The sequence below is a fragment of the Spea bombifrons genome, chromosome 4, assembly GCF_027358695.1.
Source record: "Spea bombifrons isolate aSpeBom1 chromosome 4, aSpeBom1.2.pri, whole genome shotgun sequence".
Lineage (NCBI taxonomy): Eukaryota > Metazoa > Chordata > Amphibia > Anura > Pelobatidae > Spea > Spea bombifrons.
Window position 1 is genome coordinate 84,757,115 of NC_071090.1, and position 72,089 is coordinate 84,829,203.

Consider the following 72,089-nt stretch of genomic DNA (forward strand, 5'->3'; position numbering starts at 1 on the left):
GGCTAGGGTGTATATACCTTGTGGTGTATGCCTATTGGTTGTTTTTTCTTTGTCAATGTTTCTTTCTTTGCTGCTATTGGTGAGAAGTAAAGGAAGATATGCAAAATACTCGCCTCCTGTCTTTATTAAAATTATAATTATTCGGGCACCCAGGCTAGAATAATTTCCAATTGTTAGCAATCACAGTCCTATCATGCTCAGGCAGCCAGTACACGCACATCACTTTCAGCTTCCATGTGCCCCCTACACATGGATCCATGCTAACACAAACACACTCATTCATTCATTTACTCCGCCACCTTACCTGAACTGCAGATCTTCTGGTGCGGCTCGCAGACTTCTGTGGGGGCAGCTGTTTCCCTCTGTGCTGCTCGAACAGGAACAGGAACAGGAACTGAGCGGAATCACGTGATGCGATGTGCATTCACATGACTCCACCGGGTTCCTGTGTAGCCGCGATGGATCAAGAGACACTTGTGAGCAACACAGGTAAGCAGCAGGTCCCCTTTCCGTTAAAATAAATAAATCTACCACTACTGTATAAGACGCACCCAATTTTTAGACCCCAAATTTTTATAAAAAAGGTGCATCTTATATATGGGGAAATACGGTAAATACATTTTATTTGTATCTCATAAAATTAAATAGGTAGTAGAAGCATTATTAAACACTCATCTACAGACACCAGACAAGCCAGAAGGCTTGTTTTTTCCCTCAGAAATCTCATGGTGCTGCCACAACCACAAGGGATTCTGGGTAGGCGATATCACTGACACCACCGCCAATCATACGTAGGCTAGCAAAACATCAGTGTTCAGATAGCACACTTTGGATTGGCTGCTGCTTCACTCTGTTTAGTTCTTATTGACTAAAATGGGATTTCTACTGAGCATTATATTTTGAGCGCCATTGATGTCTATCTTGTCTATTTGTTAACTGTGAATTTATTAAAGTTACATTGTTCATACAGACAGATGGCGAGACTCCCATTTACTGTGTAAATCCCAGTGAAAGAGAATTTGTTTCTGTTCTAAATGCAATACTCACATCAATAGCTAGTAATACGTTCCAAATTCATGGTCTTGGAAAGCTCCAGTCATCCTATTAATTAATTACAACCCCACTTTAAATAGTCCCCGGTGAAACTACGGTACTCCCCGATACTTACAGCGCCAAGGAGATTTAGACTTTAAGTACAAAATGTGAGTCTGGAGCAATGTTAAGAGAAATAGTATAATTTGAAACCAGTGCCGTGGTTGCTATACCGCGAAGATCACGTTCCAAACCTTGCACCGAGTCCAAATCTTTGTTCGGTTTTTATTTTTATTTTTGTTAACTACATCTGATTTACCACGCCTCCCCAGCCCTTACTGGAAGCAAATCTCGCAGCCTATCTCCTCAAGCCCTGCGATGACATCACTAGCCGGTTATTCTACAGCCACTAGTTGTGGAAAGTTTGTACGCATGCGCCTTGGTAGATGTACGGAAAGCCTATTGGCCATAAAGTTTGACAAATCTGTTCTTTCTTTTTTTGCCTGTCGGGAGAGGTCAAGTACCGTAACAGCGTAATCTGCGGGTCTTTTTCACCACCCTATAACAAATTTCGAAAATGAAATACTAGTATTACCACCGGCCTCTCCAAATGTACCGGGTGGTTTGATGGTTTCTTAAATAGACACATTTACCACAAGCAGTTCGAGTTTCAAGACGGCAACTGGAAAAGCAGCTCACTCTGGTGTGTAAATTAAGCATTACACAGAGAAGCATGGATTATGTTTGTGATCTTAAATTAAAGATGTGTCCCGTGTAATTACTCTCTAATTACTAGTTACAGATCTTTGCAATCCAGCTTTGGTAATACTGAAAGCAGCAGGTAAGTAGGTAGAGCTAAAAATCCCCTCTTGATTATAGTACAAATCGGAGATGGCAACATATCACCCCACTGACCACATTATGCCCACCCCACTACCCACATTTCAAAGAGGTATTGTAGGATACAGTGAACCTGGACACATAGAATTTGGGGCATATAAGAGCCATTCAGCCCATCTAGTCTGCCCATTTTTCCGACTTTAAAGGCTCAAACCTTTATCAGTCTGTGGTCTTGTCTTAGATCCAATAGGAATGAATGCCTATCCCATGCATGTTTAACTTTCACTGGCTCTTAGTCTCTACCACTTTGCTGGGATGCTTTCCACTTACATTACATCTAAACCTCTGACCCTCTAGTTTTAGATTAACATTATGTCCTTATTCAAAATAAACATCCCTCCTGTACTTTACTAAATCCCTTTATGCATTTAAATGTATCTACTCCCCCAAGCTATATATATATATATATATATATATATATATATATATATATATATATATATATACATACACACATTCTTCCAAAAAAGGTTCCTTATTTTTTTTTTCTATCTTTTTCCAAGCAGAAAATGAGGCGACCTGCTATATTGGGCATTCGGTCCTGGCTACGGTGCTACTCTTCTTTATGTCAGACAGGTGGTATTGCATGCCCGGTGAGTGCTGAAATACATTCTCAATAAATAGATTTACATTCTGCGTTCTGTTTTTTTTCAAATTTTTGTACTTTGGGGACATAATTTTTATTATATATATTTTTTTATTCAACTATTTTTAAATCCAGGCAGCAGAAGGGCACTGCTGTCTTGTGAAAGGCCTTCTGGCTTTCAATATAGAGAATATGATCACTCCGGAGAGCGACGATGTTCCTTCTTATTTTTTGATGTTGCTGAATGCTTCAAAAGGTTTTGCAGCAACACCGGCTAAATGAAGAAAGCTGATCGCTTTCTAAGCTCATTTAACTGCACGTCAGTTGTCGTTAATGGGATGTTTTCCGTGATGTGCCTGGCACATAAATGGTCATGAAAGTACTGCAGCTGGGTGGCCAGGTTATGGTTTTTGAAAGATAAACGTAGTATATTTGCATCTATTCAGGAGAGAGGTGTGTTTGAACGCATGACTTCACCATATGTTATAAAGGTCCGACTCCAGAAAACCTCCTGCTGCAAGAGGAGCTTGGTTGGCCCTGTACAATCTATAGCTAAATCAGTGAGAGGTCTCCTTTCGTATTGAGCTATGAGTTGTGCAGTGCCAGCTCAGCCCGTCTTGCTGCAGAAACCTCCCAGTGTTGGCCCTTTATAATACCTGGGAACTTCTGGGCTCCGGCTACCCGGAGCCTTCCCTTGCGGGACGCGGCCAGGACTGCACGCTGACGTCAGTGGGAACACCTCGTTTAATGGAAAAATGGGCGGGGAGCAGGGCGCGTCAAGACCCCGCTCCCGCGACCCGGGTCTTCCCAGGTATGTTTATGAGAGTTAAACCACAACCCCCCTCCCAACTCTCCCTTATTGTGTTAATGAAAGTGAAATCATTTTTGTTTGTTGCTGTCCCTTTTATAATGCACACAGAAACCAATAAATAGAAGTATTTACACTTACACTTGCGCTTTGCAGAATTTGACCATGTACTGGCCATGGTTTGATTGGATAGGATTTGAGTGGATGACAGGCTGTGACAGGTTTTAATTAACTCTGACATCCCATACACTTTTTTTCTTGAATCAGCAATAATTTTGGCTAACTCCTTACAGTCTGGCTACTGTAATTAGTTGTGAGTCTTCTATTTTAGAGCAATGCTTGCTTTGTTTGGAAGAACAACTGAGAATATAGGGCTTTTTCTGTCAAGTATTTGCATATAATTGGAACATCCAAATAATTTTACAGTGTGGAAAGACTGGGCTATTTTTTCCTTTCTCATAAACTGAGTTTAACAATTTCTGATTGACTTTTTGTCTCATTTTAATATCTTTAAAATATAACACAATATATTGTGAAGTTACTTTCAACTTCGTTTGCGTTCAATAATTTGAAACTTTTTTTTTCTTCCTTTGCTCAGGGTCTTGTAGAAATGGATGAAGATACGCCGGATCAAATATCTGATGAGAAACCCGTGTGTGAGACCGCTGATAATGTAGACAGGTCTAATAGCGACAATATAATTCCTAGGAAGAAATTTGCAATGTTGATGGCTTACTGTGGTCGTGGGTATCATGGCATGCAGGTATGTGTTGGATTTCATGGCAGCAAAATATGTATTTTGTAGGATGAATACAAATTGTGGGAGTAGGAGCTTGAGTAACAAGTAAAATCCACTTTGATGTAAGGGGGTAACTACTATGCTTATAGCTCCAAATATTTTCTACAATGATGGCAGAGGTGGATAGAAGTACTCAATTGACAACTAGAGAGATACCTCTTGGCTACCCTAATACTAAGGTGCAGTACACACATCCAACTGTGATTGCATGACTGAAAAGAAGTAGCAGCTTCATCAATACTGCTAAATATGTAGACACAGGGAGGTACAACCTCACAACGCCGCTGTATTAGTGAGTGCTTAAAGTACTTGTCAAAAGTGTTGGCAAGTCGTTGATCTCCTTCTGCTTGGCCCTTGGTCTCCGGTGCCTGGACTTGGACTATCTCCGCGTCGCTTCGGTTTTTCGTTTATTATTTATATGGACTTACCTTATTCCGACGTTTTGTTTTTCCGCTTCGTCTCGTAACCGTTTCGTCCGTTTCGTCCGTTTCGTCCGTTTCATTCCTGGTTCTGCTCCTCTGGGGGGTATGCTGCGACTACCGTTGTTGTAGAGGTCTTTGTCCTCATTATAGTGTCGCTCTCTTCCTCTTATTTGATTTGTTTTGTGTTTTTTTTCTTTTATTTTATTCCTTTATTTTGTTTTATACATTATACACTTTACACTATGGTGCCTCTGGGCCATGTTTTTGGCCCCTCGTGTTTACTCCACATGTGCTGTGCCTGCTGCTGCCCCTACGGGGGGTTTGCGTTTCTCCACACGTACTACACTACACTGTCACCTTTTCTTATTATTTCATTTTCTCCTCGGTTCCCCTGTTTGGTGGTTCTCACTACCCCTATTGTTTATTCTTGAGGGTATATGCTCTGATTTTTTGTTTTTCTTTCATGATTATTCTTGGTCCGTTTGTTGGCTATTGTTTCCCTGCCGGAGCCTGCCGTCCCCAGGCGTCCTGCCTGGCGGTCCTGGTCTTAGATCGTCTTCTCGATCTGCTGGCTCATTATTCAATGCTATTGCATTTGACGATTGCTTCGTCTTGGTTTGGTTATTTGTTCTTTTGTTTCTTTTCTCCCTTTCTCCTTTTTCTTTTGTTGAGCGGTATCGACGTCATTCCTGAGGGGTTCCTGCCGTTCTCTCCATGTCTCCTGAGTTAATACGTTTTACTTCTCTCAATGTTAGGGGGCTCAATAAGCCTCAGCAGCGCTCCAAATTGTTATATGTCTTGCGCTCCATGAAAACTAAGATCGCTTATATTCAAGAAACGCATTTTCTGGCTTCCAAACAGTTTAAGTTGTCTGATAGATATTTTCATTCGGTCTACTTTGCCAGTAGTCCGGATTCCAAAACTAAAGGAGTCGCTATCTTAATTCACAAGGACATTCCCTTTCAGGAGCTGGAGGTTTGGCGGGACCCTGAGGGTCGTTGTCTGTTTATTAAATGTTTTATTGGTCAACACAAAGTCACCTTGGCTAACTTATATGCCCCAAACAAGGATCAAGCTGCGTTTATAGTGCGAGTTTTAACTAAGCTGTCCGCCTTTCAGGAGGGCCTCACCGTCCTGGGGGGCGATTTTAATATGGTCCTGAATCCTGCCATGGATTGCTCGGCCTCGACCTCTCACATTTCCTTTTCTAGTATTAATAAGGTTAAGAGGCAATTGCATCTTAGTCAGTTGGTTGACGTGTGGAGGGCGCAGCATCCCCGGGATCGTGATTATACTTTCTTTTCTGCTCTTCATAAACGCTACACCAGGATTGATATGTTTTTTCTTTCCCACCATCACTTATCCCTCCTTTTTAAGACAGACATTGGTATCCAATCCTTAAGTGATCATGCCCCTGTCTGTCTCTCCCTCTCCCTCCCTAGTCTGCCTCCGAGGCTCTGGTCTTGGCGCCTGAACGACAACCTTCTGGGGAACCCCCAGGATGTTGCGGACCTGTCCGGTCACCTTCGCTCCTATTTCCAGGAAAACATCTCTCCTGACACCCCCTTCCCTACTGTTTGGGAGGCCCATAAAGCGGTCATTCGGGGCTACTTGATCAAATTGGGTTCTCGGAACAAAAAATTGGAATTGGCTTCCATTTTAAGTCTTAACCAAAGTATTGCCCAGTTGGAGTTGCGCCATAAGCGCACTGGCGATGATGCTCTCCTTCTTCAATTGCAGGCGCTTCGTGATCAACTGGCCTCCCTTTTAAATGATAAAGTTAAGCGTAATTTCCTGCTTCTGAGGAAGCACTTTTTTGAGCTGGGGGATAAGCCCGGTAAGTCTCTAGCCAGGGCTCTCCGTCATAAACGCTCGGCCACGTATGTGCCTAGGATACGGGATGCGCAGGGGACCCTCCATTATCATTCTGAGCAAATCGCCCAATGTTTTCAATCCTTTTACCAAAAGTTATACAATCTGCCGTCCCCCTCGGGTGGTTCCGCTCGGGATGCCATAGACACGTATTTATCCAAATTTCAGACATTTCGTATCTCCAGGGAGGATAGGGCGGCGCTGGACGCCCCTATTACTTTGGAGGAGCTGGATCAGGCCTTGAAGCTCCTGCCGCGGGGCAAATGCCCGGGGCCGGATGGTTTCTCCCCGGTATATTACCGAACGTTTCTCCCCGTGCTGGGCCCTCATTTGTTGAAGCTCTTTGGGGTTCTTTCTGATGGCTCGCCTTTACACCCTTCTTCTAACACTGCTGTAATCACTGTGGTCCCCAAGCCCGGTAGGGATAATGAATGCTGTGGAAGTTATCGGCCAATTTCGCTCATAAATACCGACCTGAAGCTGTTGGCTAAGATACTTGCGCTTCGGCTCCAGCCTTTGATCCCCTCCCTTGTCCACCTTGACCAAGTGGGCTTTGTCCCTGGCAGGGAAGCTCGGGATAATACGATTCGTCTGCTTAATCTCATGTCCTATTCTAAATTCCATAAAACTCCCTCTGTTTTGCTGTCTATGGACGCGGAAAAGGCCTTTGACAGGGTGGCCTGGCCCTACTTATTTGCGGTGCTGGCTAAGGCGGGTCTTGGACCCGTTTATTTGTCCCTTGTTGGGTCCCTGTACATTAACCCGTCGGCCCAGGTTAGGGTGAATGGTGTCCTGTCGGGCCGTGTCGCCCTGTCGAATGGCACCCGCCAGGGTTGCCCCCTCTCCCCTTTATTATTTATTTTGTCCATGGAACCGTTGCTTGCTGCTATACGTCTTAACCCCAACATCCTGGGCTTGCGGATAGGGGGCGTTGATCATAAAGTTCTGGCCTATGCGGATGATGTGCTTTGTTTTTTACAGGATCCCCTCATGTCTATTTCTCACCTGCTCGCTGAATTGCGCGCATTCCAGACCCTTTCTAATTATAAGATAAACCTCCAAAAATCGGACGTCCTGGGACTTAATGTTGACGAATCGCTCCGCGCCCGTTGTACTGCTTCCTTTCCCTTTCGTTGGCGTTCCGATAATATTAAATATTTAGGCCTATTTATTTCCCCTGACCTTTCCGACCTCGCCTCTCTTAATTTTATCGGGCTTCTCCGCTCCATTGATTCCGATCTGAAGAGGTGGTCCTTCCCTCACCTCTCCTGGTTCGGTCGAATGGGGGTCCTTAAAATGAATGTCCTCCCTAGGCTACTCTATCCCATCCAGACCCTCCCCATTTTCTTACCAAGATCGTTCTTCAGGGCCTGCCAGAGGCTTTTTACTGGCTATATTTGGGGGGGACGGGCCCCTAGGCTCTCGTTTTCCCATTTGACTAGGCCGAAGCTGTCAGGTGGTGTAGGGCTCCCTCATATTGAGCTTTATTGGATGGCCTCCCATCTCCGGCGGCTTGTGGAATGGTCCATCTCTGCGCCCAAACTCTGGGTTGCTATGGAGCGTTCACTTTTTGACCAACATATCTCCATTGTACCTTGGGTCCCTGAGTCGTCTCGCCCCCTTCTCATCCCACGTCATCCTACTGTCTCCCCTACCTTGAGGGTTCTTAAGAGGGTCCTCTCCAGGGGTCACCTCCTCACCCATCCTGGTCCCCTCACGCCCGTCTCACATAACCCGGCTTTTGTCCCGGGTTTATCCCTTGCTCCCTTGGGGGCGTTGCTGCCTGCTGGAGCTTCTGTGCTCCGGCTGCATCATGTCCTCGCGGGTGCTTCTTTGCGCCCGCTTCCTGACCTTTGCAAACTCCGTCCTATCCCCAAACATTTTCATTTCTTTTATATCCAACTTAGGCATTTTGTTTCAGGCTTACTCCGTGATCCCCGGGTGCTGCGTCCTCTCACGTCTTTTGAATCTCTGTGTGATGCTAGCAAGGAGACCCCTCATCTCCTGTCTCTTTTGTATTCCGCCCTGCTGGACACCACTTGTAAGACCAAGCCGTATTACTATAGCTTTTGGGAGAGTGAGCTGGGACTCCAGTTTTCGGATCAGGAGTGGGGCAACATTGCTTACCTTACTCATAAGGGGTCCATTTCTAGCAAGACGCAAGAACTGGCGTTTAAGATACTCACCAGGTGGTACAGGGTCCCTGCGGAACTCCATAAGTTCCTGCCCCAGATTTCTGCGCTGTGCTGGCGCTGCGAGTCGTCCGCGGGTTCCTATGTTCACATTTGGTGGGACTGCCCCTTGGTTCGTCCATTCTGGTCTCTGGTGTTTGCGATTGTTAAAGAGGTTTGTGACCCTGACTACCCGTTGACGCCTCAGCTGGTTCTCTTACAAGCCCCTCCTGTCCCGATTGGCCGCTATAAGCGCTCCCTGACCCTACACTTTTTGAACGCGGCCAGGGCCCTGATTCCTCAGCTCTGGAGGTCGCGCTCCACACCTCCGATTGGGATGTGGTTGCGGAAGGTTAATTTTCTTTGTCATATGGAGTCCCTGGTCATGGCCTCTAGGGGCTTGTCGCATAAGCATGAACTGCGTTGGTTTCACTGGAAGTCCTTCCTCCTATCTCCGCGGTTTCCTGCCATAGTGGGTATTGATGTCCCGTCGTCGCTATGAGGGCTATGCTCTCCCTACTTCACACATGCACACTCTCCTACACTTTTGGTTTTTTCTCCCCTTATTGTTTTTGTCTTCTCCTTTCATTTTTGACATTACTGTCGATGCCGCTCTCGTTTTGATGTTTGCCGTTTGATTGTTTTGATTTTTACCTCTCAATTCTGTGTTTCCACGCACTGAGGCGATGTGCACACGTTTATTGCCAGTATTTACTTGATTCTCACAGGCTTTTGCATCTACTGCGTTTGCTGCCTCAATTGAACCACATTTTATGCAACTTACTTGGTGTCACCCTGTCGCTCGGGTTATGGGTACTTTGTATCGTATGCATTTATGCCGCTGGCCCTTTACTGTGGTTTCCAGTCGTGTTTTGTACACCTCGATTTTTCCGTACCTCTGTTTCTTTTATGCTCCTTCATTTTGTGACTGTGTGCCATTGTGGTTCTCTTTGCAATAAACGGAATTGATAAAAAAAAAAGTGTTGGCAAGCAGTGCCCAGACGGGATCAAGAAAATTGAATAAAGCCACGATAATATTGGCAAATTCCTTAACACTTTCCTATTTTCTCTCCAATGATACATAGAGAGGTATTCACAGTGTTGTATCTTTTGCCATCTGGACATTTTCAAAGATTGTTCGCCAATATCAAGGGGCTCTAGGGCAACTTCCACTCTTGTACCAACAAAATCGACCTGATCTTAGAGTATCTTCCTATCAAATCAGAAAACCCTTACTGACAATAAAGCAATACCAGACAAGCACAATGGAGTAAAACTGTTAGAACACCTCATAACACATACATGATCTGTGGAAGGTTAATTATTATGCATTTTTCATACAGATGAATCCCAATGCACCAGATTACCCAACAATCGAAGGGACCCTGGTTTCAGCACTTGTTAAAGCAGGATGTGTTCCTGAGAGTTACTCCTCAAAAATGAATGAGCTAAAGTTCCAGCGTTGCGCTCGTACTGACAAGGTAGTATTGAACACGTGGTTTTCATTACATTTGAATAGTAATTTACGGTTTCAGCATCAGTACAATGGTTTCAGTGGACTAAAGCATCTTCTAAAACAGGAAAATGATTCTCCCAAGTTTTTTTTCTCTCAGCGTTAAAGGGTTGCATATTTTTCTCCTTTATCTAAACATCTGGTGGATGCCATTGTAGACATACATGATATTTCTGTGGCATTCCACGGTCAAACACCAAGACCTGGACCAACCATTTGGCACACTGGGCAAATGCGGAGTGGGCCTGTTGATAGTTTTATCCTTACCGATACTTCAGCAGCAGATTGGGTTGTGGTTGCTGGCTGGATAAGTGTATAGACGTAACAATGTCTTTTGAAGAAGCGATAAGCGAAACGCGTTACGTCACACGCAGAGACAAAGAGACGGCGTCAGGCTGAGCAAAGAAACAGGTGTCGAGTGGTTTGAGAGAAACGCAAGATTGTTGCAGGATATAATAGGACAGAAGAGAAATATATACTGCTTGTTGGTATCCACACTTGATTGGACTTACTTGCTACCGCTATTGTTGTTCAGAAACGGAGTAAATTACATTTGAAATCCAGATCTTCTCCTGGCACGGTCTGTGAGTGAATTCTGGCATTGCAACGTTACCACGGATAATTATGGTTGTGACTAATTAAGAGCTTGCATTTTAGGCTCCTTAGGTATTTATTCAATAAATGTCTAATATATTATTTGATATACTACACTATATGTTTTTTCTCCCTTTTCTTGAGGTCATTGAAAGAAACTAAAATAAGTGGCATTTTCATTTTCACTGCACACTCTCACCTGATGGTTAAAGTATATAGACTTAAGGTGGCTGCACTTATATTAATTGCTTTCACTAATTTTTAGTGTTATACATACTTTTTAGAAGTTCCCCTTTTAAGGTTATAATAAGGCTGTACCTTTTTGATTTTAGGGAGTGTCTGCTGTGGGTCAGCTCGTTTCTGCAAGACTTTTGACATCCTGTATAAACCCAGTAGAGGAAATAAACCTGCATCTTCCACCAGAAATCCGCATATTAGGTACTGAAAAAATTCCTATTAAATTTTTTTTTTTTTTTTTAATTGTATGTCTTATGTTGGTCTGATACTCAGCTAGGTAACTTTTTATTTATTTTTTTTTAATTTTTTTTACTACTCTGAACTAATATTGCAATGAAAAGTCAAGATATAAATACATATCACCATTTACATTCTCTGTTTTTCATGCAGGTATAAAACAGGTGACTAAAGGATTCAATTCTAAAAGCATGTGCGATGCTCGGACCTATTCTTATATGCTACCTACGTTTGCACTCTCTGGATGTGCTCCCTTTGCTCCTGACTCTAGCTTTCGTCTGCCCCGGGAACAGTTTCACCACATCAACAGATTGCTTTCCTTCTATAATGGCACACATAAGTACCATAACTTCACTGTGAAGAAGACAGCTGAAGACCCAAGTGTCTGGAGGACGATGTTTTCCGTGTCCTGTGCGGAACCGTTTGTCCACCACGGCATTGAGTTTGCTCGCATTCTGTTTACTGGACAGAGCTTCATGATGCACCAGATCCGTAAAATGATAGGTATGATCATAGCTGTAACAAGGGGCATTGTTCCTGCTGAGTTTCTCACACAATGTGTGCAAACGGAAAAGTTTAGCCTCCCTACAGCCCCTGGACTAGGCTTGGTACTTGAGCATACTCACTTTAATATATACAACAGTCGTTATGCTGGTGATGGGTTTCATGAAGCACTTACATGGGAAGAGACTTTGCCTGCTATAAATGCTTTCCGTGAAGAGAAGATAACTCCTGTTATACTTGAAGGAGAGTTAGAAGAGCTTTCCATGTGCTGTTGGCTAGATAAACTAAAGCATCACAGTTTTCTACAATTACAAAGGACCTCTTGAATCAACCACACTTGTATACTAGGAAAAGCATCATGGGATCCTTACGTACCTTTTTTAAGTTTGTGTAGCCAACAGAAACCAGTTAAGTAAGATATGCTTAATTTTTCTTTTAAGAAGTAGTAACTTTTAAATAAACTGTCTTGGCATTTTTGTAATATAACTGTGCCTTTGATATATATCCCCCCCCCACTCTGCAGAGTGTTTCAAGGAACAGACCTCATACTCTCATTGTATCAATGATCTCCCCACCAGTCCTGCTTCTCCAGCACCGGACTTGTCTGATAGCCTGTTAAATAGTCTAACTTGCCAACGTTCAATTGATTTATTTATGATTGCACACAGTGTGTTTAAGTTTACTAAATAATGTTATGTTCCTGAGTAGAGTAGATATTTGATTAAGTGGCCTTTTTTTACGCTACTAGCAAACCTCTAATTTGTGGACGATACAAAATACTTTGCATTATCTTTCCATCTTATGTATTTCGTCCTTCCGACTTAGATGTAGGTATCGGGCTTACCTCTATGACACACCCTTAAATAAACCACCAACTAGTTGATGATTAATTTAACAGGTGTCAACTCTGTACATTACTTCTGAGCATAATAACTTTATACAAACCACACACACATTAAAACCAACCCGACAAGGATTTCCCTAACTCAGGGCTTGACAAATCTGTTGTGAATCTAGGCACCAGCTAAAAAAGTTAGGAGCCAGGTTTTTTTTTTAAACTAACAGTTGGTCAGGAGTGATCTGATCATCATCAGCCCACTTACTAAACTCACAGCATTTGACCTGGAAGCACCCTCGACTTTCAGGTAAGTGCTGTTTTTTGTTTTTAATTTTTTTTTGATAAATTATTTTTTTTTCTTAACTCTTTCAATGCTGATGTTCCATTAGAGTACAGCATTGACTGATATTTAGTCCCCCTGCAATGCCACAATTGTGGCATTGAAGGGGTTAATGCTGCACTGTCGCTCTCATGGAGCGATCAGACAGCAGGGGAGGCTTGGGGCTGGTCTCCACACTCATGTGGAGACCGACGAACCCTCTTCCCCTGGCCCTGAAGCTGCCTCTGGCAGCTGGGACGCAATTGCTGGTCTATACACCAGCCGTTGCAGGAAGGAGTCTCTTTGATGACTGCTGTAGGCTTCCATGCCTACAGGAGTCATCAAAGGGCTTGTGGGGGCTCGTTTTTGCTGTTGCTCGTCTGCAAGATCCGCGTGGGATTTGTCGAGCCCTGCCCTAACTAATATAATTATAGTAATGTTTTCAATTAATCTATCATGGGTTGTGATATTATCCCATAATATCCCATAAATAGCACAACCGTTTATTACAAAACCAGCCATTCTAAAAAATAAAGCATTATTATAACAAATAACCTATGTCCCATTCATGATTTCAACCATTGAGTCTACTTCTCATAGTGAAGATTCAATGCATCTCATGTTGACACATTTTCTTATGCAGGTCACCACCCTCACTGAAAGCGTAACGCTTTCAATGATCTGAAACTTCAGAGGTTATGTACCAGCGCTTTCCCAAAGGGGATTTGCCATTCAAATTCCCTACAGAACTCATATGTTCCCTATACGACACTTTAAATCCAGGGCGGAAGGGCCCTTTCTAAACTATTTTGAACACACAATGTGACACCGCAGCTGTGCATACAGTGTGTGAGCGGGAGGTGGGATGTATGCATGTGTGTATGTGAGCATGGATGTGTAATTGTGTGTGTCAGTATGGATACAGCAACAAGGGTCGCACCAGGCCCCCCAGAGGCATGGGCCCATCATGGCTGCAACCGCTGCACCCCCTGTAGTTATGTCAGTGGCGCTGGATATGTGCCGGTGTCTACCAACTCCCAGTGCCCAGCTGCTGCTGCTTTATCTCCTTCCTTACTCTGAAGGATCAATTAATCAAACTGGTCCAATTTTTGGAGAAACTGAGTCCCATAGTCTGCTGCTGGATGTTTGTATCCAGTGGTGCAGTGTGGATCTCTTCCTTAACCCTGAGATGGTGCTGCTGTAGGTGAAAGGTGAGTTTCATCCAAGCCAAATGGCCAGGAAACAAAATGCATTGCTTGAAAATGAATGTGGCAAAAACAAAAATTTCATCCAAATCGAATTTGTCCCCGAGAACAAGACTAATATCAAGTGCCTCTTAAATAGTAAAATAAATAAAATCTTATATATACACACACTCACAAGAGTGGGACCTATCAAATGTAGGCTCATGGGTAGCAGGAAAAAATGAGGGCACTTGTACTGTAGTCTCGTATCGGGGTTTCGCAGGACAACCTCCCTCAATGTGGCTTTGAAGAAACGACGCTAGAGATACATACCTGGTAACTTGTGGGCCCCATCTAGAGCCCTGCGCGTGGTGGCTTTTTTAATCCCGCTCCCTCAACGTGGGTGTTCCGCTCCTGCCACAATCACGCCCACCTCCTTATCTGAACTGCAGAGTTCCCGCGCAGCCCCGCAAGGCTGCCTTCTCGCTGCTCCCTCACAGGGTCTCTTCTCTTGCTCCGCCCAGGAACAAGGCGGAGTCATGGGAAGTGACGTCTCTTCACGTGACTCAGTTTTGTTCCTGGGCGGAGCAAGAGAGGAGACAATGTAAGGGAGAAGCGAGAAGGCAACCTTGCGGGATTACCGGGACCCGCAGGTATGGTGCCTGACCGCCTGCTCCCGCCCGCAGCACCAGCAAGACCGCCCGCAAGTTTTTTGGTGGGTCCCGTGGGACCCGCCTCCCAATGCAGCCCCATCCACCCAGAGCGTACTCTTTCGGGACCAGCCCCGACTGCCCCGTGACGTCAGTGGGCAGTCCTGCTGACATCGTAAGAAACACCCCCATTTAAAGGGTAAATGGGCGGGGCGTGAGGTGTGTCAGGACCCTGTTCCTGCGACCCGAAGGATGTGGGAAAATGGAAAAGCAGCTCTGCTTCCTGAGAAACCCAGAGAGTTCCCAGGTATACAGATATATTAGGAGCAGATAATGGAAAAGATGGCCAAAACTAAAGTGTATTTGTTTTTACTATAAAATGCATAGTATATGCTTATTTTAAAAGTAGTAACAATATGTGAACATTTAGCCAGCCAGGAATGCTAACATCTAGTTCCTTATTCCGTGTATTTTCAACAGAGGGTAAATGTTACTTCCAGGTGTGTGCTGGTGCCGCCTATCCATGTTCTTACTTCCTATGTCTATGTCAACGCGTTTTGCTACAGGAGCCTCATCGATGGACGTCTGACCGCTTCTTGTTGGTGGTGTTAAGCCTCTCATTGCTGTAAAAGGTGGCTTTTAAACTGGATTGTGTTGTATAAATTTATGACAGTGTCATGATATACATGATATGGACAAATGTATTGGGACATCTGACCACTGCACCAACCGGGACTTTTGTTATATCACATTCTAAATACACATACATTAGATGCTGAAGGGTACATACCAAGACATTTTGGACAATGCTATGCTTCTAACTTTGTGGGAACAGTCTGTGCCCCAGTGTACAAAGCAAGGTCCATGGAGAGATGGTTGGATGAGTTTGGTATGGAAGTCTGGCCGCACAGAGCCCTGACCTCAACCCCATTGAAGACCTTTGGGGTGAACTAAAGCGGAGATTGCGAGCCAGACCTCCTCCAACATCAGTGCCTGACCTGATAAATGCTCTACTGGATGAAACACTCCAATATCTTGTGGAAAGTCTTCCCGGAAGAGTGCAAATTGTTATACAGTAGCTGCAAAAAAAAGTCCTCGTGTGTAATGGTTAGGTGTCCCAATACTTTTGTCCAGATAGTGTATAATAATATACATTTTACACACACAAAACGTTTAATACGTGAAAATAAACAGGAATGAAATTTATGGTGTTTAAAAATGATTCATAACATTTTAAAATCTATATATATGTATAATATATATATATATCTTTAACTAAGACATTATCCAGGATATACAAAAGATTCTTTTTAAAAAACATTATTTTAAAATGTAATAAAAAGAAAAATAATAAATCACATTTATTTGTACAAACCGATGTAAAGATTAAAAGTAGAGACATTTATAGAACATGTTTTCTATACATGTTTATAGAACATGTTTTCTTTACATATTACACACACACACATATATATATATGTGTGTGTGTGTGTAATATGTAAAGAAAAGAAAACCAAACAAAAACAAAACAAAAAAAAATATATATATATATATATTTATTTGACTAAACCGCAGACACATCTTTAAGGGCGGGTCCTGAATGAGGTGAGGGGAGGGACCATCCTTCAATCCTAACCAATCAGCATCTGCGCACTTGTCAGGGAGCTCGACCGGCTGTCAGTGTGCCGTGTAGCATTCGAGCGGGTCACCCTTACCCTGTCTCCTGCAGCATTCATGGAGTATACGGAGGTGGCCAGGTCCGCTGCGGATAAGCTTCTGTCCTACAGCAAGGACGAGAGCGGCTGGAAACTGTGCAAAAAATCCGTGAGTAAATGTCTGGCCTGAGTGCGGGCTGCTGCGGCAGCGCCGTAAGGGTTAAACCAATCAGTTATCCTCTATAATACTCCGTGTCACGTCTCATCGAGTTCCGTGCTGTATGCGCAAAGCGCTTGCTGCTTACACTGGAAGCTGATCATGCGAGACGTTCTGGTAGTAGAATGCTCACAACCTCCAGCCACAAATCTGTGGCTGGGATGATGGGACTTTTAGTCCACAAAAAAATCTGGATGACCCTGGTTTCAGTAAAGAATGTGTGGTCATTTTGCCGGTATATATAGAGCTGCAGTATGCTGTCATTTGGCTGGTAGGTGTAACTAGGTAAGGTGTTTGGACTCCTGCCATTGGTCAGTTGTCCGTGACGTAATATCACGCAATTCTCGCTGAAATAAGGAAATAGGGCTATTTTTGGGTCGTACTGTGGGTGTGAAAATTTACTGTAATGAGAATACAGATATATGTACATAACACAATGCAAACATTTAATAATAATATATATTTTTAAAAGCAAGTTTCAAGTTGTTCCTTTGTATGTATTAGTTTATCATTGTTGACACAGTTCTAATATGTGTGCATATAATATATAATCTAATATTAATAATCTGTAATAGAGTGGAGTAGAATCTGAGCCATTGTTCATCACCTCTGGCAGGAATCCACTGATAAGTTATCAAACAGGAGCTAGGAATAGATAGCAATAGGCTGAAGTATCAGATCTGGAGTCATAAATCTTTACTTGCTACATATCCACGGGTGTAAAACAAACTATCAAACAAACTATAACAAACCAAATTCAGATGAAATGAATACATTCTAAAACAGAGAAATGGAAATAGACAAATAAACATACACCAGATGTGTTTGCAGTCTGTTCACGTAAACAGTTATTAGCTAAAGGTAACTCTCCAGGTGTTCTTGAAATACATTTCCAACATGGGAATTCAGGTAGGAAACTTTTAAAAGCTTTAAAGAATCAGCACCAGCAGGCAGTACTGGGATGCCCTCATGTAATGCAAAGTGCAATGGCTAAAGAGACTAGAATTTTGCTGATTTAACTATGCATTATGCAGGGTCTGCCAAGCTCTTCCTACAGCTGAAGCTCGCTGGAGTTGGCCCTTCATAATGTTTCGTGACATCAAGGAGTTGAAACCATGCTCCTGTCAACACCTGCATTACTTAATAAACCCCAATAGGCAGCAGCATATTCTAGTCTAGGCTGACCAGGCCTATGGCTGTGCTCCCACTGCCGCAAAACTGGGGATCCCAAGAGGGGCAATCTGCCCTGCTGCTGTGCTGCTACTCAATGGCCCTGTTTAAAGGGAGAACTCGGATCTATACCCAACCGACCCATTTACACTACCCATGGGCTGCTTTACAAGGCTGCATGCACCTTTAGGACATGGAGCGCCGGGGTATGACATCATATCCTGTCACTCCTATAGGAGGATGGTGGATGTAGTGGGGCACTGCCTTGGGTAAATGCAATAGGAGTTATGTATTACACGTAATTCTAGTGTAAAGACAATTGCTCTTTCTTTATTACATCAGGGCTAGATTTACCAGGTGCCCCTAGGCCTTTAAAAAGGCTTTGTATAGGCATAAAATGAGCAGGTCATAAGACAAACTGGGCAGTCCTGGAATTGGCAGAGCACGTGCAAGACTTGGTGGGGTTAGCATTAAGCCCCTGCCTTTTTACTTCATTATATAAATATCCTTACCCCCAGATATAGTCTGAAAACCTTGCATTGTAACCTTAAGGTGTGACGAGCAACAGATGTCTTTAAACTGCCCTCACACTTTCTGATGGTGATTTTTGATGATTATTGGTCAACAGACAATAAGAATCAATGGGTAATTCTCAGCAGTTGTGAATATATATATATATATATATATATATATATATATACACCCATAACATTTGTTTTTTAAAAAAACTTTTTTGGTGTTGCTTACCAGGGAGAAATTGCTGTGCATTGGAGGCCATCGTGTGAGTTTTCTGGAAATCTGTAAGTTTTGCTGTAAGATTCTAAACATTCTATTCACTGACATGTTTGGCTTTTCTCTCATTTTGGTACAATATATAATGTATATATATTTAAAGTATGATCAGTCATAGTTGGCGGTTAAAGCTTAGTCACTTATAAACTACTGTGCACTATTGTTACAGTTAATCATAAACTAGCTAACAATCTTTTTTTATCTACTCAGTTGCAATCTCCTGAAATTTATTACCTGTATTTCCTACTAGATAGCATTCATGATACATACCTTAGAAAATGACATTGACTTTTTGAGATCATACCTATTATAAATATGCCTACTTCTAAAGCACTTTTTCAACTAGTCTTACCCTAAACTACTTTTGATGTTAGGTTGTTTATCTTCCATCCTCTCGGTAAAACTTTTTTGAGTAAACTTCTGACTTTCAAGTTTAAGACTATGACCTCATGTTCTAACATTTCTCCTCCTCTGAAATAAACTTATCTCCTGTACTTTGGTAAATATGTAAGTATTTGAATGTTTCTATCACATCACCTCTCTAAATTCCTCAGAGAGTCGAAGGATCTTACTCCTTACTATCCTTACTTCGACCAATATGGCCATATTACTTTTCCTTTTTCTTAATACATTATTGTGGCATTTTATTGATATGACATCATAGTATGGGGTATAGGTTATAGTAAGCATATGCAAATTGGACTATCCATGGACTAATTGGGAATGCAAGATATTTTATACTGCTTTTAAATTACAGATATAAAGGAGAAGCAATCATAAATGCAAATTCAGAACATGTTTGGAAATGTTTGAAGCCGGAGCCTCATGGATTGAGAGTCAAATGGGATAGTAATGTTGAAGATTTCCAAATTATTGAAGCAATTACTGATGTAAGTAATTAATTGATAGGTTGGCTTTTTTCCTGTTTTTCAGCTCTAATCCATAACTCTTTAACAAACAACTATGAAACATAAAAATAATACGAAAGAGACCATCAATGACATATTGTCAAGCACTGCATGGGTTGAGCTGGGTTGAGCTGGGTTGAGCCAAATCCACTCATAGACCCACTCGAGGACCTAAATATGCTATGCGGAGTAGTTGGTTTCAATGGCTTAATGCCATCTTGCACACCCCCACAAACACTCAAATCAATGATTAACAGCTACTACCGTTACTGTTTGTTTAGTACAATACTAATTAGACAGAAAAGTTCCTTGGTAGACAATATAAATATTCGATTCTATAAAATGTCAAAGTAACAGAAGTTTCTTTTGTATTTATTTTTTTTTATTGAGTTCTAGGCACTTGACTAAGCGATACACGTTTAATACAAAATATTCCTTAATATGAAGCAAAAAAACCCATGTTATTCAATTATCTTGCTGATTTCTCTATATTTTCAACAATATAAAGAGATTCAAATTAAGCAGCCAATCAAGATGTGGGGTTTGTAGCATGCTAGTGATATGTATTTCAAATTAAAAAGTTATTATAAACACTGACTTATATTAAATAATTATGTATGATATATATTGTGTTGCTATGTTTAGGATATCTCTGTATGCCGGACTATAACACCTTCAGCTGCCATGGGAATTATTGCTCCACGCGACTTTGTAGATGTAGTGCTAATTAAACGTTATGAGGATGGAACAATTGCATCTAATGGTGAGTAAAGCCCTGACAAGTGAGATATATTAAATAAATATTCATTGACAGTATGATTTTCAAAATGTTTTTAGTTCTTGTTCTGTCCAAAACCACCTCAATGTGCCATGTTAAAAATATCTCAGAATAAGAATTTATGTTTATGGGGAGTTATTTGGTTGCATATATTGTATAGAGTTCTTGGGATTAAAATCAGCCTTGGTAATTTGGTAATACTTATATTTAAAGAGCCGATGCCCGCAGGCTGAGAGACAGGATCTACAGAATAATAGATATAAAGGTACATGTAAACATCAGATTTTTATTAAAGCATATATGTCACTTTTTTCCATGCCCTACATCTTCCAGTTCAGTACACTAAATCAAACTATGAAGTGTATTATGGACTGGAATGAGCAATACTAATTACTAAAAATATTGTGTCACGTGTATATCATGGAAGCAGTCTTAGCCTCCTTTTCTCAGGATCTGTATGATTATTCTTCCCCATAAATTCATTTTAATCCTGTTGTTAAGATTCTGTATGTTGATTGTTGGTTCAGGCAAGGTTGTACAAGGTTGACTCCATGAGTTTGAGTTGAAAGTTTAAATCATAATTCTAGTACAATGGAAACCCAAATACTTGTATTTCTTCAGATGATAAATATCTGTTTTTGCCTATAATTTATTTGGAATTTGGAATATGAGTTCATTCAGTTCGATTTGCAATGCCAGATAAACAACTTACTTTTCTCATGCTTTTTTAGCGACCAATGTAGAGCACACAGGCTGTCCACCTCAACGAAATTTTGTTAGAGGATTTAATCATCCATGTGGTTGCTTATGTGTGCCGGTTCCTGGGTAAGAATACATCAATTTGGTCTTGTATTGTATTTTTCATTTGATAACAGCAGTAAATACACAGATTTGCCGAGTCTGACACCTTTACATGTATTTATTACATACTCAACTGATTTAATGCAAAACTATGACTTTCTATGACCCAAATACTATGCTTTTCTTAAGAGCTGCATTATTATTGCACTATATAATGCTATTACAATTATACTATTAATGTATCCAATTCTTAAGTTGCTGATTGTGTAGGTAGCTTGTTAAGGTCTATTTGCAAAAACATGTACTATATGCAGTTTTAGTTAGGTTTGGGCGCCGGCCAAGTCTTTGTGTTTGTCTTTGGGAAAAAAAAATCTTCGTATTCTAACGATAGTTGCCCATTCCCATGTTCATTTCGGGTGAATATTCGTATACGTTCTTCATATTTGTTTTCCTCTTTGTTTTCTAGCAGGGATTAATACTGGGTTAACACTGTAAAAGTACGCAGTCGTAAGAGCGACTCTGTTGGTCCTCTGGCTGCTCTTCTAGGTTCTTCCTAGAAGATGTTGGAGCATAATAGTTTGTCTTTCAGGTTGGAATAGATGTATGTTTGTAGGAGTTCCAATTTACAGTCTCAGACCCGACTACTGTTTTTGTAAAGTAACCGTGTGCTTCTTTTCTTTTACCGTTACAGAGAGCCAGAGAAGACACAGCTACTAAGCTTCTTCCAAACAGATCTTAGCGGGTATCTTCCAAAGTCAGTGGTGGAATCATTCTTTCCCTACAGCATGACACATTTTTACAACAATCTTATAAAAGCTGTTAAAAACCTGAAAGTATGACACGTAATGATATATTATATAAAAGATTCCACAGCTCCATTAACGTTCGTACAGAGTATAATAAAGAAGAACACGCATCCACAGGAAAACCATTGCTCCTGGTAAAAACCATCAAATGGAAGCTGCAGACAAGCACTTGTGATTCATTAACTGAAAAAATGCTTGCTTGTATTTTCATTTGCTTCATGTATAGTTTTATATGAAATGAGTCTATAATGTGCGTGTATGTTGCATGTATCTATGTGTATTTTACATTAAGTTCCATAAAAAGGTACTTTTAAATAGATCTGTAGAACATAAAAACTCTCTAGAACATTCAAACATTAACTTTATTCTGCTATGGGCTGATCACACATCTAGGATTTCTTTCTTAATGCTTTTTATGTTTGTCTAAGGGAAGGACCAAGTTGGGTTTGAGGTCTTAGTGTACAGTACATATAAATTTTGGGAAAAAAGTCATACCTAGTTTGCCCATCAGGTGCCAATCAACTCAAGGAGTTCATGTACCCATTGGGAAATATGTTGAAAGCATGCAGAATATGAAAACATGCAAACCAGATATAAAAACAATGAAATAACAATGGAAGATTTTTTTTTAAGAATATGTAGGTAGCTGTTTTATGTTCTAGAGATTGACAAATATTTTTTTGGTGTGGGGGTAGGCACACGATACAGAAATTGATTTTATTATTTTTATTGAAAAATACACTCCTTTTTCCCCTGGTCTTATGTTATATTTTACATAGCATTCATTAAAAGAATAATATTTTATTAACCATAAGATAATTGTATACCTTGTTATTTAGAGCAACGGTGAATAACCTGCTGTCTGTATTTTTGGATCATTAGTTATAGGAACCTTCAGGTGAGATACATCCCAAGAACACCTGGAGGGCTTTAGACTTTTCAGCACTTAACTAGAGTTAATTGCCAAAATTCCAAAAATATTATATAATATACCTATTTTTCTGTAATATTGAAATATATATTATGCTTTTATTAAAAAAGTGTCCGATGACTAATTTTAATAAAAATGTGTGTATTGACATGTTTATGGGAAGTAAAACACAATTCAAACAGTTGTCCAGCAAGTTTATTAGCATTTATTTTAAATGTCTATTTACAAACATAGCATAAAACACACAGCGTGACTATTTACAAGATAAGGCAAAATAATAATGCATTAACACTGTCCCCATGTTCTCTGGAGATTCTTGGTCCACATTACATTAGATTATATTAACTGGCTGTGTAATTAGATGAAGTAGTATGGAATTGTTTTAACACTCATCACTGTCCAGTTTTACCAGGTTACAAATATTGTACATTAAGCTGTTATATGGGACAGTAGGGCGTCCACTTAGTATATTTTTATTTTATTTTTTCTTAAGCGCCTTAGAAAAATATATCTTATATTTTTTTTAATGTATTACAGAATAAAAGTTATGTTTTAATTGATTTACACATCCAGTAAATATATTCACAACTATCTGATTTAATTCCACCGGACCCCATACAGTCTTTAGGGTCCACATTAGATAATGGCAAAAGGTTAAAGTCACTGGTACAGGCAGATATAACCCTGTATATTATTTGGATTTGTTTCTGATTAGTTTAAGTATATTAAATACTGGCGCGGTCCTTGACCAAACAGCAACACAAGCAAGTCGTCCCCTATAGGAACATACCATGTATTTATTTATTTAGTTATTATACATTTAGAATGCCAACATTAAACCTGATTAAATAGATACATGCCACAAAATTAGATAATGGCACATTTTTAGTCTCTTGATTCAATTAAAGCTATTTTAGTATAAGTGCAGTTTACTTCCTTAACTCAGGATATGTTAATTTAAAAGGCTTTTTGCTATATCTTTGTTCAAATGATCTCCTTCTCACTTGTTTAGAGTACCCACACAAATTATATATTTTTGGTCGGGTGAGGGCAATCAGGGGACTTTTGGTTGCAGGCTACTTCTGCTAGCAGGGACACAAGGTATTAAGGGGCTTTTTCAAATCAGTTTTGTTTCATTTGTCTTTAATTTATTTGTAAACAACAGGGGTGATTTTTGTAATGATATGTTGCGTTATAAAAGTGTTATTAAGCTTGTAGGTGGAACAGCACCTTTAATGCACTCTTCAGATCTTTAATGCCCATGTATTTCAAAAGAATGCTATAAGTAACTACACTAGCATGTGCCCTAATCTGTATCTAATAGCTGTACACTTGCTTGCTTTTGTAAGGGATGCTTACTCCGGTAAGTGGAGACACTACAAAATACACACCCTAACTTGATTTGTCGCCACCTGGAAATCTAGAATTCTTATAGAGCATTGAATATTAAGGGATGAATTAATTTTAATGTTGAAATTGTGTGAGAACTAATTGTATGCATCTGTGGTAGAGGGTTGAATAAAGAATCTTGTTAAATTTAGACAATGTTGCGATTTATTCACTTAAGGTAACATTATGAAGGGCCAACCCCATTGAGCTTCTAGTCCAAGAAGAGCTTGGATGGCTCTTTTTAAACCATAATTAATTGAGATTCCTTTGAAAGTCACCACACTGACTGAACGATATATTATGCAGGGCCAGCGCAGATTTCCTGCAGAGAAATTAGCCTGGGATGGCTTTTTATAATTTATGGATTTCAAACCACAACTCTCTTGCAAGAAATGACAGTGATGATTTTACAGTGGCCTAATTTCAATACAGAATGATCCCCTCTAACATATATTGGGTGATTTATACTCCCCTTGGCGTGACAAGTTCAGCTCCCACTGGCCGTGATGGCTTTATACTTGCCTTTACCCCGTCCCCCCCCCCCAAAAAAAAATCAGGTCCCTAACTGCTATATAGCTACAGGAAATAATAGTTTATAGATCTGCAGCCGGATGGGTGCATCATTCTTACTGCCTACAGTTCTAGGTATATCCATACATTTTACAGCATTCTAATACATTAATACATAAAAGATCTGACATCTAGTCACCTGACATTAATGACAGCACATTGTCCCTCTTGCCCATTTGACAACAGGGTTTTTATTTAACTAAAGGAGACTTTGCAGGATAGTTGCGTTTCAGCTTCCTGACTTTACTATATGTTATGAAGATCCAAACCCAGCAAGGTTCAGGAATTTCCCTTGTAACTGAGGAGAGACACAGCAAGGGCCTGACTGCCAAAGTCGTCGAATCTGGCTCCTGGTGCCCCCCTGCCCTCCCATGCCAGAATATGTCTTCCTTCATAAAGAATAGTGAAGTGAGAAGAATTAAAACCACATCTCTCCTTCAGAGTATCCCACCTACTCTCTTTAGTAAATAAACCTTGTCGCCCATAAACAGCTGTGAAAATCTAACAGTATCTTAAAATAAGCAGGGGATGACTGGCATCATGAACCAGGAGACCAGGATTAGCGAATACTGCTGTGTGTACCGGAGGTGGAGAATCATTTCAATTCAATGATGTCAATGGAGTGGGTTTACCCTTTGTTTGCCTTTCCCTAAATACACACTGTTGTTGATTATATACAGTAGTCTATGGCATGGAGTCATATCATATCCACCATAGCATATTCCTTTAGTGCTAATCAGCCACCTTACAGGTATTTCAGGCCAAAGACCAGCCTTAAGATGTAACTGTTACAAATGGATGCGATAGTAACACATTCTGTTGAGCATAATTCTGATGAGCTATCAAATGCCACTACTTATTGGTTTATAACATTACTGTAGGTTCTTCTAATGACAGCCTGGACAGGTCCATTAGGCAGAGATTTAATGGCAGTCCAGGCTTCAAACCGCGTCAGACCCTGTAAACTGATGTTTCCCAGCTGGAGTAGCTCATCACCAGATTGCACGGCACTGTTCTTTTCTGATACACCTACAGAAACAAATATACAGTACATACGTATATTGTATAAGAAACAAAATAAACATGAATACAAATTATTGCAGAACCATGAAATTCACACCTGCAATTTCTGCAAGGTATTTCTTAAGTCTGCTGTTCAAAGGAAATCATTGATTTAATATGATGTACCTTATATCTAAAAATTATTTTCTATATTAAAGATACATTTTAAGATTGTGGCACCCACTATTAAGAGAAAGACAAAATAATGTAGCTAAATATTAGGCCCAAGTGAGTAAATGTAAAATACTATTGGCGGGAGCCCATAGGCATAACTGTTGTTTGTTTATTGTCTAACTGCAAAATATCAGAGGCTTGAGTGATTTATATAAAGAACATTTCTTAAAGAGAATCAGGAGGCAATAAGGGTCTACTCGGACATTCTTCCTAAAGTATGTAAGAAACACAAAGATCAGAGCAACCCAGAGGGCAACTGTGCCCCTTTGCTCATCATCTCCTGATCACAATGGAAATGTTAGTAGGTTGACATGTACTCAGCAGGCACGCTTCGCCTTCTTGACTAGGTATTTTCTCTTTGGTTAGCACCAGTATAAACCTAAAAAAACCAAGCTCGTAGGGAGGTCTCTGGTCCAGATGTGTATTTATTTTCATATTTATAGCCTTGTATTTACCCTCTGTGATTAGCTGCCAGCCTACATTTTCCATACTGATATTTGTGGCCATTTCACCTGATAAAACTACTATGTAACTAGCAAAACACGCGCCAGGTCTTTTCGCTTTGAGATCAATTATGAGAGTACCAAATTCTTTTTCTCAGTCTCCCCCCTTCCATTAAATTACTGTTTGTGTTTACTAATGCAACTTGTTGTGGATTCTTACTCCAATACCATTTCGTTAAATGTGCTCTAAGTGACTAAGGGATTCAAATTGCAGTTTTGATTGTGGTAGTGACCTGATAACTACACCAATAAAACTGCCAAGTTACTGTTTAATGTTTCATTCCTTCTTCATGCTTTTTTTATATTCAGAACTGTTTTTTTTTTAACAAAGCACCACTGCCCCCTTGTGTGAATAAAACATCCTCACAAGCTAACCAATGTAAATTATCATTACCGTAGGCATTTCTATATAGAGACAGAGCTTTCCACTTTTAACAACTGTGAAACTTTAACACCTCCAGTTTTACACACCTTTAAAGATTCTGTTGATGATTATTGGCTTGTCACCACGAACAGAGCCTTTTCCTCCATCCAGACTGAATCCTAAACCAGCCAGTGACTTTTCAAGGGTAACTGTCACTATGTTTCCTGCATCATCGGAATCTGTTGATAAAAAGTGACCAAAGAACAAATATTAGGCAAACAAAACTATGTACGTAAATTCTGTACTTACTTACCTATATAGCATAAATGTTAATTCATGTGGAGTCATTTCCAAAATGCTATTCTGCTCTGTACCTTCTAAGTGGCATCAGAACAACTATGAGATAAGGCTTCAGTAAATTAAAGTATATGGTAAAGTATGCAGTGTTTGAATTCTGCCAAGTATTGATAATAATCATACCTGATAAATTCTGGGTGATGGGCTGTGTGAAGGGGCGGGGTTATAACTATGCAGGGGTGGGGCTAGCACCAGACTGCCTTAGTGGGTGGGAACTGGGCAGGTAGCAGAGGAAAGTGGGCAGGGAGTAGGCACGACCAGACAGCTTCACCTTCCCAGAGAAAGAAGGCTAAAGTGGAGACCCCTGGAAGCAGCCCTTCACTCCAGGGAGTCCTCAGGAGTGTTTATAATGTCTCCCTTTCACTGTGATTTCTTGTTCTCTTTCCAGTGGTTTGTAGCTTGTAGCCATGTAGCCTCAAGTAAAACATCTTAGTCTTTCACAAAAAGTGATTTTTACATTGTATTCCTTTTTAGTACTAGTCTGATAATATGTTTAGCTAAGTCAATACGGGGTACAAAGTAAATGCTTGTCTGTGCTCATCTGGTTAAAGGTGGAGAGGTGCTTGACTTTGATTGACAATCAATTTATGATTGGCATTCTAGAGCTTTTTTATAAACACACTCTAATAGCTTTTTATAAACACACTCTAATAAATATCAACAAAGAGATGTTGCTGCTTAACGTTATATGTTCTACTGTTAAAAGCAATGTTGTTTTGGTTTCAAGAAGTATAACTGAGGTTTCTTACTTGAGACCATGGGGTTGTTAGTCACATGGCAGATAGCAGATTCAGAAGAGTCCAGACTTTGCACTCCATCTTTTTCTTTCCTTATAACTATAACCGCTTGTTTTGGGTGACGTGCCTGGCGTAATATCCCCAGCGCATCGTTGTGAGTAAGCCCCTTCAAAGACTTCCCGTTGATAGACAAGACTTTATCACCTTTCTGAATGGTTCCTTCTTGTGCAGTCAGGCCATTTGGGAATACCCTGTGCACCTAAAAAAGTATTCCACATGGATTGTAAATCAGAAGATAATACTATATACCCTATATAATGTTTAGACATGTGAACCCTAAAAAAGAAAGCACTGGATAGTATAGATCAATGTATGTAAATACTTTACAGACTTTAACAGAACTGCAACTCTTTATGTGTATTTTAGGAAGCTATGGCAAATATACCCATATGCTCTACTTGCTTATTAAAGCTAAAGCTGCAGTAATCTATGACCAGATGCAAAAAGACTTTGCCTAACCTACACTATTGTGGTTAAGAAATCTTTTGCATAGTAATCAGTTAGTGCTGTAAAGTATTTGTCCATATAGGGCTACGGTCTTTTACTGAAAGATTCTATATATATTAGATCAAGGGTAAACCCTTTGTCTACTGCACGTAGTATCTCAATATACATAAAAGGCATTTCACACTGGGCGGAGCTTAAAGCAAGGACCCAATGAAAGTGCAATGGCTGCAATGTGATTGGATGTTGCCCCACTAAGGGTTCTCGTTGGAAGAATGATGTAGCGGTTGGAGCCCACAGGGTGAGCTGTAGATGCATGCTCCTACTTGCATTCCTCTTGTAAGGAAGGTGGTAGGTATTTTGTTATTGTGATGAAAAAGGAGAGATATATAGAAAAGAAGAAGGATACATGGTTAAAATGGACCCATATGCTAATAATATCTCTATACATATAAAAGATTTGTCTTTGTTGGAATCGTCAGACATGTTGGCCATGTTTTAAGGTACAATCAGAGTGGAGGTTCTGTAGTCTCATTGGATGTTTATGAGGGACAACTGCTACAAGGATCGTCCACTCAAAGATGTTGTGGGTTGATGCAGAGGTGATACATAAGTAATAATTGTCAGGGTTTTTACAATGGTTAGGGCATTGTAGAGGACATGGCGTGAATGGAGAAGGTAAATGGCGGAAGTGGATAGTGGAGTCTGGGGTGAGTATGGGGTGTGCCTCGGATCATGTAATTTGTAGGACAGTGTGGGGTAAAGGTGTGTGTGTGTGGATGCAGGTAAGAAGCAAAAGTGGTGAACATGCTTTGAGGAGCTCTGATAAAATAAATTCTATTATATAAACACAATCAAGAAAAGCAGTACATACTGTGATGGCTTTGTTCTCTAGGTCAAGCCCTCCAGCAAGACTAAATCCCAAGCCCGTGCCTTCTTCCTTGTGCAAGACCACAACATGAATTTCATCAAATTGCTAGAAACGAAAGAAAACAGGGAGCTAGAACAGATCAGGGATCATGGTTTGAGACTACTGATTAAAACTGCTCTTAGCATGCATGATTTTAATGCATTTAATTTGCATATTGTGTCTTCTGTACAGGACTGTGGAAAATGGTGACTTTCTAATATCAATAAAAACATTTTTTACGTCTGCCAAAGTGGGACTCTACCGATATTACTACAGAATAAAGTTGACATAATATAATGAAATGTTATTAACATTCTTCATTTTTATCTAAAACACATATTTCAAAACAATGTTAAAATATTTTTTTTAAATATCAACCTTTAGTGTTTCTTCATCGAGTCCTTTGACTTCCTCCACAAGTCGTGTGAGCTCTTCAAGGGGAAGTAATGATATGACAGACTGACCAGCAGATGTTGCAGCTGATGATAGGGTGGGAGGATGTTCTGCAACATATTCTTCCTTTTTGTTGGGTTGACCTGTTCCATATTCCCTTAACTCTGAAAGGCTACGTGGGCAGGAAATTTTATTTTGTCAAAATATGGTAAACAAAGGCTTTCTAAATATACCCAAAATACATAATGCATTGTGGCTATACAAAGATGGCTCTCACGTAAACAAAATAGATGCCTACACACAGTTACTCCAGGTGAATAAACCATTAAAGAGAAAGCTTTGTCTTTTGGTAATATGAATGTACATTTACTTCTATAATCTCCCTTCATTTGAAATATAATCAAGGGTGCAAAGACATCATTACATCAGAAGACATGCACGTCTAAATGACCCATAGCATTATTTGCAACACACATTCACCAAACTGACTGTATAGAAAACTCATCAAATGAGCACACGAAGGATCCAGGTCCCCAAAAATTATAATAGCTTGAGGTAGTGACACAGAATGTTCAAAACAAAAGGAAACAAACAGCATGTAATACACACAAACGCTACAAACTATATTTTTATTTCAATCAAATGCTAATAGAAGCCAGGTGGCTATCTACTTACCTCATTAAAACCCAAATATTTCTGACATTCCATATTGTGTCTTTACTAAATGCACAGAAACTCTTAAATACATCCAAGCCATTATGTTTTACTCATCAGTACCCTCTAATGTATTATTATACCCCCACTCTAAAAAATAATTTAGTGTATCCAATCACCCTTCCTCTAAAATACAACAAATATAAATTATCCAACTCTACAATCTCTTTTTCACATACACGGGTGGCTCAAGTATACCCCTCACATTGCAGTTCCTGCCCTTCTTGACCCCATCAGGGTTACTCCCCTGATTTTAAGAAGGGACTGACTTAAAATATTGTGGTGGTATGGGTGTCTTAGCTTTAACACATAATACCTGTTTTGTCCACTTTTACTTTTGGCCAGTGCAGACATTTCAGGTCAGATAACAGAAAAGTACATTTAAAATGATGTAAGTTTGACTTAAAGCCATAGGTTTACTTACTTCACAGAAAACCCAGAGTCTGTGTGGGAGTTTTCAGTTGATGGGCTACATTGGAACTCATCTGTTGTAGCTATGTCACCTTGCCATGATTCAAATGCCTGAGACTGTGGAGACTGAGGAAAAATTAGAAAGGACTTCATCAAAGCAGAAGACACCTGATCGCTGATGGAATATAACTTGTTACAATTTTCACTCAACGTGGTGATATCAGACAATGTAGAGGTTGTCAGTGGGTAGCTTTTAGATCTCTGACTAGGAGCCTTATACGGTATAGGCTCAGTCAATTCTATACAGGAGGAATAGTACTTTGGTTCATTACTCGTACTACTGCTTCTTCTCATACTCATACAAATTGGTCTTGGTGGAGACTGAGGAAGCTCCAGCTCATTCTTCTCCAGAGCTTTGGAGTGATCTACTAGGGGGATACTCTTTTCTTGCACTGGACTTTCAACAGTGTTCATATTAATCTTCTTGAAACCAACTGTAACACATTCAACTTCATTTGTGTGAGCAGAGTTTCTTTGCGATGTTTGAGGTTTGATGTTTAGTTTATCATTCCCTTTTCCAGGGAACTGTGGTGTGCTAAAAGTTTCAAAAGAACTGATTCTTTGTTTTATTGATGATCTGGTGGAGATATTTGGTACATTGAAAGTATTATTCAGCTCTTTGGGTTTTGCCAGATAAGAGTTATCAAATGATTTTCTTTCAACATCCTTAGATCCCTTCAGGCTCTGGCGGAACCAAGCTGGCTTTGGTGCCACGGGAGGACCCTTTTTCAAGTTGTTTATGTCTTCTGGTTTGCAGGTTTGGGAACCGGTTTCCTCACATTGAGAAAGCTGTCTAACTTGCTCTGTGGGGGAATTTGCTGTATTATCATTTTCTGTGCTGATACCACCTTCAAGATCCATTAGAGTGCGGTCCTCGCTTATAATGGGGCTGAATACGTTTTTAATACAATCAGAAATTCGGATCCACGGATCTTCTACTGTTGGATCAAAGCAGTACTCAACTTGTGCTTGTCTTCTAAGCAATGGTCTGTGTTGTGATATGATAGGATTTCCTATGGAACATATAGAACAATAGGTTTAATACAATAACATCTGCTTGACCAGCCTCCTGGGAACCATCATTACCTTCCTAAACATCTGACATGAAAATTAATTTTCTTTAGAACACATAGTTATAGAATTTACAGTTTCCATCATTTCTCTTTAGATCAAATAATAGTTAGCATGCTTTATTGTTTATAAAATGTTTAGCAGTTGCAAAACAAAATAAAATTAACAAAAATATCAAGGTGCCCTGGGATCATTAAGCAACAAGAAAAACATGACTCGTAAGGTATTCTTACCAACTAGAAAAAAAAGGTGAACAACTTATATAAAAAGAAAAAAGAAACCGACTCCCAACGTATAGTGACATCAAATGGCAGCAGCAAAATGTATTGTAAGAGGTAAATTATTCAAAATGTTATATGAATATTTATATTAGAATATAAAGCCAAAGAACAGTGACGTGAAATCAATATACAGACTTCCACATAAACTATGCATACTAGTGTTTAATAAAAAAAAAAACAAGATCTGTTTGGACAACTCTACAACTGGACCTTCAGAACAATGTATAAATGAATCATGAACCAGAGGTAGGCAAGTTAAAGGCGTACAACTTCACCCTCCAGTTTTTATAGTAAATCCTCTCACTCAGCAGGCTTTTTTGACAGGGCTAGCATAAAGTGAAATTAAATAGGCACATCTGTACATAGATGTGATAGAAGATAATGTCTCCCGAATCCTAGTGCTCAAAGCGATGGTGGCTAGTGACATACCTGCAGATGTGCGATTTTCATGCTCAGAAGCTGCTGTTTGTGAGTTCTCACTGGGGTATAAAGATGTATCTAATGACTTGTTGGCTGTAATTTGTTGGTTTCCCTTTAGCTGCAAGTTTCCTGCTTCCTGAGAAACAATGCAAACGCGTCAAAAACAGCAGTTATGTGTAACCACAAGACCTTCAGTGAATACTCAACATGGTAAAGAGCTGGGGCAAATACATATGGGGGATTCTGCAACTGGGACCAGTTAAAGGGACCATTCGGTTATCGTATGCATGAAAGTGGCTAGAGTGTCACTTTAAAGAAATAGAGATCACTCACTGGGTCATGTTAATTTGGTAATCAGAATGTGTAACAGAAAAAAAAAACTTTAGTACTAAAATACGATCCTAGTGCAAGGAAGTGTGAAGGTTACTTCTGTTTGGACTATTCCATTCTTAGCTATGGCGGCAAGACCACTTTTCCAAAAATGCTCTATTACTATTTATTGTTTAATATAGCGTTATCATATTCCATAGCAGTGTACAATGGCAAATCACCTTTTTATATATAACAATTACATTCTGCTCTATTTTGTATCCTATTTGCTACTTTGTGCAATAATATACTATTTATGAATAGTTTAAACACTTATTGCAAGCCATGCAAATTATGATTCATTAAAAAAAAATGGCAAAGTACACATGCACACGAAGCAGAGAATGTTGTTAATACGTAAAATGAAAAACAATCTCCCTGATCTACCATAAAAATCTGCCGAGTAGATGTGCTTCAATTTTTTATCTATTTGTGATATATGCTGCCAAACTCAAACTTCCTCTCTGTAACCACATCCTGACTCTTTTTTTTCTAATATTCTGTCATCAATGCTTAAAAAAGTGGTAAATTTAACTGTTAAGTATACTCTACTCAATTCTATTTGAAACCTTTAATATACAATCCACATATACTAGTATTTCATAGTTGCATTATAATGCAAGTATTCAGTTGCATTGTATCAAGTATTTCATGAGAAAAAAAAGAAATAAAGATGCAATTTCCTTTTTTAAGGAAATTTGTCACTTTATAGCTGCAAATAGACTGTTACTATGTCCTGCAAATAAAATATTACAAATGAAAAAAATGATGATGTTTTTCTCATTCTATTATTTTTTTTGTTCTGCGCTGGAAAAATCTATTATCTTTTACATATTGCATTTAACTTGGGTGATTAAATGCCTTTTGGTAAAATGTTCCAATTCCTCCATTACTTCATTATTAAATGTTTATTTTTTAGTAAGATCTACAGTGCTTCAACATGAACACTCCACTTACATCCTCCTTTGCATCTTCTTTATAATATTTCCTGGGAGGCGGTATAGGTTTAGATGTCCTTAATTTCTTTACAAGTATTTCTCCAGAATTCCTGCTAGGTTTCTTACAGCAGTCTTGTGTTATGGTCAGCGACTCATTGCCAACAGGTGAATAATGTTCCCGCTTTACCGGTGAGGAATAATGCAGCAAAGTGGGTTCTTTTCTAATAGGAGCATCCACACTGTGGACCTTGCTTTTTAAATCGTGCAGCTGTAAGGAGTCCAAATTATCGCAGTGTGGTCTGGGGTTATAATTGCTGTCGCTGCTAGAGCGAACCATTTGCCTCTGCGCTCTCCTACTTTCATATAGGTATGCGGCGTGCTTCTCGATGCAGCTCTCACAGTGATATTTACCATGACAGCAAGAAGCCATCTTTTTGTCACCTGCAATTGGAATACATATAACTCATACACTTAGTGTTCCCAATATGAACAAACTCGACTAGATAGAGAATAGACTTTTTAAATCTTCATAAATAAAACAGAAGGTACAATAACACATATAAATGTTCCACAACCAGTCTGAACATACTCTTAGAGTGACTTAAAAAAGTCAAGCCCTGGATACTAAGAGGAAGGGCTGCATGACTGGGCCTAGATTAACAGTAAGCTTGCTGGCCAGGTTTTAGGGGTCATGTAAGGGACACCCTATGGGGTTCCTCGACTGATTGGGTGGGGTTTTGGCTATCTATTTAGGGGACCGTTTTTCCCGCCACTGGTCAGATACTATTGTCCAGCGCTTAAAGCAGTGAATCGCCACCCTCCCTTCCCTATAATTGTCTCCATCTTTATTTTATTTTTAGTTATGGCGGATGTTTTGAGATCTCATATCTTCTTATTTTATTTCTTGCATTTGTCACAGTAATAAAGCGCTGTGGCCTTACACTTTTTCCAACGACCTCATCTCTCACTTGTTTTTATTTACGTGTTCAGCTGTATGTTATAGAAAGTGCCCGAGTCAAGCACAGGGACCAAAAATGTGTGTGTACCAACCAATCCCAATGAGTGTAAAAGTGAAATTCTAAAAGTTTAACAACCTCATAGATTTTATATAACCAATGATGATGATGATACATTTAAATATAGAAAGAAAAAATAATAACAAAAGGAAATAACATCTGTACAAAGTAAAGAGAAGCATTCTTTAGTGGATCATTTTTCTGTTTTTGTGAAGCTGACAATTGCCTCTAGGTTTTATGTTTTCAAACATACCTTCTAAATTCCATTGTGGATATTCCTTTTCTATTACTTTAGAGACAGCTTGTTTGAGTTGCTGTTCAGAGATCTGTAATATTTAAAGAACATTTAGACATCAGCTACTAACATGTATAGCAACGTAATGGGTACATTATGCACAATTTTCCAAGTTAGTTGGACAACTGGCCTAATACATTATTGAGGGCTACTTGTATGGCAAACATATCTTAATTTATTTATTTGATGGACACTGTTGGAAAATGTGTCTTGAACAGTTCCTAAGAGGAAGACGACAAAATACACAAGGGTAACTTGCATGGTGAGGTTTGTAGCAGATGAGGTTTTTAGTTTGAAAAATTTAATGATGGGATCTACATAGGGTCATATGTACTCCAAAGAACCCCTAAACACAAATGCTAACACTGCCTACCTCTGTCCCTCTCAAGTTAGTCTATCCAAAGTTCATCCCCTTTGCTGAATCTCCGCTAAACTGAACATGAACTCACTTTGGACACCCTCAGGACTTTTGTGAGTGTTTTTGTGAATAGTGATTGCTCAGTGCTTAGATAAAAGTATACACATTATCCAAGCTAACTCAGGAACATGAAATCTGGCCATTAGTGAATCAACCCCAATATTTGTGGCTTAGACTATGGCCGGTGGAGGGCCCAATTGCCCACAGAGGAGAGAGGGAAAAGTGTGGCCTAAGCAGAGTTAAGCTGAGCCAGACGATCGTCATTTTTGTGGAGATGACACATCAGCCAAGCAGATTTTCTCTAAGCAGTGAGAAGGACATAATAAAGAATGTCTATCAGAGAATGCAATTATATCATGTTCTGGCTAGACTGTAGGCTCCACTTCTACCTTTTAAGCTGAGCTAAGGTTACAGACGTTGGTTAGAACAATTCAAACCAGTCATACTTGGCCACCAAATCATATATTTAAATCTACTAAGAAATATTTATACATTTATTTCAGATGACAGGTACTCGAGCAAGATGCCAGCAACATAGTAAAGTATGTGTCAAGTGGTTAAACTAAAAACAAAATGTCTTCAACTGAAATGCATGTTTGCAGGAAGTATAACGATGTAGAAACTGAATTATTTCTCCATTCACTTAAAAGTATTACTATAGAATGCAAAAAATATTTTTTTAGGAAAAGCCTGGACCATAATGGGAACTGCAGCAGCTTGTTTATCTCCTATGTCGAATAAATCATACCTTACTCACCAGAACAATTCCACAATCTGTATTTTCACAATTCCTTTAAGTGATATTACCATTAAAAAGGTAAATTATAGGGTGGTGTCTTCTTTATGCAACCCAGTAACCATGGCAAACTTAAAGGGACATGCCAGTGTCACAGGAAGCCTCTAAACATACAATGCACATGTAAGCATTTTCATATGCATTGTTCAAATTGGAAGAAAAAAATGTACTTACTTTAGGGAGAAACTGCAGCTGCAGAGCTGCAGCAGCCCACCTTATCAATGGCTCACCATTGAAATAAATGAGAATGCTTTCTGTGCATGAGCATGGGTGTCTGAATAGACTCCCACCTGTAGGGTTTGCCAAGCCATCTCTGGAGCTCACTGGCGTTAAGTATATCACATGAAAGGTGGCATATTTGGCCAAATACATAGCTGAAGGAGTGAGGTAAGGGCATAATTAATATTCAAGGGGGAACCACGAAAATGTAAAGGGACCTCTCAGCCACCATATACATTAGAGTGCATATGATGGTTGTAATGTACTTTAACATATTCATTTATCAGACTCCAAGCATATTGTGAATATGATTCATGTTTGGAACATTAGTGAAAACAAGTTGTTGAATGTACAGTGCTAACGTAACGTGCTATATTACCTGTGGGTCAGGATGTCGGCTGATGAGGATAGTGACTGCTCCAGGGCTGCATTGACTTAGGAGTGCATACACTTCATTTAGTGACTTGTTACTGACAGAGATCTCATTTATTTCCACAATTTCATCGCCTCCTCTAAATATAAACTTAACATATCAGAGAGCAGCAACATTTATTTTGCATAAATTGATTTTTTAGAAACAAAAAATATTTCACAGTGGCTATACATATACATACACAGTTTATATAATAGTTAACTAAAAAAGACCTTCTTAAATGCACATAGTACATGTTTTGAAGGAAGGAAGAATAGGAAACCTTTTCTGGAGATGAATGTCACTGGCATTTTATAAAGACCTAACTAAACAATGCTACACTTTTTAGGAAGTGACAATTGGCGAGTCAGCCCTTTCGTCATCATTTTCTTAACGCTCTCTGTATGCTTCTGTTAAAACATATAATTGCACTTCTTAAGCAGCTTTAAAGTCTGGTAAACATTCCAGAGGGAGTCTGCATCTAGATGTTCAGTGTGTTCTAGATCATATGGTAATCTGTGCAAATGATTTAGTGTTCCTGATGGCCCTGAGAGTTCCTTAATTGCAAAGCAGTGGACACTATGACATCTTCAAGAAGACTTATGCATTTAGAGGTTTCCACTAAGGAGCAAAAAATACCCCCATCCATTTACCACCATTTATTGTTCAAACTAGTTGTTTTTTTAAATCTAAATAATGAAGATTTTACCTCAGAGACAGGGAGTAATGTCACATTCTCAGTCTGGGGTACCTTTCAAGTAATATACACTGATCAGCCATAACATTATGACCACCTGCCTAATATTCTGTAGCTCCCCCTTTTGCCGCCTAAACAGCCCTGACCCGTCGAGGCATGGACTCCACTAGACCTCTGAAGGTGTGCTGTGGTATCTGCACCAAGACGTTAGCAGCAGATCCTTTAAGTCCTGTAAGTTGTGAGGTGGGGCCTCCATGAATGCATCCTGGTTGCATGTGTTCTCCAGGTAAGCTAAACATACGCACACGGCCATCCGCATTGTGAAAATGTGATTCATCAGACAAGGCCACCTTATTCCATTGCTCCGTGGTCCAGTTCTTATGCTCACATGTCCACCGTAGGTGCTTTCGGCAGTGGGCAAGAGTCAGCATTGGCACCATGACTAGTTTGTGGCTATGCTGCCCCATATGCAAGAAACTGTGATGCACTGTGTGTTCTGACACCTTTCTATCAGAACCAGCATTACATTTTTCAGCAATTTGAGCTACAGTTGCTCGTCTGTTGGATTTGACCACATGGGCTTCACCTCGCACGTGCATCAATCAGCCTTGGCCGCCCATGACCCTGTCGCCAGTCCACTGCTTCTTCTTCCTTGCACCACTTTTGATAGGCTCTGACCACAGCAGACTGGGAACACCCCACAAGAGCTGCAGTTTTCAAGATGCTCTGACCCAGTCATCTAGCCATCACAATTTGGCCCTTAGCAAAGACGCTCAGATCCTTATGCTTGTCCATCAGCTTTGAGGACAAAATGTTCACTTGTTGCCTATATATCCCACCCACTGACAGGTGCCATGATTACAAGATTACCAGTGTTATTCACTTCACCTATCAGTGTACATAATGTTATGGCTGAACGGTGCACATTACACATACTGTATTTATATAGCTCTTGTAGATCCTGTAGCACTGTTACATTATGAGACAGTGAAAACATTTAACAATAGCATATATTAACAAAATTGTTAATATATGGAACTGACAACATTATTACAGTAAGACATACTGATAATAAGGAGACCTTGCTCTTGTGAGCTTATAGTCTATTAATATAAAGTTAAGAATTCATTTTAGAATCTAAACATACCTGAGCCGTCCATCCATGTGAGCCACAGAGCCTGGAGATAGTGTATGGATAAATACTCCAGAGATACCACCACATTGTGGGACACTGCACAACCCTATCCCCAAACCAACACCTGACTCTGAAAAAGGAAATGACAGAGTTAAATTACCAGAATTAATGCCCAGACAGTGAGCATAATGAAGCTTACCCTCTGCTGCTTGTCTATATCATACTTCACCAGTAATGAAAAATATGCTATAACAAATTCACCCAGACCACCATCTTTTAAGGATTCTAGGCATGAGGATATCACTTAATGTTAGCCGCATTCCACCCTGCTCGTTATCATCTCACTTCACAGCAAGATGTCTATGCCCCACCATAATATCAATCTGTCCCCCTGGCAGGATCATCAGTGAGTGTTGAAGTGCAAAAGCTGAGGGACTGCAGATAGTACATAGTACAATTCTGCAAATACTATATGGGCCCAAGAGAACATACATAGAGTACTTTACAATGTGTTAATCTGCAGATGATGTTACGTGTCCTAAAAGCCATTCATATACTATACGGCATAATCCTGTTCATTACCTTTGTGTAATGTCACCTCTATTAGTACTCGGTCATTGGGGTTATTGGTGCTAAGCATGAAGACAGGGCTTTCTGACTGAATGATGGGACAGTGTTCTTTCACTGCACAAGTACTGGAACTTTTAGAGCGAGACATCTGGGATGTGATGTGGCCAGCCTTCATATCTGGAGCGCTGAGACCTGTCCTTACTGTTAGAGTGATCACTCCTTTCTTTACTTGCTAAAAAAAAAAAACAAAAGTGGAACAGGCTACAATAATCACATATAAAACAAGAAACTATTCGGCATGCCCAGAAACAGATGTAGAAATTTAAGTGCAAATTATGTCTCCAGCAGCCTCCTCCTGAATATATTTGTTTGCTAAAGCGATTAAAAACCTGGTGGTGACTTAAACCAATTTGGCATCCTACACATGATCTAAGCAATAAACTTAATAAACATTCACACTTAGTATAATCATGTTTGTGATTAGGGTAGCTTATAATTAATGCATTTGTAAGTAGCCAGTATCACATATTTAAAATATCAAAAGAGAGGGATGCATATAAGCTTAAATCTTTGTCTATCTGCATTGCTCATTTAATCTCACCATGGCACAATTGACATTCAACAAGAATTCAGCAGCAATGTGGGGAATCACACTACAAATCCTCAATTCTAAAAAATCAGTGGCGAACTTACATATTGTGGGATCAATGATAATGGATTTGTTTGGGTCCATACCCAATAAGTAATAGATAAGGCAGATTGGTGGATATTTTTAGTGCAATTATGGTGCAAATTTTTAAAAGTTGTCCTCAATGGAATGTTCCTGCAGAAAGGACCACTCCATGTGCTGCTATGATGAAAAGACCATTTTGAAAACCTTACATTAGAACGGAACTTTATAAATAATCCACATCTGTGTGAGTAGTGTGCCCCTTAATGTTTAATTAATAAATAATATAAATACTAAATCAAATTTGAGGTTTAAGAGACTGCTGTAGTTGAAGGAAAGCTTTTTTTGTATAGAAGACAGCTTTTATCCATAGAGAGTCCTGCTCAGCAGTCATCAAGTTATAGCTCATTTGCTAAAAAAGAACTGTAAAATGGTGATGCCACATGCCATCAGAATTAATTACACTAGTGTAAGGGTGACCTCATTATAACTGCCATTCAGGGAAACTTATTTTCTTACTTACTTTCATGAGTGTATTGCCACAGACGGTGGTAGAGCATCATTCATATTATTATATAGCAAGCTGGACAGAAACAGTGGTACAGCATGACTCCTATCATTTTATAGTGATCCAGACACTGGGGGTACTACAGTATATGTCCTATCATTATGTAGAGATCCAGATGCAAATGGCGGTATAGCATTACTTATATCTTTTTTTATATAGCAAGGCAGACACAGACTGGGGTACAGCATGACTCCTATCATTATATAGCAAGTCAGACACAGGCGGTGATACAGCTTGACTCCTATGATTATATAGTAAGCAAGACACATATGGTGGTATATCATGATTCCTATGACTATATACTGAGCCAGACATTGATGGTGGTACAGCATTACTCACATCACTATATACTGGGCCAGACATTGATGGTTGTACACCATTACCCCCATTACTATATCATGAGCCAGACACAGACAGTGGCACAGCATGAATCCTATCATTATGTGGAAATGCTCTAAAAGGCCTGGTCAACAGAGCTGATACCAAGAAGAAGGGGATGAAGAAAGAAGACAGAAAAGGTAGAAGGAAGACTCATTCCAGGATACTACGCACAAAGAAAAGTGCCTCAAAATGCAGGACTGTCCCAGGCAATCTGTGACATGTGGTCACCTTAACTAGTGTCTCTAAAAGGGGACCCCACTTTCTGCTTGCATGCTGAAGTGCAATTTCTGTATTGGCCTGCACTGCACAGCTTTAATATAGTACTTGTGCTGGGTGATGTGGGTCCACATGGTGCAAAGGACTCTCTCCTGCAGCAGGGCTATTTGCATAGACATAGACAGACTCCATTACTGGCATCAATGTCAGGATCTCCCAGCCATCAACCTACAGCTACAGGAGGAGAGATACTCTGCAGATAAGAGCTGTTTATGGCAGTCAGTGTGTATACACAATTGTGTATGTATTTATCTGGTGATATATTTGTATGACTGCATGTATGCCTATTAAGTGTGTATCTATGTGCATTATGCCTTTGTGTGTCAGTGTCTATCAGTGACAGAAGCAGCTTATATGTAAAGAGTTATTTTTATACTGCTGTATCCGACTGGTAATTGGTTATGTGCTGACATTTAGTTTATGCACATGGATATTTAGCTGGTCAGTAAGGGATCTACAAACAAAGCCAAGGGGCATTACCCAGAAAAAAGTTTTGTTCCCATTAACCTCTTAAAAGATGATATGTTCACTTTAACAGGGGGTATACTGTATATGCTCAGCAGATGGGAAAACTCAACGAAAATACACACCTTAAATTTTTGTAAAGCATCTTGATGAGTAAGGCCAAACATTGACTCTCCATTAAGTTCCAGAATTTCATCCCCTGTGATAAAACACTTTAAAAAGTTAATTATATAAGAACTCATCATCTGAATCATTATGCACATTTTATGCTCTACAATCATTGCATAACAAACTTGACACAAAGATCTATAAAATCTCATGCAGGCTCAATTACACAGAGATGGTTATTTTAAACAGGTTACAAATTTGTTTACACAGAAATCAGTTTAGAGTAAGTTATAAATGGAGCCGGAGTTACATCAGTCAAGTCTGGTCAGACAAGTTAACCCTTAACCCTTGGCTTCTTGGTGCATAGATGCAATTGTTTTTGTCATTTGCTTTGTATTATGTGCTGAAACACATGTTATACATGAAAATATAAATTCCTAGTAAATGACATCAAAATAGGCGCCACCACAGTTCCAACTGTCTGAAATGTCTGCTTGTTGACAGATTATACAAGAGACAATATTGGGTAAAAAATAGGAGCTGCCTACAATGATAATAAGTAGCTGCAATGCAAGAAGTTCAGGCATTAAAGCAGAAAAAAACTTAGAAGAAAGATACCTTCTTGCAACCTCCCATCAGCCGCAGCTGCTCCATCTGGAAATATCGTTTTCACGTAGATGCCAACTGGTCCGTATATACTATCCTTTCCTCCAACAATACTGAAGCCTAAACCCTATTGAAGAACCAAATCAATCATCAATATACTTGGAATACCCTATACATTTTAATGGGAATCTTCACAGAAAACAATGTACCATTTAAGTGCTTGGTTTTAAGAATGCTAACTAATAAAACGTTTTCTTTTGTTTTAAATCTCTGTTTTTAATTTATGCTCTTACTGTTTCTAGTGCAATAATGACGTAAACTATATCAGATAAGAATTAGGGTGGCTACTAGGTTATATTTCAACTGTTGACCTACAACTCTAATGATTCACACCATCCAAATCCAGACTGGGAAGTTGTAGGCCCATAGCAACTAATAATCCTCATGGTATATTTATATGTTTTACAAATAAACTGCTTCAAAGACTACAAAAACATTATAGAAATCTTACCTTACCCTGACCTTTCATCAAAATGATATTGGAAATTACAGAAGCCTGTGAATGACTTCGCATGTTCACTAAGTGTGCCGAGCTCAGAGACCGTGACGATCTGGTGACAGCCTGTAAATAACAGTATCATCATTTTTTTCACTTTCCTAAAAGAAATTCCCAAAAGACACTGACAATTTCTCAGTATAGAAACACTGCTCCGAACAATACCAGATAATATAAAATCTAAATGTTAAAAAAATATATATATATGTATAGCAACATAATATTCTATATAACAATTTTCACTAACTGAAGCAAAACGTAAGGAGTGTCTTGCACAAATGAGCCTATAATGTAGAATGAGTTGGGTTGTATTACACAAGAGTCAAGTGGTAATGGTTTCTTTGTTCACAGTCAAAGCTTGTTGATATGTTTTTGCCATTTTTGGGAAGTATCTATTGGATGCATGTAGACCAGAGCAGCAGTGCAATTATTATTATTATTATTATGTCATAAAATTATCTGCCATTTTTGTCATACCCTATTTTGAAATATGCAAGGGTGAAGCAGATCTAGGTTGAAAGGACCCTTAAAGCTGGGGACCTTAATTACAAGTTAATTGCAATGTCTCATAAAAGTAGTCTCCTTCTACACAGAAAAATCTTATATTGTATTACTGGGCAGGTGTGTAAAGTTAGATAGAATGCAAAGTAGATTAACACCCTCTTGTCTTTTTAAATTGGCGCAGGGCCGTATCTTCCATAGGGATGGAGGGGCAGCTGCCTCAGGTGATAGAATGTGAGGGGTGCTTTTGAGCCACTAGGTGACAATGCCCATGCACCCCATTCAGCTCCTGAAAACGGATATGATGTCAGAGTAGGGAGGGACATCTGCCCCCGTCCCAGATGCCAACAGTCCTAGCCATAGCTCTGAATTTGTGACTTTGCTACATTTATATATTGAACTTAATATAGTGATCATTTTCCATTTGTGCATTCAATATTTTTTGCACATACATCTCTTATATTGTGATTAACAGTTGAGGCTCTATAAATTAAAAATAATGTAATAATGACTTACTGAAATAGGTTAGTGTTTACTATTTTATGGTTTTGTAAAGCACAAATGTCAGTTAATACCTGTACAGGCCCTGTTGGGCAGTCCAACTGCTGAGATAGTGACTTGCGATTATTACACAGGGGTTGTCTTTCTTCGAAGAGAGCAGGTTTCTTAGGTACTGGAGGGTCTATTTCACCAATCCAATATGGGTTAACAGCTAAAGACAAGATTGGAGGAGAAATAATAGCCAATACAACTTTAAATAGTGACTTAAGAAAAAAGAGTCTCTAAAATAGAATGTAAATTTAGTCACAGACTATAATAAAATGAACACAAAGTTACAGGACTTTACAAAAACACTATAACTATATTGGAATATGACAATCTCCGCTGGGGGAGATATCTGGGGGAGATATCCAGAAAATAAGTAAAATATTTAACATGGGCCTATCATCTAGAAATGACCTAGCCTGCCTTTTATGGGGAAAACATGTAAGTCAAAAGCTGTCACTACACAGATAAAGGATACATTATGGCACAAAACACTGGCCACCATAACAATCTTATTCAAAGGCTTCAGAAATATGACTTGCCAGTAACCACAAGTGGGGTTATTGTTCCTTTCTTGTAAATGGTTTGTGGCAAGGCCAAGAAATAAAATGTTTGCCACACCCTGGAACATTATTGCATATTCTACATATAAGAAATATATTGTGTATGGTGACATTATATCCTTTTAGGTGCAATAATATTTGTTGTATTGTCACTCTATGTTTTAAAGAACCTCTGGGACCCAAATGTATTAACAGATCTCAAGCAGTAAACAAAGTGGCAGATCATACTTGTAGAGTTGCTTCGTATCCTGAAACATGGCGCCTTCATCTGCAGTAAACAATGGTTTTCCGGTGTATATTCATTGTCAACAAAGGCATCAAAAGTTGGTTCCTTTGGTAAAAATTATAAATATTATAATATTTTTCAATAATAAACAAAGTAAGCAATTAATATATAAATATTTGTTGAAAAAAATACCAACTTTACCCTGACCTTGCATGTTCTCTCTACTTAACATAAAGGTTAAAATAAATATGCATAAGAGGACAAGGTATTCAGATACAGGGGTATGACTTTTGTTTGGCAGTATCAGCCATGATATTCCAGATCCTTTCTCCTTAAGGATACTGTATAGTGAGGTTCCGGTTCCTTTGAGGCTTTTAATCATTGGGCCCAAAATTATACCGCTGTTGCCTCCTTCCTTAATGCAAGTCTTTTGTTTCAGCTCTATTTAGTGTGTGGGAGTACAAAACTACCATTAAAATAAAATATATACAATAAGTTAAATACTTTACACGGTTGCATAAACATTCTCATGCTTCTAATCATACACCTAATACAACAGTGTTCTAGGACTTCTGTAACATGTTTATATGACAAGTTTATATTATTATATGTTATGTAATTTGCATAAGTGACATAGCAATACAACTCCCTTGTTAGATCCATTTAAATAACTTATTCAGAAATGAAGAGAATATGAATAGGTAACCACCAGTGTTAAGGGCTTTAGGTACGTTTGCTATTTTTGAATAATTCTTCTTTTATTATTTTTATTTCTACTATATAATTTTGTACATGTATTATTTACTAGTATTATCATTATCTGTTTTTCTACTGGACTAAAATGCTTACATTAAAAAAGTTATAGTTTATTAATCTATTCGGAGATCAACATACTACAACCACATTTATATTTTTGATAAGTGCTATTTTTGTATTGCTTTTTGGGAACTTTTCAAAATGCTTAGCTTTTGTTAATGTTAATATTTGTTTGGCATATATGGGGAAATATATGTCCCACATTTTCTCCCCATTATGTCATGGGATGGGGATGGTTTGCCTTAGATAAAGCATGTGCTGTATATAAGTCACTGCCTAACTGAAAAAATGTGTCCCGGCACTCAAAGAGTTACAGCTTTGCATGGGTCTAACACTACTCCTATGCACAGTTAAACCCTATTTCCAATGGAGGCAACACATGATTTCAGTTTGGGTGCTTTTCTGCTGTTTCTGATTTCTCCTGCCATTGTTGATGCAATCCATAACATTAAAAACAGCCCCTTTAAAAAGAAAAAATCTATATATTGTTCCTGTATTTTCTATTTCCGTATTTGTATACAAAGTTTTGTGACTTTAAGAATTATAGGACACTACATCCATGAAAGAACACGGGGCAGTGTAATTTGAGTCCCAAATATTATGATAGGTAGGGTGAAAGCCCACAATGTATGTATGAGAAGTGTGTGTATGTAGTATATTTTCTATGGTTGAAGCGAATATTATTTTAGAAAATGCATCATGTTGCTATAGTCATAACAGCCAGTAGGTGTCAGTAATAAGCAAGAAATCAATATTGCATAGATGGCTTTGAAGAGTTAATAGTGGTGGGTAAAACTCTCCAAACCAAAATTGAAAATGAAGGTCACTGAAATCCAAAGTGGGCTTTGGAACAAAGCAGTTTGCCAAATGCGGCAAACAGTCGGCAGTCCACATCAAAATAAAAAGCATTCAAAAATATGCTTAAAAATAATACACCGCCTTAGATGCTAAGGTTTAAAAACTGTTAAAAACACTGTTCAAAAAATCTAAACAGGGTTATTCCTTCAGACCCAGTTACACTTAAGATGCACAATTCTTCAGTAAAAATGTACATTTTCTCAGGTCCAACTCCCAAAATTGTTTCTGTCTGAAGTACACCAGACATTGAGCAACGATTATGTGTCACTGTAGCATAAAACACGGTGGTTCTCCTGTAGTTGGCTACATATTTTTCCTGGCTTCTCCACAACTGCTTCATCTTTACAGGCATCTGGTACAGGGACTACAACCACGTGAGGAAGAAATAACTCATAATTTAAAATTAAGATGTTGAACAGCTACAAGATTGTGAAAACTCCTTCCATTAGATGCACATCAACTTCAGATTTATTATTTTATACACAAGACGAGCATGTAAGAGTTACACCTCATAACATCTCTTGCCACTGATCTCCTGGTTACATCAGATTATCCTCAGTAAGCTTTCCCTTTAGGTCAGAAGAAGCAGTTTGGGGACAGAAGAGGGAACATTATTTCTATCTTTATTTTTAAACCACCTGCTTCTCCGTTTTACTGGAATTTTAAGATATGTTTTTATACGTTTTTTCTATTATTGTGGTGAGGGCCCACTTTCCATTCTTCCACATTTTGCATTATAACTTGCAAAAAGTCCTGTTTGGACTTTTGGGAGCATTCCAGTGGATACCATTGAATCGCTATGGGAAACAAATGAAATTTGCACTAAATGCACTGGCAGTGCCTGTTGGATATCACAAGTGGAAAATATAAAGCTGAACATAGAGAAAAAATATTATAAAAAACACAAGTGACTAAAAAGACGGTTCTTGGGAGATGAGAGGGGAAACAAGCTCATATGTTATTTTTAAGTCTGAGTTGTTTATCTAAATTGCAGTTTGCTGCGCCAGAAATTTGGGTATCATTATAGACCATAGCCCAATGAATTAATTGCAGTAACAGATGTGTGTTGTGGAGGTGTTCATGGATCTTCGCTTATACTGTGAAGTAATTCATCACATTGAATTTAGGTTTGGTATCTCATATATTGAGTGTTCTTTGTCCAAGGTTCAACTATTCAAGTTTTTTTTATATATAAAGCATATATTTTTGTCACAGTTATTGAGGTTTGTATTTATTACTGCTTTTGTTCTCCCACACTTAGTCCTGATACCTTCCTTGTTGAGTTGACAGTTCTTACAAGCTATATTCCATCGCTCAATGAGCATAAGTCTGATTGACCGAGTTGACAATTACATCATCATGTGGCCTAGCACATCCTATGTATGGATTTCTCAAGCCACATACACCACCAGATGAAGAAAGACTCTAGCTATCCTAATCAACTTATGATTTGAGCGGCCGATAAGCAGGGATATAATATTAAAGACAAGCCAGGAGTCATAAACTAATGAAAGATAGAGAAAGAATAGCATTGGACTAAGAGGATATACAGAATACGGACAGGGACACAAAATCAAAATCATGTCAAAACAAGATACACAAACAACCGGAGACAAGTTAGAAAAAGATCAGGAACAAGAGTCTTTCAGCAGCTTGACTGTTAGGGAAAAAAAACAGGAATTGTGCTAGATCCAAAGCCAAGCCGCAGTGACTGGCGATTGGGAGGAGGAAGTCTTGGATTTTTATATTGAGCTAATTAACCATAATTGTGTGCAGATGCTGATTTCTATCAGAACCATCTATTAGAAAATATCCTTAGATGCTATGTAGATAGGTTACAGATACAGAAAGGGCAGTCAGACACAAGTAGGACCCCTGGCATTTCATTACATTCATGCAAAGTATCCAACTGAGATCTTAATGTCTCCAAGTAACTTCTGCATATTTTTAAGTCAACCTAGTCCTTGTATTCTGATTCCGATGCTTTCTACACAAATATGATGAAAATATTACTTTTGTGCATTGTTGACTTCAAATCTTGTATGTTGCTGAAAACAGTTTTAAACCCTGCTGTGCCATAAAAACCAACACGGGCTATTCTTGGAAATATGTCATCTAAACTGTGGCACTGGTGTTTTGGACAGTTAGGAAAACATAAACTCATGAAACATCTAAAAGACATTCTAGCATTCATGCAAGCCGTATGAATCAAAGGGAAAAGGAGGGATAATTGGAGGCATGGCAATGGGGCAGGGCTTTACTAACATTTTTTACACAACTGTGACCAATTGACAGCTATTTATGTAACGGAGCAAGGCATTTAAAAAAAAGGAATCATTTTGTTACACGATTCAATTTAGAAACCAGCTTCTTTTTGGTACACATTATTGCAAACTTTAGGCCTGTTAAACACTTAGATGCACTTATACGCAGCAAACGTTCTTTGTTCTTGTAAAAGAGGAAGAATGGGGGAGGAAAGAAAGACTATTAGGACTGTCCTTCCAAAACATGGATACTTGAGAGGTATGATATTTGAACTGATGAGGAGATCTGACTGAAATATGGGTCTACAATTTCCAAATAAATCATCAGGAGACTAGCATATAGGCGAACCTCCGATTGCAAGCTGCAGGGGAGGGGGTTGACCAGGGGCAAGATTTAAAGGCAACAGGCCTCTGTGCTGCCAAGTTACACGGCTAACATTGTAAAAATGATTCTAGTCAGGATAAACATGTTAGGAAAGATGGAGAGATAATATCTAAACATACTTATAATAGTACTAACTGGTCTCCAGTTTGAACAGAACATATAACCGTTTGTCATTACATAATTTCTGGTAGCTACTTGTAACCCATAAATCAGTAGGTTTATATGTACATTTAGAACATGGAAGTTATGTAAACATGTGCCATCCTCGTTTGCAATACATAATGTAAATAACTATGGCGAGTTGATAAATGCCTGATGAGCGGAATATGTTACATTTCATTTGTGTCTACATTTAAACTTGGGGTGTGTTGACCCATTTAAAATTTCAGGCCTAGAGTACCTTTACATCTAACCACATTCACAGAAAAAATACTCCCTTGAAGCTTTACAACACATTTATCAGTTATTAATACCAAATTTGAAGTTGAAGACGTTGAATGCAAGAATGATAATAATAAAGCTGTTTGGAATATTTCACCCACTAGAATTACTTTTATTATATATAGTTTATACTACAGAATATAACACATCCACATACCTTAAAAGATGATTTACATGAAGTTCTTTCACTGGAAGCAGATTTTGACAGAATAATTTTCCTGATCATTGGATCTTGAATAGAGTTAGTAATTTGCAAAGCATCAGCTGCCAGTGACTCAGATTCTCGTATACTAGAGTGTGAAATCTCGGTTATTTCTGTGTATTTATCCTCCAGACTTGACCCATCATCGCTGTTCTTGGCATTGCAGAGCATCAAAGACTTTGAGATAGAGCGGAGATTTTTGGTCTTCTTGCTTTTTTTACTGGTACTGCCTTGTCGTTCCATCCTAAGAGAGGAGTGAAAGAAACTTCCTCTCTCATGATCATGTCTAATAGGCATGTCAGTTTTTTCCCTTTTTTATAATCTTTTCAACAGCATCTCATTATCGCTGCAAATAAAAGAATATATTAAAATTAACATTTGTTCTGGGAGATTTTTTTACCCACTGTGTTTTAAATTCTTATGTAATGTCAATCAATGCTTCAAGTCCAGAACCAGAGCATTTACTCCACAAAAAGACCATAAGCATCTACAGACAAAATCTATTTCATAACGTAAATTGCTGATCTGGTCTACTGCTTGATTGCCCCTGATTACCTCCACTTCTTAATTGCACTTTAAATACATTGCTGATTTTTGACTCATGCTGAAGCACATGCTCCTCTTTGCCACAGTTTACAGATGCCCATAGTCTCAACTGTTGTGAATTATCCCTAAAGCAGTCATGCTAACTGAAACGCTTCATGTAAGCATGTAGCGTGTTTGCAATGGGTCATGATATATACATTTGCACCAGATGGTGAAATACATAATAGAATGCAAATTGTCTCTGGGCTTTATGGCATCTGATGAAACTGTACCTTGTGACTATGCGCCTGATAATTACTATGAACTTTTTGGCCTGTTCATTTTGACTATGTACATTTTGTGTGCATTTCTAGTTAGTCTCTAGATATAGCATGTGGTTTATTTCTCTGGGTTCTTCCTTTGGGGGAAAAAGGGTCACTCAGGCCACGTATCTCAGAGCTCCTCTATGGAAATTAGTGTTTACCTTTGTTGCCATCTCTAGTCTGATGTTGCATTCTGCATTTTCTTCCAGTAAAGTAGTTAAGTAGTTTCTATGTAAATGGAAGTAAGTATGGATGCACAATGCCTCTAGGGCAACAGTCTGTGACCTCATGGTATCAGTATGTTTGTACGAGGTTCAGCCTGTCTCAATGGTTCATTGCCTTCCTGTCCGTGACCTCTTATTAAAAGGGTATTTCTCAGTACATAGCTTTGATATAAATCTTTTTTGAAAATACTGAATCCCAAGTAGATTAGGATAGGCGGTGCAGTCTGGTTTGTGAGTGGGAGTATTGTATATAGCCCCGATTAGGAAGCCATGCTGAGACCGATAATCGATGTCAAACTTTCTTGTAATGGCTGAAACCAAACCCTTGCCAGATCTCTTGGGTCTATGCCCCATACTTTATGTGGTTTTTATGAGGAAACTTTAAGCAGTTGGACATTAAGAGATATGTGAACTAATGCTTTTAGTTTTTTTTTTCCTCAAAGCTTTCACTTTGTAGATCTTGCTCCAACAATGCTCCAACCAAGCAGTTATAAGACAAAAACTTTCCAAGGTGTTCCACCATTCATTTTGTAAAATGTCCAGAAAACAAAATCTGCATTTCAATTTGACTTTTACCAAAAAAAATGTTTAAATGGGTTTAGAGGCATGCATATATATATATATATATATATATATATATATATATATATACAGTATATAGACATTATGTGTGTAGTGGACCTACCTTTGGAGTGAGAGGAAAGCATTTTAGATGCCTGTGTCATGCTATTGCATGCTGACTTGTCTAGATGAAACTGGTTGCCCTTGTAAAAGACAAATGATAAAATGGTATTTGTAATTTCACTGTTAGCTTTTTAAAATGCCATATTTTACACAATACCCAATAGACAGGTAAATGATGATAAGTAGCAACTGATTAACCTTCTTTCCACAACATACATATTGTTCAGTTCAGTTGAGTGTTTTAGTACTGCAGATTAACACTGTGCATTGCTGTGCCTTTAGATATGTCAAATTTCACTGCTTATAATATAAAGCGTATAACATTGACACTGTGCAGATGTACAAAGCAGAACACACAGGGATACCGTGCTATTGCTGGATAACAGGGAGCTATGAAATGCTCCTGTGAAGATGGCATTCTTTCTTTGGGAAATTTTCAAATATTGCAGATCACCAATGCCAGTAAACAACAAAAAAAATGGGTGATAGGCTTTTACAGGGTTTAGAGGTTTCGCTATACGGTAATGTAACAAAGTTTTACTCTACTGTGAGGATGGTCGTTTAGTGGAACAGCAGAAGTTCTACAAAATTAATATAATGAGAGATAATTTTTTTGGGGAGAGGCATATGGCTATCCTGATCATAAGACAAAAACCTAAAAGGTTTGTACCATGTTGGCCATGCAAAACAGGAGAAAAGTATAGTTCAAATGGTATCATTTATTGGCTAACTGAGATTTTAATTGTAAGCTTTCAAGACCAAGTTGTTAGGTCCCTTCCTCAGGCATTAATGAAGCTAAAACAGAATTTACTAAATACAAAAGCACAAAGAAGACTAAGAACCACTTAAGGTTTGAGTCTTTACAGCAGGAATAATGAGCAAACTAGATGGGTCGATTGATTTCTATCTGACATCAAATTCTATGTTTCAATAAGCCATTGTTCTCCAATAATATTGCTGCTTTTGGCTATTAAATGTAGTACATTTGTCCTGTCCACTGTCGAAAACGCTTACAATGGGCACGTGAGCATAAGAACTGGACCGAGGAGCAATGGCAGAGGTGGCCTGGTCTGATGATTCACTTTTTTTTTACATCACGTGGATGGCGGGGTGCGTGTGAGTCGCTTACCCGGAGAACACATGACACCAGGATGACATCCATGCAGATCCCATCTCACAACTTACAGGACTTAAAGGATCTGCTGCTAATGTCTTGGTGCAAGATACCACAGCACACCTTCAGAGGTCTAGTGGAGTCCATGCTTTGATGGCCCTAATACAAACCCTGAAAAACAGCCCCCTCGTTCCTCTACCAAACTTTACAGTAGGTTCTATGCATTCCCCTCATCTCCTGCTGTTACCCCTGTTTTCCACCCGGTATGACCATAACATTTTTCATTTGAACCCCTCATCTCCTGCTGTTACCCCTGTTTTCCACCCGGTATGTATCCTGCATGTCTCCATACCCTGCTGCTCTCAAAGGGTTACATTTGGTGCCCTCTAGTATAGCTTAATTGCATTTGTTAGCCAAGGTGTGAAATATCTGCCTCCTTTATGCAATCACCTTATCTGACCACTTGTGAGGCAGCCCTATAAATTCCTAGGCCTCACTTGGAAACAAGCTTGCTTGGAAATGTAGCTGCTGTAGTCTCTTCCCTAGTGGCCTCCTCATAAGTGGTTAGTTAAGAGTTACACTGGAGTTAAACTGGAGGGAAATGACATACCAAGTACCACTGCAGAAAGCAGCTTCAACACATCATCGGAACCAGATCAACTCATCCTCATCCAAGCAGTCCTCTCCTATTGTCTCACTTCCCCCTCAACCACTGACTAGATTGTAAGCTTGCAAGAGCAGGGCCCTCCCCTCCTTTGCACCAGTTTGTTATTGTTTGTGTTTTTGCATGTTAAATTTGTCTTACTATCTGTAACAGAGCTGCGAAATTTGCCGGCGCTTTATAAATAAATGTAATGTAATTCCAGCAACCACCAAGCACAGATTCCTCCATCAGACTTCCAGATAGTTAAGTGATTCATCACCCCAGAGAACACGTTTTCACTGCACCAGAGTCCAGTGGCGGTGTGCTTGACATTGCACATAGTGATCTTTGACAGCTGCTTGGTCATGGAAACCCATTTCATGAAGCTCCAGACACACAGTGCTTGTGCTGATGTTGCCTCCTTAGGCAGTTTGAAGCTCTGTGGTAAGTGATGCTACAGAGAACAGGCGATTTCTACCCACTAGATGCTTCAGCACTCTTCTGCACCACTCTGCGAGTTGAGCTGTTGTTACTCCTAGACACTTAGAGTGAACTGGGGCAGATCTAGCAGGGCAGAAATTTTGTCTATGGAGAAACCTGTTATCAGCATGTGTGGCTAAAACACATAAACTCAATAATTAGGAAGGGTGTCCCAAACTTTTGGTCATATAGTGTACCTTTAAGAAATTCTAGAATAGACTGAATGGTTGTGACAATATTAAGCGGCAGGGAAAATTGGTTAATAACTAGTTAAGAAAGGCTTTTTTAATGCATCAATGAGGTTTGGTCTCGTAGTTATATATGAATCAGATGTTCCAGTAGCATGTGACAATTTGTTGTGTTCCCCAGGTTACAGTCAGCAGCCTTTTATATACTCTGCACGGTTTCCAACACCCAGAACAAATAGTTCCCAATAATTTCCAAGTCGTACCTCCCAACATTTCAAATGGTCATACTGGCAGGTTTCGGGAAGTGTGGCAAGGGAGTAGGGGGTTTTATGTGATTTTGTTACCTGTTAATAACAGTATACATAACAGGGTATGTTATTTAAAAAAAACAGTTATATTGTGTTTACACAACTGAGTTTATAAACACTTTCTTGTGTTGATATACAGATTATGGCAATACCTAGGAATATTTTGATTTAGTCATACCCACCAAACATTGTGAGGTGCTTAGATCCCAGAAAGGTTTTATCTGTTTTCTTAAGAAGGCAGGTATACAAAGACATACAACTTATGCCTCACAAAGGCAGCAGAGACTTTGCCAGGTACCCCACTCCCCTAGAAGGTACTTACTAAGTAATAGCATTTAGTATCTCATCTGAAAGCTGTGTCTGAATTGGCGTCTGGAAAAAGAGATAGACCACTTCAAGTCAGCACTACTAATACTAATAGGATGTTTTTATCACTGTTGGTTGACTCTGACCTCACTTCCACCAATATAAAACAGCATTGAATTCCTAGATCAATAAAAGGTTGGAAGTAGCAAGAACTACAGAACGAGGCAGTTCTGGAAGGTTCTAATGGACAATATACCTTATTTAAACACTGCAAATAAACTTTGAAATTCTTCTCACAAACAGACAATACAGGTTGAGTTGAATACTTGTGTTCTTTTTAAAAGTTATTATAAAAATATAGCTATAATAAAAATGCAATGAATGAGAATTTCATCATTACATTTGATAAATAGTTTTCACAACGCCAACTATTTTCTCTGCAATGATAAGTAAATCAAACCTTGTTCTGACATGAAGTTCTAACATTCTTTAATCTCTAGCTGGTTGTCATAAGGTTAGAAAGCACACAATCTCATGATCAACAAAGACCGTTCTTTGTATAACAGTAACGACATTCTGAATCTGAACTTCTGAGACCACAGGCTGTAGGAGGCTGAATGCTGGGTTTCAGCTCTTGTGTGGTAGGACTAGAGTGGGCACAGCAGTCTGCATCAATACCCTACTTTATAACACATCACAAAAGTTCTATTTTCTACGTTGTTTATCTAATTGTAATATACAATTGCTGTGTGTCTGGTATTTAAGTATAAAAGGGAACATGAAAAATATTCAGTGTCAGCCTCACTGATGTGGTTAGTGCAAAAATGTTAATAATCAGCTACCAACATTCACAGAACAGTTGAGTTGAGCTTCTCCCACACCTTAGAAGTGTCTTGTTTTATAACATTGGGTTTGTATAATGGTATAATATTATTGATATGACAGTTATCACGTTGTCTGAAGTCAGTACAGACCATGGTCCCAGTTCCAAATATGAATACACCGATTGTAGAGTGTATGCTGTACAATTGAATGAATGCTACCATGGAATATATGAATGGGGGATATTCTAGGGTCTTTTTCCAAAAAACAAAATGAATGAATTGATTAATACAGCCTCAAATTGTTACCAATATGTATAGTTAAGGCAGCGCACAAATGTCTGCATAACCCGCAATATCAGTGTGGTACATTCCATTATCAGCTAGAAGAAGTCAGCCTGAAGTGATGAACCAGAACAGATAATAAGAGTTGTGCTGTGACACCATAAATCAAGAACGCCATGATTCAAACTACAAGTAAGTCCGTTTTACTGGGAGGTATTTATAAAAAGATATAAATAATACATCACATAGTGGACTAATGCTGTGGTCATTTTATTAGCAAAAACAACACAACATTTTAATGGATCTGTCAGCTTTCGAAAATCTTGCTTAACTGGTGGCATCTTCACCTGTTCCCATTTATTTATTCCACCTCAATGTTTAAGGCTGATATGTTCTGCGAGGAAAATTGGGTTGGTCTCCAAATAAATGAGTGAAACATGCTGGGGTACAATAGCCCCTTACTGAAATCATTCCATTATTACTGCTTAGCTTTTTTCTAGGCATTATAAAGTTTTTGCCTGTGGATGCCCTTATTCCCATAAATGACTTGTGTTTTACGCTAAAAGAATGCTCTTTTTGTTAATAGGCAGCTGCTGCTCACCTCCTAGCTAGCAGTGGTATACACATGAGCATTGAATTTCCTTCTACCCTAGGGGTTATGGATTAATGCTTTCCAACATGCATCAGGCTAAAATGCTAAGTAAAATAGGGGAATAGCCAACAGCTCAGTATGAGACATTCTGATGAGGATGTGGGGGGTTGTTCCGATTAAATTAAAGATGCAATCTAGTCAAAAAAGTGACATCACTGTTCTTTTAACATGCTCCATGCATTTGGAATTTTCATTAGCTGCAGGAGTCAGTCACAGCATAAAACAAAACTATAAAATGTTTAATTGAGCCTGTAAAATAAATTTCATAATTGAACAGTGTTAAAAAAATTAGTTCATTAGATGGTGAGTCAGTTGTATTGACTAAAGGTAAACAGTTGCTGTATGTCTCACACATTTTATATATTTTATAGTACAATTCTTTTGATGTGACTTACTGATGTAAGTCATGAGACATCAGTTATAAATTAAATATATGATGATCTGAAAATTGGTCAGAGAGATACGGAGCTGTATGACACAAAGGTTCAGCTTTTTCTCATGTAGTTAGTGCATGTTATTGTGCAATGCTGCAGAATATGATTGTGCTATATATCATAATAATAATAATTATTATTATTATTATTATTGCTGTTTTGGACAGCACTGATTAGTGCACATGGAACGTCTTCTCTTTCAGATGTGTTTTTTTATACTTCTTAATTACTGGGCCACCTGCCCCCCAGACTGAATGTTGCCAGACCTGCCATGGTGGATTTCGAGACAGAACCATTTGGTTTTCAGGAAAATGTTTATGAATCTGACTCCAGAGGAAAAGCAGGTGATAGCAAAAAAAACCACAATGACCTAAAATCAGGCTGTGAGAAAGAGGAAGGATGTTTGTCTCCAAAAAAAAAAAGCCAATAAGATTTCATCAATGCATTCTCAGGCTTTGACAGTGTGAATTGTGCTAGTGGCACTGGCCAATAGCAAGGATATTATATGGTGTTCTAGATGTGCTCTTGTTAGTCCCATACTTGTAACTATTGATTTCTACTGATCCTGGCAAAAAATGTTAATCCCCCTGCAGACCTGATTACCTCATCAACAAAACAGTACAGTAGGGCTTTACTCCAATTAGTAGGCCTACTGGAATTTCTCTGGTATGAACCACATTTCAGGACATTTTCCTGGTCAGGGCTTTCTAAATAGCTGACATATTACTAACTTTTCTTTTCTTTCTTTATTTATTCTCTTTTAAATTCTAGGTACATTACAGTGCTTTGATGTGTAGAGTTACTGCACTTTGTTGGACGGCATACCCTGCTCAGCTCAGGCCCACATCAAACTGGAGTCTCCTTGTGTTAACTATGCCCTCAGCCTTTACTGAGCTAAGGCTCAGATTTCTGGAATAAGAGTAGGTGACAAGAGCCAAACACGTCAAGGAACGGGGTTCATACAAGGGACTGGAAACTGTAGGAAACACCACATTCTGCTATACTTATTTAGTTAATGCCTTTTAGAGAAATTTTACCGTGCCGTGAACTTTTTGACCTAACCTTCTTGATCCTCAATGGTCTTTCAGTTTTGCTATATATGTGCATATGTGTATATATATATATATATATATATATATATATATATATGTTGTTTTTTTATTTTTTTTTAAATATTTATTTTTTTTTTCTACTGAATCAGTATCCACCTTTTTAGTCCCCCCCCCCATTGCATTCTCTTTCTCCACCTATGTTTACATATAAAGTTGTGGAAACATGGTATGTAAATTCACACATATTTCACATTTTACCTACTCATCAGACAATCCTTGATGAATGGCCTGCAAGGTTTAATATGGTCTAATTTTAGGTGAGACTTGGGAAGCTCAGGTGTGCCAATATGTAATTTCCTTCTATGAGTGTGTTAAATCTGAAAGTGTAACCATAATATACTACACCTATTTTAAACTTTATTTAACATGCACCATGTGACATCTGCTACCTATAAAACCCAACTAATCAATTCTTAATAATATGAGCTAAAAACACAATTTGGCCTTGAAAAGGTTAAAACCCTCACCAAAATATTTCTCCTTTTTGCTACATTTGTAGTTTTCAATATCGGCTAGGAAAGCTAACTAGGCATAGTAACTTTTTATGTAGTGCATTTCAATTAAACTTTTCTGTGTCTCCTTCACAGCATTGCTCGTCTCTGTCACAAACCCGTAGTGCAGTAACATAATAAGTCCTTTCTTTAGATGGCCTTAATTAAAAAAAACATACAGCTAGCTGCAGCTACTGTAAATTAGAAACATCTGGGAAAGTATTCCATTCTGTAAGTCACTAAAACATTTTTTCTAAATGTTGTCGAAAAAGAAGAAAAAAAAATACTTACCATTGCCAAGTATAAATATCTTCATTCCTTAAAAAATCTTTTAAAAAGTGGTCCTTCCATGTTTCAGACAGTCATGCATTAAATCGTATAAGTATTCCCTTTCTCTGTGCTCTAAGGCACCATCACAGCAGTAGTTCCATAGCACAGTCTCTCGCTTTTTTTTCTTCTTTTTGGAATGGCTCAGACGCTTGCCAGTAAATTATAATTGCCTGAGTCTTTGCATTTAAAATACCGCCCAGTGAGGGAGATGTTCATAAAAGAGATGTTATTTCGCTGAATGAAACTGCTCTGGTCTTAACCTTTCTTCCTATACCGCCAGGAGAAATGTAAAACCTCAGACTTTCCTTATGGACTTCTTCAGACTGGGTATCATTAAAGCAGAGTGCCTCCAACTTTCTTGGATGCTGTGGGTGGGAAAAACAGGTTTAGACCATTCGTCATGGAACCAGCCCACACCAACAAGAATTTGGCAATGAAGTAGTTAAAAATGAATGTCAATTTCAACTCCTTTTCTCTCTGGTTTGCTGGGACCACGGTTTCTCTGGCTGATTGTTTGTTTATATAATTCTGCGATGCTAATCATTACCTACACACCATGCTTAAAAGTGAAGTGATTCATTTAGTCATTCAAGAAAAAAAAAATCTTTCTTTCTGCTTGTTTTACTGGGAAGAAAACGCCTTTCATAAAATTTTTCCAGGCAGCTGAGTGAATAATGTCTGTGTGTGTTTAAGAAAGGAACATTACATCAAACTAACATTATCAGGACCAGCACATTTTTTTACCCAACGTATATCTTATAATTTGCAACAACATACATTGTTACCAATGTCCCCCTCTAATTTTTAGTAGTTGACGTGTGCAGAAATCTTATTTTGCGTGTACAGAGTGATTGTGGAAATGCAAACCTAAAATAGTTTCAAGATAATTCTGGCACAGCCTCTCTCTCATGGCTAATAATACTGTATTGCCATGTTTTAATATAATACAAATATAAAGGCAATCTATCAAGTTACATATTTAGTTAAGATTTTATTCTATACTTTTTAACCCAACATATAACTTATACACATTTTTTACGCAGCATATATCTTATAATTTGCAACAACATAGATTGTTACCAATGTCCCCTCTAATTTTAAGAAGTTGACGTGTGCAGAAATCTTATTTTGAGTGTACAGAATGATTGTGCAAATGCAAACCTAAAGTAGTTTCAAGATAATTCTGGCACAGCCTCTCTCTAATGGCTAATTATTATTATTATTATTTATTGTTTTATATAGCGCCATCAAATTCCGTAGCGCTGTACAATGGGTGGACGGGACACAACAAGTAGTATGTAACGTAACAATTTGACTTACAGAGACACCAGGTGAGGAGGGCCCTGCTCAAACGGGCTTACAATCTAGTGAATAAAACTGTATTGCCGTGTTTTAATATAATACAAATATAAAGGCAATCTATCAAGTTACATAATTAGTTAATATTTTATTCTATACTTTGATGTTTGAAAAACTTTGTTCAGTTTGTTTTTAGGTGTAGTGTAAGGTGTTAGAGTGGCTGTGTACATATGTATGCATGTATATGTGTAAGGATATGTTGTAAAAGTGTGTGCGTGCATATGTGTAAGGTGGATGTGTGTATTTTTGTAATTATATAGGTATCTATGTATGGGTAAGTGTACGGTGTTAGAGTGAGCAGATGTGTATGTATGTATATGTAAGGTGTAAGAGTGAGCACGTAGAGGTATGTATGTGTAGAGCTGCCCCTGACCATCATCATACCGCCACATCATAATTCATTCATGGCCCCCACCAAAACTTCCATTCTATACCGTCATACCATTTTGCATCACAATCACCCCTCCATCTTTGTGCCCCCCAAGGTAACTTCTTAACACCTCCATACGCACCATACCCTTCCCTTAGTACACTTGCCTTTAAATTTATAATAAATATTTCTCCCTTCATCCTCTGAGTCTGGCAGTCTGCGGAGCGGTCTTCCTCTGGGGGTCTGCCAGTCGATGCCTACCGGATATGATGTCATATGCGTTGCAGCACTAACTGGCAGACGCGCAGTGAGAGAAGATCTGTGCTTCAATAGCCACAAATGTATTTTTTGCGGTGGCAGCTGCATTGGCCGTACTTATAACTGGGTGGTTGGCCTCAAGAGTGGCCCCAGGGGAGGCCGGCCTACTAGCCTTGCTAACCTTTTCGGCACACATAACTTTCCTTTGCACACACACAGCTTAAAGGAAACATTTTTAGTTTTAGCACTTTAAGTGAGCAATTAGACAATGCACAACAAACAAAAAGGAATCTTAACTAACTCTTTTTTATTTAAGAACACAGAAACATAGAATTTGACAGCAAGAACCATCTGGCCTATTTAGTCTGCCCATTTATCCTGATGTAAGACTCAGATCTTTATCAGTCCTGGATCTTGGCTTAGATTTAGGTTAGCTTTTTTGCCTATCCCAGGCATGTTTAAATTTGATCACTGTATTAGCCCCTACCACTTCTGATAGGAAGGTATTCCATTTATCTACCATCTTGTCAGTACCCTAAAACTTCCTTACATTATATCTAAACCTCTAACCCTCTAGTTTTACATAGTTACATAGTTACATAGGCTGAAAAAAGACAAGTGTCCGTCAAGTTCAGCCTTTCCTATATCTGTTCATTTGTTGCTGTTGATCCAAAAGAAGGCAAAAACCCCAGTTTGGCTCTTTCCAATTAAATCATTTTGCATAATTTAATGTTTCTATCATATCTCCTTTATCTCTTCTTTCCTCAAAGCTATACACATTGAGTAATGTCAAAATAGATTCTCTTGAGACCCACTTTCTTAGATGTTTCTTGTCTTGAGTTCTAGAAAAAATGCTTACCTAGTAATCAGAATGGTATTCTATTAAAAAGTAGACATTTTCATAATGTTATAATCGTAAAATAAGTGTCTAGAAGAAGTTTGGTTAAATAACAGCATTATATATGAAAACCACATTATTCTGCATTGAACCAGATAGACAATTATTGAAATTGTTTACATTAACCAGAACAGTTGTAAAGAGGTAGATTTTAATGTGCCCTCCCTTTTTCTATAACAGAAATTATACCAATTTAAAAAGCAGTATGTACTTTTAACCTTTGGACATTCAGTATTATGCATTTACACTGAGAAAAAAGGCTAATGTTTATGTGTGCCTTTATTTTATAACTTATATAACCCAAATTAACTTGAAAATGTCTTATAGATTTTGTAACAGAAAACCTAGATGACATAAGCCATAAGTAGTTTCAACCCTTGGACTATACCTTGATCAGGCTGCCAAAATAATCATTTGACACACTGACAGAGGCAACTGCCATGGTTACCACAGGACTGGAAAATATCATTAACAACAGCTAAATAGAAACTGTGGTAGACTTTGTTATTATAAACAGTGAGTTGCTGGAGGCTGCCTTACAGCCCAGTGTACCACTTCAATAGGGAGCTGAACATACAGCATCATTAAGTAACAATAATAAAGCTGCCAGATGTGGCCTGGCAGTGTATGTTAATACATGGCACCATAAGTATATTAAATGTTCTTCTGGGTAGATTTGGTGCCAAAGTTAGCTTTTAGAATCATATATATATAACGGTAGGGTAAGAAACCATCTTCTGGCAACCTCTAATCTTCTGCTAGATCCTTAGAGAATGTGTATATACTCATTTTTTTTAAAAAAAACATTTGTATTTGTTAATGGGAAAAACAGAAAGTTTACTTGATGTAGAAAATAGTATATTTGGGGTTAATCTTATACTCATAATAATAGCATGTTACATAATCCCTACAATTCTTCCCCCAAAAATACATTCCAATACTAATTTCTGGTTTATCTTGGTTAAAACATATACATTAAAATGTTATAAACATATGATCATTATTTATTTTTATCAGTTCTGCAACAAAATCCTTACAATGAGTCTACCCCAAAGGTTCTTTGTTGTGAAATATCTAACAGAATTCAGATTTATTTAATAATGATAATGTGGGTTAGCCAAGGCACATAATTTTAACAGTGGTCCATTGTTTCTGGTTTACATTTCGTGTATAAATGTGTCTTTGTGTTGAGATGGTTTGTGCTTTGCGAACAGATTACATAAAATTGTTTGTAAGTGTTCAATGTCAAACTAAATGTCAAAATAATTGGTGTGAGAGTTTAAATGTAGTACTTCTTTGTGGTTTAAGAATAATCCTGATGAAGCTTAAATCAGTATTTTTTTTGCTTGGAGTCATTATATAATTTGCAGTAATATTAATATTTTTATTGCTGCTCCCTTAACCTCAAGGTTACAGTAAACATATGTATAATAATGTTTTATTTAATTGTAGAAGACTGCATGTCATTCTAAATAATCACTCCAGATGTGCAGGTTGGATTTGTGGTAGCATATAACCTGGTAGGACTCTCAGTTTGCTAGTTACAAATTGCATTCAGCTGAGTCAGGCAACATGTTTGATTTGCAAAATTTCACCCATCCCCCAAACCATTACCCACTAAACCAGGGCCAGATTAACCTAGGGGCTGATGGAGCCGCAGCTCCAGGCCCCCACCTGAAAATAGGCACCGCAGTTGTTGGGGTCTCAACAGTGACCAGGCCCATCACTCAAGGGGGCCCGGGCGACCCACATGATCACTTCCGCAGGAACCCGCTACTTATCTGTGCGAGCGCTCTTGTACAGCCAAGGGGATGCAGGGTCACTTCACGTATGTCACATGACCCTGAAGCGTCTGCTTCCCCTGGGCGGTAAAACAGAAGTTGTTCGCATAGAGTGTGAGCAGCACAGAATGAAGCAGCGGGCCTCTGTGGAAGTCTGCGAGATATCTGCAGTTCAGGTAACGGGGTGTGGGGGAGGCTGGATGAGTATGTGAGACTGAGTGAATGAATGAGTGAATTAATGAGTATCTGTGAAGGAGTTAATGAATATTTGTTAATGAGTATATGTAAATGAGTATCTGAATGAGGGAATTAATGAGAGAATCTGTGGATGAGTGAATGAATATCTAAATGAGTGAATGAGTATCTGTGAATTAGTGACTGAATATTTGTGAATGAGTGGATGAACATGTGTGTGATAGCATGGATGTGTAATTGGGGGCGGCATGTCACATGGAGGCTGTTTGGGGGTAGAGATGCCACAGACAGTATTTTTTTGGGGCAGAGATGCCACAGACAGGCTGTTTGGGGGCAAATATGCCACAGGCAGGCTGTTTTGGGGGCAAAGATGACACAGGGAGGCTGTTTTAGGGGCAAAGATGCCACGGGCAGGCTGTTTTGGGGGCAAAGTCGCCACAGACAGGCTGTTTTGGGGGCAAAGATGCCACAGGCAGGCTGTTTTGGGGGCAAAGATGCCACAGGGAGGCTGTTTGGGGGCAAAGATTGCAAGTCCTATGCTTCCAATCTGGGTGCTTGGCAGTGGATGCAATCTGGGTGCCAGGGCTGATTTGATACTAAAGGGGGGCTGGATGGGTGGCATTAATACACAATGTGGGGCTGGCTGGGGGCAATACGCAAGGGTGTGGGGGCATTAATTCACAAGGGGGGTAGTTGGGGCCATCACATAAATCAATACCAAAGGGAGGGGTAGGCCGGGGGCATAAATACACATAGGGCTGGCTGGGGGCGAGACAAAAGGGGGCAAAAACACAAATGACATAAGCAGTGTGGAAAATAAAAACAAAACAATTATTGTTAGCTTAGCCTGAACAGATGCGGGTGTCAGTGTGGCAGAGTCTGCCCTGGTGTGTGTGTTTAGGTGTCGGTGTTGCAGAGCCTGTCCTGGTGTGTGTGTGTGTGTGTGTTGGGCGTCAGTGTGGCAGAGACGGTCCTGGTATGTGTGTGTTTGGATGTGTGTGTGGCAGAGCCTGTCCTGGTGTGTGTGTTTGGGTGTCGGTGTGGCAGAGCCTGTCCTGGTGTTTGTGTGTTGGTGTGGCAGAGCCTGTCCTGGTGTGTGTGTGTTTGGGTGTCGGTGTGGCAGAGCCTGTCCTGCTGTGTGTGTGTTTGGTCATCTGTTTTCTGGCCCTTTACTTACTGTAGGAATAAATTCAACTATTTAATATTTACTTATTGTGACGGGAATGACCTGTACCCTCGACTGGGTACTCCCGCCAAACGTTGCTTCCTCCTGCCGGGACACCAATAATTAACCCGTTCAGCACCAGACAAAACCAGCGTTGTAGATAGAAGGGGGGACGTTGCTGCACCGGAGCTGTGTTGGCAATGTGGCTAGCCGAAGCTTAGCTACACAGTGTGGCTATTGTCCTGAAAAGGACAATAAAGGATCATAGCAGCCCACCTCAAGCATCAGACAACACTCATGTTGAGGTGAAAACAGGACTCCGTTTATTTGGAAACACACAGCCGAATATACAGTCCAACAATGAAAGGGACATAAATTACATTAACATAACCACGCCCTGCCCAGACAGCTCGGTGCCACACTTTGGCCACCAAGCCTTGCATAACTGCAAACCGCTGTTTTCGGGGTGATCCCGAGGGAGCCGCAGCGATCCCGGGGGAACCAATGGATAACTTAGGATCCTTAGAATATTTTGTCCAAAAAGCAACACGATCTGCTGTGGGGACCCGGAGAGGTAGCAGTTTAAAGTTTCCAGGCAAGTGTTCCGTAACCGCGCCGGCTGACCCCCGGTCTCCTGGAAGTCACAGCGACTGGGGATCCATAGGAGGCTGCTTCTCTGAACCACCCCTGGTCTATACCCCAAATCGTCTTCCGTTCCAAGGTGGAGAACCTGGAGAAGGGTGAGAAATGTAACTCTTTCTTTTTCAGGAAGCTCCACTCCGCCCACACGCCCCTGACGGAAATGAGAGACCGCGGAGGCGTGGTACAACAGGAGAAGGAGGAGGTCCAGAAAGTGGTCATCGACTACTACCAAGATCTCTACTCCCCCAAAGACACAGACCCGGAGGCTGCTGAACGGTTCCTGTCAGGTATCACTAACACCATTGATCCCGCAGGTCGTGCAGCCATGGACGCCCCCTTGACTCTGGAGGAGCTGCACTCTGCTGCCAAATCCTTCAGGAAGGGCAGTGACGGTCTCCCAGCCGAGTTGTACACAACGCTGTGGGACCTCAACGGCACGGACCTCCTCGACCTGTACGAGGAGATGGTGGTGGAGGGCAGGGTGCCCCCCACGCTGAGAGAGAGAATGATCACGATCCTGTATAAGCGGAAGGGGGAGAGATGAGACCTAAAAAAATTGGCGTCCCATCTCTCTCCTGAACGTGGACTACAAGATCTTCGCCAAGGTACTAGCCACCAGGTTGAAGAAAGTAATCGGGCAGATCGTCCACCCCGACCAGGCCTGCGGCATCCCAGGACGCCGGATCGCGGACAGCCTGGCCCTCATCAGGGACACGATCTACTACATCAAGGACCGCAGCGTCCGTGCCACTCTGGTCACCCTGGACCAGGAGAAGGCATTTGATCGACTGGCTCATGGTTTTATGGGTCAGGTACTGCGGCGGTTTGGGCTGGGGAAGATGTTCTGTTCTTATGCTAACCTGATGTACCTTGATATCCGCAGCTCGGTGCTGGTGAACGGCTGGAAGACTGACCCCCTTCCCTGTCCTCTCTGGGGTCAGACAAGGCTGCCCTCTCTCACCTCTTCTTTTTGTCTGTTCTATAGAGCTCTTCGCCGAGTGCATCAGACGGAATCCAGAGATCGGAGGGATCACCGCGCCGAGACAAGAAGGAGATAAAGTGCTCGCTCTACATGGACGACGTGACCATCTTCTGCGCGGATCGCCAGTCGGTGAGAGTGCTCGTCCAGACGTACGTGGACTTCAGCCGAGCTTCAGGCGCAAAGGTCAACTGTGGGAAGTCGGAGACCATGCTGTTCGGGCAGTGGGACCTGACTTCTGAGCCGATCCCGTTTCCCGTCAAAACCGACTTCCTAAAGATCCTGGGAGTCTGGTTCGGTAGAGACGGCGTGGCCCTGAAAAGCTGGGAGGAGAGACTCAACAAAGTAAAGCAGAAATTTGGGCAGTGGAGCCTCAGAGACCTTACCATCAAAGGGAAAGTGCTGGTGCTGCGCAACGAGATTCTTCCCGTGCTGCAGTACGTGGCTCAGGCCTGGCCCTTGCTGGTCACCATTCACCGAGGCATCCACCGAGCCATTCACCGAGCCATCAACCAAGCAGTTTTCCACTCCAAAATGGACAGAGTAAAGTGCACAGTGATGTACAAGGAACCCGGCAAGGGAGGCAAAGGAGTGCCTGACATCCCTACCATGCTGAGGACCTTCTTTGTGTGCAACTGCGTGCGCAGGACTCTCAGAGACGTAGTGAAAGGCTCTGCTGGAAACTCCATGTCTCGCTTCTTCCTGCTGTGGAGGCAGCTCAAGTGGGAAAAGTGGGACAGCTCCGTCCCTTACAATTGGACCATCCCTTGGTTCTGCTCGGACGTGGGCAAATTTGTAAGGGAGCACCAACTGGAGGGAGTTAAACCAGATTTGTGGTTACCCCGTGTGATCCACAAGCTCATCAGAGCCAAAGACACTATCGAGAACATCCCAGGGCTCCCCGACGCCACAGCCAAGACTGTCTGGGCTAACGTGTCGTCGAGCAGGCTAACCAACAGGCATAAAGACATTGCATGGATGGCCATTCAGGGAAGCCTCCCCCTAAGGACATTTATGCATGCCAGGGGGCTGTGCAGATATAGACTGCCCACAGCGCATAGTGGAGGAGACTTCCCTTCACTTGTTCTGGCAGTGCCCGTTTGCACAGGCTTTGTTCAGAGCCCTGGAGCTGGATCTAAAGGACTCTATCGAGAGAAAGTACCTGTCCTACCATTCGGTACTTTACGGACTTTTTCCAGGAACACACACGGAGAGCGCCATTGAGGATGCTTGGCGCCTCATGTGCTGCGTAGAGGACGCTGTCACTGTTTCGCTGGACTATTAAGGAAGGTCGTCCCCGCAGAAGTTCTTCTGCCCAAACTACCGCTACTGAGAGGGGAGTTCCCGGCAGCAGCAGTCCAGGACTTAGACGATCCCAACAGTGGACAACCTCCCACCAGCTGGAGATAGGTTCTGAGCGGCAGCAGCCGCGGCAAGGCGCAGCACGAGACAGGAGCACAATGCGGGTAGTCAGCAGAGCCAGGGGTCAGATACACGGAGCAGGTAGTCAGCCAAGCCAGTGGTCAGATGCACGGAACGGATAGTCGGACGAGCCAGGGGTCAGATACACGGAGCAGGTAGTCAGCCAAGCCAGAGGTCAGATGCACGGAGCGGATAGTCGGACGAGCCAGGGGTCAAAACCAGAGATCACAAGCAAAGGTACCAAATCGTAGTGCAAGGGAGAATCAGGCAAGCCAAAGGTCAAAACAGGAAACTTGATAGCACGAGCCGTATACACAAACTGTAAGACCACAACAGGGTGCTGGTGAAAGGCACAGCCGGCTTGTCCGGAGCCGGGATGGTGACACTCCCGGCGGCGTCCGGAGCCGGGATTGTGACAGACGCTCTATGGTTTGCCAGGAACCGCCTGGTGCTGAGGAGGGAGCAGGCCACAGTCCGTGACTGCCGCAGGCTTATCCACAGCCTGCTGAGAGACTACTCTCTCAAGGACAGTCTAGAGGCTGAAGACTAGCCCCATTCTCCTCGGCCCCCTTTCCCTCCATTTCCCCAGGTTATGTTCCACTAAAGTGCTAACCATATGTGCCACGTCTGGGAATGTAAGTGTACACTGCTTCTACTAAGCTTTACGTAAACTGAAGTTGTACTGTAACGTGTATTGCCCTGCGCTGCGTCGCAGTACTGCTTATCGACTATCTGTACCAATATTACTGATGTAATGTATTTCTGCTAAAACAGGTTGATGTCTGTTTTATCATAATCATAATTTTGTATAATAAACTTAAATACAAAAAAGAAACCCTAGTCTGTACTGTACAATGGTGTCCGGGTTATGAGGGGTTAAAGTCCACGGGCAATTGCTCGGGTCCTAGCCGAGAAAGAGTTCCAGAGGATTATGGACAGGACCTGGTCAAGCAAAAAGGCATGTGATACAACAGGGAGAACAACAACCACACATGAACCCCCCTCCCAAAATACAGGAACCCCAAATCTGTCCTTGCTCCACAGTCTTTAGAGTCTCTAGTCCTTAGGAAGGAGGTCGGCACTCAGTCCCCTCCAGGGGCCCATGAGACCCTTTTGGAAAATTTTATATACCCAAAGCGGTGTCTACCTAAAAAAAAAAAAAAAAATTGGAGTGGCTGGGTTAAAAAAAAATGCGGCCTTTTAGCACCCAAACAACCAGACAAACCCATGCATGTGTAGTATCACTTTACTCAAGAGATGTTGCTGAACACATATTGGGGTGTTGTTTGGTAGTGGCATTTACCAGGAGCTATAAATTCATACCTGAAATACAATTTGTGTGAAAAAATACGAAAGAAAATTACTACCACAAACTTTGGCAAAGACTGGAAGAATCTTGTGCATGGAAAGGGTTAAAATACAGACATTTGAAATAGCACATGGCAGAATTACCAGATTTGGGAAAAAATGGTTTTGAAATAGTAATACGCTACTTGCCCAATAACTTGCAGAAAAAAGCAAAAAAATATATAAAAACATTGGGTATTTCTAAACTCAGGACAAATAGAATCTATTTAGCATTGGTTTTTTTAGATGAGTAAAAGATTTTTCAAATAAAAGTGAAAAAAGTTTTTTTCGATTTTTCATATATTTTTTTTATAGGAAATTAGATGAAATGATCAAAAATAGTATATGAAGAAAGCCCTTCTTCTCCTGAAAAAAACAAGATATATATAATATAATATATAATGGGTTCACTAAATGGGAGTGGAGAAAATTACAGCTAAACACGAGCACTGCAAAGGTGCTCAAACAGCCTTGGTCAGAAAGGGTACAAAAAATAAAAAAAACTGCTGTGTTAATTTATTTTGCTTTCTTATTAAGTACATTTGTCACTCTACTTTTACATGTGTTGGTCATATGTTTTTTTTTCAGGTTTTTCTGGGATCTGTTTTTGTTTTTTTCATCCCTAGTTGTAAAATTGATAGTGTTATGCCTCTACAAGCCTGATCCTTGATTAATCTAAGACCATGGAGTCTTTATAGTTTATCTACATCCCACTTTTGCACCACGAAACCTTGAGGATCCCTAAGACTTGGTGCCCCACTGCACTGGAGAGGCTATGTTAGGCCCCTGCCTCTAACCACAACCTACCAAACATACAATTCTGGATAAGGCATATATATATTATATATATAATCATACAGCCACATATGAATGTGTTACTGTCAGCATTCTGGTCTTTTGTCCATAGCCTATCTGAGACATGAGGCCATTCAGAACCTTCACTTTTATTTGCTAGTATAGATTTATATTTGGTTCCACCAGTAACAAGAAGACAACTAACTTCATATTTTTTCATACATAAGGCTATATATTCCTTTTAGAATAACTCACAGCCGAAAAGAAATATAAGGCTTATTAAATGTTGTTAATACATAAATAAAACACGTGGACAGAGGCAAAAAGGTACACATTTACGTCAAAGGAAGTGAAATACTCTGTACTTGTTAAGGGTCATTCTTTAGCGCTCAAGAGAGGAAAAAACCCCTGGGGAAACCTCCCACAACCCGGAGAATTCGGGTCTTGACCCGGAGAAGATGTGCTTCACACGGAGATCTCCTGGTCAAACATGGAGAGCTCCCAAGTATGCTTTTTGGCATCTCTATACTGACAAAATTTAAGAGCTTTTTGCTTTGTTTGCTTCACCTAAATATTTAAGCAAGCATTTAAATGGACAACCATGATATTAAAAGTAATGTATTTCATACCCCTCTGCCTCTAAAAGTTAAACTACTGTATAAATATGTAGACCCCGTAAATGAGGAAACAGTGCCGAATTAAACATACTTTAAAAACAATGACAAAATTAAACCACTTAACAAAAAGTATAGTAAATTCATAATTTAACTGCTAAATCCTATTTTTCTATTAAAATCTTATGATCAGGTGTTATTTTTTTCTTAAATACGGTTATAAAAAGTTAGTAATAGACTATAACTTTAAATGCCCTTGGGTATTATCTCTTACTGTATCCCTAAGGAAAAGGCCAATTAGTGCAGGTGTGCCTTTAGTTAATACCCTGGAGTATTTTGGTTGTGTCTGGAACTCTTGAATGGAATGGCAATTAATTTCTTGCAACTTCCTCAGAATGTACTCACCAGAATGGCTTTGTGTTCTCAAGATGGCTATTAATGAACTGTTTCACTATACCAAGGGTAGCTGCATTCATGTTGAAATGGCTGGCTTTGCACTCAAACACAAGGAAATTAGAAAATTTGAAAGAGTGCTCCCTGACAATTGTTTATTATGAGTTTGATTTAATTAATTAAAGGTTTTTTTCTGCCTATATCAGGATGATGAAGAGAGATGACACTAAATAGCAGGTATTGTACTTGTAACACACGATGAACCCACCACGAGCAGGACTCCTTGCAGAGGGTCCCTACCCGATGGCAGTCTTCTACACTAGGGGGTGCGCCCGTGATGTGCAGCGAGGGGCAGGGAAGGCACTTCACCAGATTGAGCAAAATGGAAATGCTGTACAGAAGGGCCCAGTGTGGTCATCTAATTTCCGGGAGAATATGTATCCTGAAGCTATGTTTGACTCCTAGCCTGTTTGACTACGTTTTTGTACTTTGTTGAGCTGTACTTTGCTGAGCTGTCCCTTTGGTAGGTTAATCAGGGTGAATAACTCCTGTGCTGTGTGTGTGCGCTCCAGACGTGAAACCCCAAGGATCGTGCAGTCGCTATGTGAAAACAAATAATTAGAAAAATACCACAAAAGTGCAAGGTAATTTCAAGGTTAGGGTCAGGGGGTCAGAAGATCAAGTTCTGTCAGACTTGGCATTTGAGTACTGGAACAAATTCCAGTCTAAATATCCTGAAGAGTCAATCAAAATTAGCCAAGGAAAGTCAACAGAAAAACTAAGACACCTACATCAATCAGGTAATATATTGTCACACAGAAGAGTTGTAGCAGCACAATATTTGATTGCTGCCATCTATAGGAATCATTCTAATAATTAAAGTTCCAACACCCCCTCAACACTGGTGTCCCAATTTAGACACTTAAAAATTGGGAGGTATGAACTTGTCTTAGAGCTGTCTCTTCCTGGATGGTTCATCACAGATTAAAACTTAACATGTCAAAAACAAA

General features: G+C 39.7%; 3 protein-coding genes and 1 long non-coding RNA gene across 4 annotated transcripts; 2 read left to right on the plus strand and 2 right to left on the minus strand.

Moving 5' to 3' along the window:
* The first annotated feature begins 2,442 nt into the window (after window positions 1-2,442).
* On the plus strand, window positions 2,443-12,161 carry LOC128492845 (pseudouridylate synthase 1 homolog). The gene is made up of 5 exons (XM_053465561.1): window positions 2,443-2,525; window positions 3,925-4,089; window positions 9,934-10,071; window positions 11,030-11,135; window positions 11,325-12,161. Exons 2-5 carry the CDS (start codon window positions 3,937-3,939, stop codon window positions 11,999-12,001), a joined length of 1,074 nt encoding a protein of 357 aa, XP_053321536.1. The 5' UTR covers window positions 2,443-2,525; window positions 3,925-3,936; the 3' UTR covers window positions 12,002-12,161.
* A 3,189-nt stretch (window positions 12,162-15,350) lies between these two features.
* LOC128492848 (uncharacterized) lies at window positions 15,351-16,695 on the minus strand. The gene is made up of 3 exons (XR_008354143.1): window positions 16,581-16,695; window positions 16,382-16,468; window positions 15,351-15,745 (listed from the first exon to the last, which is right to left on the minus strand). It is a non-coding gene; the product is annotated as an uncharacterized LOC128492848 (long non-coding RNA).
* Window positions 16,327-22,908, plus strand: STARD5 (StAR related lipid transfer domain containing 5). Its single transcript, XM_053465563.1, has 6 exons — window positions 16,327-16,490; window positions 18,459-18,508; window positions 19,258-19,390; window positions 20,054-20,171; window positions 20,918-21,011; window positions 21,679-22,908. Exons 1-6 carry the CDS (start codon window positions 16,401-16,403, stop codon window positions 21,824-21,826), a joined length of 633 nt encoding a protein of 210 aa, XP_053321538.1. The 5' UTR covers window positions 16,327-16,400; the 3' UTR covers window positions 21,827-22,908.
* Window positions 22,909-24,871: 1,963 nt separating this feature from the next.
* Window positions 24,872-59,324, minus strand: IL16 (interleukin 16). The gene is made up of 20 exons (XM_053465560.1): window positions 58,823-59,324; window positions 51,699-51,777; window positions 49,897-50,287; window positions 44,978-45,080; window positions 44,216-44,352; window positions 43,095-43,205; window positions 42,596-42,710; window positions 41,995-42,068; window positions 39,522-39,741; window positions 38,952-39,069; window positions 37,075-37,207; window positions 35,221-35,293; window positions 33,971-34,392; window positions 32,654-32,780; window positions 30,826-31,885; window positions 29,673-29,859; window positions 29,259-29,360; window positions 27,893-28,139; window positions 26,894-27,025; window positions 24,872-25,712 (listed from the first exon to the last, which is right to left on the minus strand). The coding sequence occupies exons 3-20, from the start codon at window positions 50,236-50,238 to the stop codon at window positions 25,540-25,542; spliced, it is 3,876 nt and encodes a 1,291-aa protein (XP_053321535.1). The 5' UTR covers window positions 50,239-50,287; window positions 51,699-51,777; window positions 58,823-59,324; the 3' UTR covers window positions 24,872-25,539.
* Between the last annotated feature and the right edge of the window lie 12,765 nt (window positions 59,325-72,089).

Coding starts and splice junctions, on each gene's coding strand:
- IL16 (XM_053465560.1), bottom strand. CDS start 50,238: ATGCCTATTAGACATGATCATGAGAGAGGAAGTTTCTTTCACTCCTCT. Junction 31,886..32,653: donor TGAAAATCGCACATCTGCAG/GTATGTCACTAG, acceptor TATGTTCCATAG/GAAATCCTATCATATCACAA. Junction 27,026..27,892: donor TAACAACCCCATGGTCTCAA/GTAAGAAACCTC, acceptor TTTTATCAACAG/ATTCCGATGATGCAGGAAAC.
- LOC128492845 (XM_053465561.1), top strand. CDS start 3,937: ATGGATGAAGATACGCCGGATCAAATATCTGATGAGAAACCCGTGTGT. Junction 4,090..9,933: donor GTGGGTATCATGGCATGCAG/GTATGTGTTGGA, acceptor TTTTTCATACAG/ATGAATCCCAATGCACCAGA. Junction 11,136..11,324: donor ACCAGAAATCCGCATATTAG/GTACTGAAAAAA, acceptor TTTTTCATGCAG/GTATAAAACAGGTGACTAAA.
- STARD5 (XM_053465563.1), top strand. CDS start 16,401: ATGGAGTATACGGAGGTGGCCAGGTCCGCTGCGGATAAGCTTCTGTCC. Junction 18,509..19,257: donor TGTGAGTTTTCTGGAAATCT/GTAAGTTTTGCT, acceptor TTTAAATTACAG/ATATAAAGGAGAAGCAATCA. Junction 19,391..20,053: donor TTATTGAAGCAATTACTGAT/GTAAGTAATTAA, acceptor TGCTATGTTTAG/GATATCTCTGTATGCCGGAC.